Genomic DNA, 72089 nt, shown 5'->3' with positions numbered 1-72089 from the left:
GCTTTAAGGATAACAAATAAACCTTCTCCACGTTCTGTGCTAAACGGAAGCAGTTACGAATGCTATATAACTGCCCCAATTTCCACTGCATGAATTGACTTGGGCACGCCTGACTTCCATGAGCTGGTAGCTCCTGTCGGGAAGGTATACTTGATATCCTGTGCGAAAGTAAGAATCACCCCTTTTCCAGGGGGTGAGAGAGGAGTTTCACTGATGCCTGCAGAGGGCATTGGAATTGCTCCATGTAAGGGTTTGTCTTGACTCCAGTGATAGGTATTTACTCTCAGCGTATCTGTCACTGTGGGTTGTATGAAATTTCCTTGCATGGCATGACCGTTACATCCCCATAGGGCATTTTATCAACTCCTCTAGTGGGCATTACTGCTATTCCATTTCACAGCATTAATGGGGATCCATAGCGTAGTGTCACTGCTGCTCCCACAGCGGATGCAGTGTGCATACCTTACCCGGTATTAAGGGAACTCCATTTGAACCATACCGAAGGAGGTCGTCAGGACAACATATGCAGGTGCTGGCAGCTACTTCAGTGGGTGTCACGGTTACACCCCACAAATGGAGTAGCATGTTACTCCCCTTAGGGCTGTAACTCTTACTCCAAAAGGGAGTGTTCCTTGGGACAAGTCATTTACTCCCTTTAGGAAGTCGTGACATCACCCCCTTTTTTTCACAGTGTAGTAGAGGTACGATCGTAAACAAAACAAAAAACTTCACAACATGGGCATGGCGTGAGTGTGTACTAATAGGTTATTCCTAACTTCAATGTAGAAAAATTATATGTTGTCCGAATCGTGCACATATACGAAATCATCTACCACCCGAGTACGTTTCCGTATCCCGCTCCCCTGCGCATGTGTCACAGTGGGCTTGTTTATCCGTGGATCTCTGTATCCGGGCCGTGTGTCCGTGCATTGTATTACGGAGTTCGTACACTTTTCGGGTTAAACAGGAAGCGACGTTCACATCTCGGAGCTGTAGACCAGGATTAACACCTGTGAACACATGAATACAATGCATCCCCCCCCCCCCCTGTTGCTGGCCTCGCGAAAAAAAAAATCGTCATGGCACGACCGGCCATCATAGCGTGAGTGCTAGCAGAAATGAGCTCTGTACCAACAATGTCATGTCTTTTTTTCTTCTTTTTTGCAATGGACCCATAATGGCCACTCATTGAAGAAATGCAAACCTCTAATCACTACGTGTACATATATATAGCTCTAGGTGAGAAGTGGACCTTAGGTGAACCTTCCTTCCGTATGGTCATCAAGATGGCCTTCTGTTTGGAGTTGCCAAAATCTGCGATAAGTGTATGTATTTCGAATTGATATGTTTCATTAAACCTAATATGATTTATTTCACTCCGTTCTCGTCTGGTGTTCTTGTCCTGGGTGATTAGTGTGGTTCTGTCAGGGGAAGGGAATACAACGCAAACGAAGCGCGCGAATGGAAACGTGCCATGGCTAATTATGCACTGCTTATTATTCATACTGCTGACGTCATCTCAACGCAACGGATGGATGGCGCTGACCGTCTCTATCATGGCGTCATTCTGAAGACACAGGGGCCTGTGGGAGTTACGCTAGCTATTTAGGTATGCATTGTATTTGGTTCCCTTTGTTTCGTGGTAACGAGTAAGGTATTTAGCTCATTTTTTCGGTAACGTGTACAAGTCTGTGTACCAACCAAGGTCAGTTCGGCCAGCCAAGCCGCCCTCGGCGGCTCAGTCGGTAGCGTGTCCGCCTGCTGATCCCGAGATCGCGGGTTCAAACCCGGTCGAGGACGCCACCAACTTCGTGGAAGGGTACAAGTTGCTCAGACACGCCGTCTTCCGGGAGGGAAGTTAAATGTGGTATGCTGTGTGACGAGATTGCGGCGGACGTTAAAGAAACCTCAGGTGGGCACAATGAATGAACAAACCCAGAAACGGTGGCCTCACTCATAATCGCAGTTTTCTCGCGACGTAAAGGCCGGCCCGCATGGTGAGTGTTTCTGTGAATATCGCGCTGCGTAAAACTGCATGACCACGCACCGTGAAAAAATACGCCTGTCAAACCGCATGGGGCGCAAATTTCGCTGCTGCGTCCACAGCGGGTATAGCGTATGTGCTTTACGAAGTGTTCGCAACATTCTCCTCTCCTTCCTGTTCCGTCCTGAAATGGTGGTTGTTGTGTGCGTTCCGTTGTAATTGATTTGCATCCGGTAAAATGGACCCACACGAGCGAAAGTTGTTGTACTTGGAGATGTCCTTCTGCAGCTTTTTCGTAAGAGCGGCCACTGCTGAAATGGAAATAGGATGCTGGAGCGGAACCAGAAGTGACTTGCTGCGCCGTGATTGGTTTCTATGGACGCCCGTGAACTGACTGCTGCGTGAAATAGCAAACCTGCTCTGATGCAGTGAATCACGCGCTATGAGCAGCTGTGACATACAAAATTTCGCGCTGGGCGTGAAAACTCAGCTTTTGCGGAAGAAAAACGCAGGCGGCCGGCTTTACAGCCCCGAACTATTAATCGGACCGCAAGTCTTTTGCCAGGCTTGCTTCAACTTTTGCTTGTTGCTTAGGATGTTCAAGCTCGCTTATTTATTTATTTATTTTAATTCGTTCCAGTTCGGAGGAGATGATGTGGTTTGTGTCTGTTTCTTAGTTGTTTCTGCCTTTGGCACGCTTTTCTTCCTGACACCCTGATACAAATAAGTTGCTACATTGCCCCAGCTACTGCCACTTGAGCCGTTCGGGAGGTTAAAGTTCTACGCCCTTGAAGTGCGGCTCCCGAAAACGACAGGTATGATGACTTTTCATTTGAATTAATTGCCTGTAGACAATGGAATGTGAAATCAGTACGCATTGTGTCCGGAAGCACCCTCCGGAAGGGTGCTTCCAGTTGAAGCCATGTACCCAGCAAGCGTGTGAGGGTGAGGGAACTTTATTGGAACACACAGTTGTATTAGGCGCTCTCTGTGTTGGCGGCGCATATTCCTCTCTGGGTCTCCCCTTCACTCACCAGGTGGGCGCACGTGCCGGTGCAGCAGAAAGGACCGCCCGTCTTGCTCTCGACGCACTATGGAAAGAAGCAAAAGACTTTGAGGACGCTCTTCGAGGACACAACTTACTGGAAGGCCTAGTGATGATGAAGCGAGCTCCCATGTGCTACTTGTCAGGAGGATGCCTTAGAATAGGGTGACAGATAGCATTTTTGGAAGCGATAGGGGATGGCTCAACGCTTGTCGTCGCTTGTCCTTTCGCATATTCAACTTTGTATTACGGTTCCGTGTTCCCAAGAAATGGGCACCGACGAGAAAGCTGTGGTCTGAAAATATGCGACCGACTTTTTCGCAATTCAAATTCTTTATTTCTTTCTCGAGTACTTCTGGATGAGTCGCGTGACCAAAGGCTGCTTGCCTGACGAGGTCCCAGTGCCCATTCGGTTCGCACTATCATACAAGACGGATAGCTTTGCAAGAATGACACAAGAGGCAAAATATGCAGTGTGTTTTATAACCTTAACCGAATTTTTATATTAAATGGTCTCACTTACTACTGTCTACTAGTAAAGGGTCTACCCAACATTATCCCCACCACCACCTTCGAAGGGTCCGTTTTTGTGCCAAGGCTAGTTCACTGAAACATGTTTTGGGTGATGGCTTGAAAGATGATGAGGAAAGCAGGTGAGAATGAGCAGAGACCCCTCGAGCTTCACAGCGGCACCAGGAATCTTATTCATAGAGGCTTAGGAGACACAGACGTAGTGCCTATTCATGTGAAGCAGGGGCGGATTTAGTGGGGAATCTGGATATCCTGACCCCTCTCTCAATTTCTGGTGTCATCGGGTGCTAAAATCGATCTAATGCAATATGTTTGTGTTTCATGTTCGTGTTTGTGTGTTTTTATGTTGATACAGAACGTGTTAATAAGCTGGTTTTCGTCACGTGATGGTCGTCACGCCACGTTCGGGCATCACGTTCGATCGTCGCACGGAGACTTTACCCCTCGACCATACTATCGACAAAGCTTGATCATGCTGTATGATAGATAACTTACATACAGCATAATCAAGCTTCAACTAACCTTATCAATGATAAGCTAGATATTGTGTCACCCGGCCTTTGTCAGCATGATCAAGCTCGCTTAAATTGAAGTATATATGCACACTTCGGCGAGAATATAATACACCTGTTACACCTCTCCTGCTACCTGTTTTTTTTTAAATAAACATACCCCCCCCCCACGTTCCACGTACACTCTCACAAAGAAACCGGATAGTAAGTGTAAAAAATCATCAAATGTTTGACCCATATTCTAAGGGTCAACACCTTACGCATACTAGGATGACGGATAGTAAGGGTAAAAAAACGTCACATTTTTTACCCTTATTGTAAGCGGTGTTTGATACCAGTTATTCTATGGGCTGTTTGGCTACCCTTATAATACCGCTTACTGTACCCAAAAATACCACATAGTATGCGTCAAACCTGAGTACCTTAGACGTCACGTGACCTCACGGTCCTTGTACAGGCAATGGCTGCAATTCTGAAATGGCCCGCATGCGGTTTTACGGCGGCGGTTCTGGAAACGGGTATGTGGTTCCCGATTGCCAAAAGCATCACAAAGCAGCTCCAGAGCAGTAGCCGGAAAATCGGATTGCCTGTCCATTTTGCATTGCAGCTGTTGCGTGCTCAAGGGACGCTGACATCACGCGGTGCCTAAGGTTTCCAGATATGATGCGTACTGTGCGGCATTCTGGGGGTGCAATTGTGTGTGCAAAGACGGCATACGATGCGAAACCGTTTCATAGGAAAAAAAGAACTGCTGCTACAGCATGATCTGGATGATACGAATCTCACACGGCATGAAAAAAAGAGTTCGTATCATCCGAGACTCGTCAGCAGTACCACATAGGTGCACAAAGCATGTATACGCAGGGAAGCCCGTTCACTTTTATATGTTATCACTTAAACGATATCCATGGTATAGGCATAGATTGTTGCTCGTCCAAAAGACGTTGCAGTTGACAGTCAAGTACACCACAATAGCTAGGCGTACTGCACTGCAAAATCGTATGACGCAGACAAACGCATCCATCACGTGAATGACAGATATAAAAGGCACGTTCTTGCGCAAATCAGGTAATATACCGGGTGTCAACCGTAACTATAGAAGTAATTTTAAAAAATAGAAAAATCACTTTTTCCCAGTTTTAACCAATGGCAATGTACTCTACGCCTAAACGCCCACCTTAAGATGGCTCAGGCAAGCTTCTGTGACGATGCATTAATTAACCTTCGTTAATTAACTTTTTAATTATCAACGATAGAAGATTGACCCAATGAGAACATCCCTTGGGGTCACTGGTAACGTTACCGTTTTCAGAACAAAAATTGAGGCAGTTATAGCGCGAGGAAAGGGCATGGAAATAAGTTGCTCTGGTGGTCATTCTTCGACGCTCAAGTAGAAGCGCTCCCGTTTTCATTTCCTGTGTATGGGGGGTGGGAAATAGCTGTCGCACCAATCTGTCCCCATGCGATCTGTCCCCCTTGAGACAGTGTTTTCCCTCTCCCGCATCTTCTATTGTTGATAATTAAAAAAGTTAATTAACGAAAGTTAATTAACGCATCGACACAGAAGCTTGTCTGTGCCCTCTAAACGTGGGCCTTTAGGCGTAGAGTACATCGCCATTGGTTAAAACTGGGAAATAGTGATTTTTCTATGTTTAAAAATTGCTTCTATAGTAAAGGTGGACACCCTGTACAAGAGTTCTTGCGACGGTCAAAAGAAAAATAGGAAGCACGTGTGCATCACTTGAACCGGGTTCATCCTCTCACCATAGCCCGCGTACGCCGCTATCTCATTTAAACCAGAACATCTGAATTCATGGAAGTATTTCCCACAGCGTAAGTAGCACGCATCTAAACCATAATACAACAAAACTTCACCAAATAATTCCACTTTATTGGAGGAAAGAGCCCAACAGATTACAATACCTGCAATATTTTAGACTAATATGAAATGACATTTGTGCATCTTCACAACATTTCAACACAACAAAATATAAATTGTAGACTAGCTATATGAGCTAGTAATTGGATTAAATGACGTTTATAATGTAAAAACATTTCATGAGCACAGGATATGGAACATAGAACATAGGAACACAGGACGATATCATAGGATGAGGCATCGAGGTACACACAAAAAGAAATCTATTGCAGACATGTAATAAACTAATTATCTATAACGACTGAAGTATAGTTCAGTGTATTGAGGCGTTGCATTTATCGAGCAACGCATCATTATTCATGAAGTATTCGCAACTTACAAGTCATCTTTACAGGTGGGTTGTACTGGTGTACATGCGTGACGGAGTAGAGTCTTGTGTACTTCTCTCCACAATGTGTCGCACAGAACAAATTTTAGGAGCACGACCTAATGCAGCTGAGGGTGTATGCCGGGTCTTATGCAGTGCAGCATGACTACGAAGAGCGTGTCCTGTTCCTGGAGGTGCTGGACATAGAAGTTTATTGTCAGAAGCGCAAAATAATGTGCTGGCTGGTATTGACAAATGGCTACGCATGCCTGTTCAACAGTTGATTCCAAAGGTATGATACTGTATTTGAATGAGAAAGCTAATCTCGAAAATATGCTAGCGCCATAATAAATGATGCAGATAAGGTGCCCTTCGCCAGACCTGAGTCATCTCCACAGAGACCTCCTACATGAAATGGTCACAGACGTAACATGGACTGCCAAACATACCATACTGAAATCTTTCTCGTCCCTTAAATAACATCCAACTGAATTTTGTTACAAGCGTAAATCATTTTATCATGTCATTCATGTGCTCCGTGGTATTGTCAAATGGGTGCACGTGTCTGTGCAGCAGTATATACCGCGGAACTGATACTGTTTCTAGTGTTTAAATGGGAAAGCTAATCTCGTAAATATGGTAACGCCGAAATAAATCATGCCGATAAGGTGCTCTTTGCCAGACGTGAGTCTATCTCCGCCAAGGCCGCTTAAATGAAATAATCATAAACGTAACATGAACTTCAATAACCACTTACTATACTGGAAACACTCTAGTCGTTTAAAATAACATTTAACTGAGTATTGTCAAACGCATAAATCATTTTAGCTCTCTAAGAAGTGGCGTTCCACACGTGTTTTGCAGCAGCACGACCACCACCTGCACCACGTTATCGAAAATCGTGACCGCTTTTTACAAGTCAGAAAATCCATTTGCTTCCTGTCAACACAATAATCATTCGAACTCCTATTACAAGAACGGATTGAGGAATCGTTAACACAGATGCTTCAACGGCGAGAAACGCACATCCGAGAAAAACGAGAGCGAAAAGAGTCTCACCTATAACAAAATGATCTGCTCCTAGATGATCATCACGTATAAGGCAGCAGCACTGTTCAAGCAGCGTCCCACTACATCGTGCGACGCTGTCTCGTTCGATGCCATTTCTTCCTGCCATACGTTTGACACAAACCAAATATGAAATTAAAAAAAAAAAACTAAAGACACCCAGCCCAAAATGTCACAACTTACATTGCTAGACCGTGCATGATGTGAGACCATGACACGCCAGAAGCGCCAGAGTAACCGTTAACCAAACGAAAGAAAAGACGCTTTGCACACGGAACCATGCACGTGTTCTCAGAAGGCAGGGCCCGTATAACAATTGAAAAACAATACGCGTCAATATAGGCGTAAAGGGGTAATACTCCAACGCAGAGCCTCAGTTTATCTGTCAGGACGAAATCTTATGCGTCCGGATATACGAGTAAATCATGTTCCCCGTGCCATTTACGCATAAAACTCCTCCCTTTACGCTTACAGCGGGCGCGTTTACGGGTACTAGGAATAAAACAGAGGTTGACGGATACGGCGTCAGCCATTTTGTCGAAATTTACGCTTAGTAAGGGTAAGGTTAGACGTAAGCGTAAATGTATCCCTTTCTTTCGTGATAGTGTACTAATTTAGTGATACTTGCGCTAAGTGTCATTCGTGTCACACGGTATATTTCAGTGACACTCGACAGAGGGTACATTAACGACTGAGTGAGTTCCCCAAACTTACTTCGCCGTATTCGCACCATTTTTCAGTAGCGGAGTAGCGATCTAGCTACAGGGGGAAAACGCAGCGAGACAACGGCGAAGCAGAATAGTTTTCCTGTTATCATTTTAGTTGCTTGTTAATCAGGCAGAGTGATGCGACGATCTTCCTCAATTTCACCAACTTACATACGATACCAAATATGCCCTAAGTTGATTCCGTAATATGTATATGTGAAATTGAGATCACGGAGTTTAAACCTCGGACCTCTTTCCCCTGTTGCACCCTGAGAGGTCGCGTTTGACAAAATGGCTTGCAAGACGGCACTCGTCAGGGTCAAATAGCGAATTTTATCAGCTTCGGTGCGTAATATCATTTGATACAATAATAATATCAAATATGTCCTAAGTTGACTGATAAGTTGATTAATAGGTATATATGAAATTAAGATCACGGAATTTGAGCCACGTGCCGGTTTATCCTGTTACATCCTAAGAGGTCACGTTTGACAAAATCGCCTCCAAAACGGCACTCTCGAAGGCAAAGTGACGAGTTCGATCAAATTTGGGGCTTAATATCATCTGATATATAGGAATGATGTCAAAGATGTCCTAAGCTGATTTTGTAAAGTGTATATGTGAAATTAAGATCACGGAGTTTCAGCCTCGTACTTATTTCCCTTGTTGCACCACAGAGGGCGCGTTGGACAAAATTGTTTCCAGAACTGCACTTGTCACGGCAAAATGGCAAATTCATCATCTTCGGTGCTTAATATCATGACAAATAAGAATACAATCAAAAATGTCCTAAGCGGCTGAAACGACTTGTATCATGGTGCCGATGAGATATCATCAACGGTTTATGCCATGCCGTCCTACTGCGGCTGTAATAGAGGCAACCAGAAAGTTCGGAAAGGCAGTAGTAGAGCCCTTTGAAGCGTGCGAAACCGCTTTATTAAATAATCATGATGCCAAGGCGTTCCTGTTTCTCCTGTTGCACCCCGATAGGTCGCATTCGACAAAATCGTCTCCGAGACGTGCACTCTGGTCAGTGGCCCCCTTCCCCCCGAAATGCTCCCCGAAACGCTAGGTTACACAGTTTTTCCCCACCCCTATTAGGCGCTTCGACAATGAAACTATGCCTCCCCTGCCCCAAGCGTGGGTTAGATCCACCCCTGACAGTGATGGGGCACACGGGCAATTTTATCGAATTGTATAATCTCAAAACGATATAAAGTGTAGAATTATCACGTTTATATAAAGAACGTCATGGGTATTACAATAATACTCGGACTTTGTCCGTGGAGCGCCTATAGGAAATGAATCGCGTCGCGGTGACATCTTTGCATCGGGGTAAACAGTTACAAGTCGTGCTGCGGTTGGCATATGGCCTGGAGAACATACTGACTCAAAATAGGAGATGACATTTCAATAATTTGACTGTCTTGAAAAATCATAGTGTAAACATAGGAGAGAAAGGTTAGGCTGCGCTACGGCGACTTGCTATTCCCAGGAAAGAAAGGGAAAAAAAGAAAAAGAAAGACGGACAAAAATATAAATAAACAAACAAAAAGGAAAACAAACGCGAAATTGATCACAGTTCATCCAGAAGGCCACAGATCAGCAGGAACTGAGCAAGTGCCTTTGTCACCTGACTATGCTGCGTAGCTAGGGAAAAGTCCGAATTCCTGAGTCGAGCGATGCGCGACCGTAGGAGAAGACGATGTTGGCGGTAACGGGTGCAGTTGAGCAGCAAGTGCGCGATGTCTCCTTCAACATGACAGGTGGGGCAGTTGGGTGACGAAAGGTGGCCCATCTTAAAGAGGAGCAGTGAAGTCCGCGCCACATTCAGTCGGTCGAAGCCTGTGGAGCAAGGGCTCTTCCTCCATGGGGTGGCGGCGAGTGTGTGGGTCATCATCGTAGGGCCAATCGAGCGCAGAAAAGGGTTCGTCCTGGTAGCGTCTTGGAAAAAGGCCTGAGAGCTATTTGTGCAGTATCGGTGAATGGCTAGCCAGCAGACAGACGGGGTAAGACGGACAGAAGTGACAGACCCAGCTGCACGAGTACACCTGGCCGCAGGATCGGCGAGGGCATTCCCCAAGATACCAACGTGGCCAGGAATCCACTGGAACCACACTGTGACCTAGAGACGACAGTATGGCGTGCAGGCAAAGGATTTCCGTGTAGATGTCGTTGATAACTTTGGGCGAATACGATACCAGGACCTCCAAGGCTGACTTACTATCCGAAAGAATAGTGCACGCTCTTGGTGTCGCCTTTAAACCTGTGCAAAAATCCACGAAACCTCATAGGCGCAATGCATTAATGTTCATTTGGCTAGGGTGCACTAGACTTATATCCTGTTAGCACCTTTTATGTTTCCAGGGTTTCTTTACATGGTGTACGGATGTTGTTTAGATCCGTGTTAGACGATGACATCTTGAAATTTGTATTCCCTTTCGCTGTTAATTGGCATAAGCGCAATTTTCCACTGCAAGGCCGCCTTCCTGCATAGCATAAAAGCGCGCCGATGGGACGGGTGTCCGCGAATGTTGCTAGCATTTTCGTTTTCTCAAACGCTTTGTAGGAGAAGCCGTCATGTGGCTGGAAAAATGGAAGAAGGGAGTAGACAACAACAGCAACTCCTAATCCCTGTGAGACCCAAGCTTTGGTGGAGTATGCCAACAGCACTCAGAAGGTTGTCTATTCTTCTTGGAGGCGCCGGCCCTGGCGAAAACATGACCAAACATCAGTATGCCATTCGTTTGATCTTTTTACCACCTGATAGTTACTTGTTGATGACTCGATGAGTGGTCGCTTATGATGGCATTTGCGCCACTTGACCATAGGGAAAGCTCATCAATCGATCGACGGTAAGCAGACGAAAAGGTTCGAGGTTGGGATTCACGGATATCTCGAACAAGATACTGTTATTGCAGAAAAACAGTCATGTGTTCGAAACATTCTAATGGGAAATACTTATGCCGCATTCTGGCTATGTGAGGGAACATATACAGAGTGTTTTTTTTGTGTGTGTGTGTGTTAACCGTTACAGATTTTTTTTTAGAAAAGCTATGAGAGCAGTATATGTCGTTTTTGCTGTTGCGTTCTACGGCCAGGCTGACATCCTCTCGAAGAAAGTATGCAACTACAAGATGCTAATTACCTAAAGTCACTAATGAACTTTTTAATTAGGGCATTTCGATTAAAAGCGGGAGGTCAGAATGAGAGAGTTGAAAGTCAATCCACGTTTAAAAAATCCAGAAACATGAACGTGCGTGAAGATATTCGCCCCCGAATTTTGATAGACAAATGAGCCGAAACCGCGGCGACCTGGAACGCAGGGAGCCCTCATTTCACGTCAGAGGGCGACGTGATTTGGAGCGATGGAGATGATTGGAGTAGGTACCGACCTGCGGGCCAGATAAAGCGCCTCCCCGCCCAGATAAGCCTCCGTTGGCGAAGATGATGCGCTCCTCAGGCGCGCTTTTTCAGTTTCGGATCATTTGTATATCAAAATTCGGGGATGGATATCTTAACGCAGGCGCGTGTTTCAGGATTTTTTAAACGCGATCGTGTCGAGTCGGTGATCAGCCGCACCGTTATTATCCGTTAAAGATAAGGAGGAGGGCATGTTTATTGACAACGTTACGGAATTGCTTCGGATTGTTAATAACTGCGATAGAGTTGAAGAGAAGAAGGTAAGCTTTGCGTCCTTGATGGCAGTTTTGTAGCGGCTATCTTGTATCGCAACCAGCTGGGTTGAGTTCGCGAACGCCGTGAGGTTTTGAAAAGCCTCCTTTTTCGATTTCTTAATCGCCTGATGGTGCGATTGAACCATGGAGATTCAGGCATGGTTACAATTGTTGTGAGAGGGATGAATTGATCAACAAGGTCATTAACCTTATTTGTAAATAAGGTCCAGTTCTCTTGAAGCAGGCGATCGCAGAACCCATCGATGAAATTGTCGAAAAACCTGCCTAATTCGAGATTGATGATGTCGAAATTAGCCCTCTTGTAATTGCGGGTGATTTTGTTATGCCTCACTCGGGAAACACATGGCAGGTTGATGAAAAAATGCATATCATCGTCGCTTAAGGCAGGCAGGCACAAAATATGAGACAGCAAAGCGAGGTGGGATGTGAGGACAAGGTCAAGAATATTTGCACCCCCTCCAACTATCCGAGTTGGTGCAGTAACTAACTGGGTCAAGTTAAAGTCGTGACATAGATTAATGAAATCAGCAGCGTCACCAGAGCTAACACATACGTGAGGCGAAGGCGAGCTCCAAAGTATAGCTGGAAAGTTGAAGTCGCCCAGCAAGAACAAGGGTGTACTAGGAAAACGTACGTTTATAATGTTTAATGCGTCATACAGCTCGTTAACGAAAAACGTATTCTCTGAAGCAGGACGATAACAAATGCCAACAATTACGGGCTTGCGTAAGCAAGCAGCAGTTAGCCGCAGGGTTTCAAGATTGCAATCTATATGTGCGGGAGAGGAGGCAAGACTATTTGACACTGCAATCAATTCCCCACCACCAGATCTGCTAGGTCTATCAGCACGATATATAGTGCAGTGTTTACAACAGGAACAGAGTTCAGAGTTACATATTTTAGCTGATAGCCAGGTTTCAGTAAGGAGGATAATGTCCGCATCGCATGAGTCGATGACGGAGCAAAGATAATCCCGTTTATTGATTAAACTACGGATGTTGGTATACAGAACAGATATTCTGGGGGTCGTTGAGCGACTTCTAGTGGACCTGTGTGATGGCTATTCGGAACGATTCCCCTCACGTATAGTACGCAGGCACATGGGAGATCCAACATTTTGGGGATCACGGGAAAGCTCGGCAACAGCATTGTTGTGGGATGAAGACGAGGAATCGCTGACATTTGGGATAGAGCTTGCACGTTCAACTAGGTATCTCGTGACGAGGAAGCCATTGCAACGATCGGAATATCCCCAGTTCTTTTGGAAACGCATTGTACAGAACAGCTGGGAGGATCGTATATGTAGCAACTGTCACCAATCCAGAGCTTGTTGAAACTATAGTATACTTGAAAAAGTATACTTTGTTCTGTACTTTCCCTGTCAAGTACCCAACGAACGATGAAATGTCTAGGCATTTTTTCTTTCCAAAGTATATTTCCTTTCGTCCAAAAGGGGCGGCTTCCTGGCAGAAATAAAGAAGAAAGAGAAAGAGAAGAAAACAGAACAGGAGGCGAAAGCAAGAATACATCATTTTTCGCCGGCCGTACAGCTTTTCTCACAATATGCTTACCCTGTGGGTCAATTTGGGCGGGAAAACTTCTACTCCTACTTGTGGACAGAAACTACACACAGAGTGCTAACATCCAGTGTGAAATTTTACTCGATTGAGATTTCCCGTTTTTGTAAAGATGTTTTCCTCGTAGATTGAAGAGAAGCTCACAGCTTCATGAAGATAACAGTTGTGCTACCTTTTTATTCCTCTATTCTTTTCGTCAACAAGGGAATACAAGAGAAGATAACTGATAAGATAACATGTTTGCTAACCTAAACAGAAGAAGACAAACCCGTTTATATTTCTCTTGTTTACTTTGTTTGAGGTATTAGAGCTCTGTGAAGTATTGCAAAGCATAAGAGAGGCTGAAACTGCCGTCTTCTCCCGAAGCGTCTTGAACAATAGAAATGAAAACCTTGTGTGTTTAGGTATATTTTGAGTATGTGACAAAATGTTGTTGCTTCAGCGATGTAATTATTTGAATTAGATGTTTTGACAAGACCGTTGTGTAAATTGTGTAAACTAAAGTACTTTATTTTGGGTAGTTTCTATTTGCAGGATTGTTGGGTCTATTTGGTTGGAGTATCACAGACACAGAATCAGACAACTGATGCAAAAACGAAAAAAATAAACGGATATGGGTGCAGTTATTCGCAGAGACTCTTCAAGAAGTTTGGTTATTAAATGGTTTTACTGTGTGGAAAAGTATCAACATATTTAACGTCCAAAAAATTACAAGTGCAAAGAAAAGAATTCCAGAGAATTATTATTACATAATAAATTATTTTGGCATTTTGTAGCACAATCTTAAATATGAACTTCACCTCAGAGCACGCTCCTAGCTAACCATCATCTCGAATGATATTGTTGTCTGCCCTGTTGAAAACGGGAATCGTGCGCATTTTTTGGGACACTTATGCTGTTCACAATTGCCACAAAAATGGCGTACGCATCCCGTTTTCAACATATCAGGGCAGACAACGATATAATTCGAGATAATTGTTGGCTATGCGGTGAAGTTTATTTCTAGGTGTGCAGGACCAATCTAGCCGAAACCAACCAGTGTTGTAGCTCAACCCCTTTCGATTTCGTCGAAAAAAAAAAAAAGATTGTGTGCATTCCCTGAGGCGTGTATGTAACTTTTTTTTAAAGATTTGGTTTTCTTGAACACTGAGAGCCCCACGAACTCGGCCCAAGCAAGAAAAAGTGTTGTTTATTCCGGGCGCCATCCTGCCAGGTACAGACGACATTTGTGCGCTTTCTATGGCTAGTGTTAGAGATGAAGGGTCTATCTAGCTTACCGAATGACATATGGTACGACAACAAATCTGGTGACGTGGGGAGAGCTCGAGAATGGAGCGCATTTTGGGCCAAATTTACGATTTTATTTTGGCAAGTTCGCATTCTCGCAAGTGCGAGATTTATCCTCATTACCTACTGTATGATCACTTTCAAGGAAAAATATCAAGCTGATATGTGTCCATTGTTTAAATAGGTGATCGAGAAGATCGACAATTCGTAAGAAATGTCACTTCTGAGACAGCCGTTTCGTATACCTGAGGTCGTCTAGGAAGTGAAAAAAGGCGTGCCATTTGTCGAACATACCCTCTCCACACATGAAAAAATGACAGGTGTTCTTTTTTCCTTGATCAAGAAAATATATCATATTTTCGTCATCACACTCAGCTCCTCATTCGACAGCTGGGTGTGGCTTTCGAGGCGTAGTTTCTTTCTTTTTTTTTTTTTTTTCCTTTTCTGCTGGGTGAATGATTCCACCGAAAATCATCCAAGCATGGAACCTCGACATCGCCGATCTCACCGTAAAAAAAAAAAAGAAAAAAATGTGTTACCACATCGCAAATGATGAGAAAAGACCATAAAAGAAACTTCCATATTATAACCGTTCTCGAGGGAGAGGAGGAGAAAGAAATGCGGTGTACTGGCGCCTGGTCGTCTCGGCCTACTTTGAGCGCTTCCTAAGCGGCAGCGGTGGGCCGCACGGCAGTTATTTTTTTTTATGCTCATCCTTTGGTAGGCGGACAATGGATTGATGGCTTCTTACTCTTTTGGCGCAAAGAGCCACTATTTGAAAAAATGCCAAACTTGGGTGAGAGCGTTAAAATGGCTTCATTTTAAAGCCTTCTGCCGAGCAGCCCGCTTGTTGCACACACATGTAACACACACCGTTGTGTTCGCCGCTAAAAGCTCTTTCTGTTGGTATCAAAATCATCATCATTTAGTCAGCGCATCACATCCATATTGCCCTGAACACAGAAGCGGTTTCATAAAATTGGCAGATTTAGCACGCTTCTGACCCAACAACCCCACCAAAAACATGCCTCGATTTTTTTATATGTTACGCAGGAATACTTTCCCCGCACACCCACAAAAAATCGTGATTCGTTCTTGATCGTGCTTCACGCAGCGCTTTTTGAAATGAACGCAGTATACTCACGCTACGGGGTCGCCTGCAGGGAACCCCCCAGCGCCGAATTCGTGCGCGCGCCGAAAGCGGAGGATACTTCAAAGTAACTTCATACACACGTACACGTGCACACATTTTACTTGATTAACTTCGTAGGACAACACAGATAGAATTCTGAATATACAACAATAACAGCAAGATAAACGATATCGACATACATATTTACACTGGTGACATGACTTTCTGTATTTACTTTAGATTGACATCTGTTGCGGATGCGGTTTCCTTCTCCCACACGTAATAGCAGGGTAGTTTCATTTTAAATCGAACACAGTGTGAAAGTCGTATTTTTTAATTCGGCCTTGGCCTTGAATTAACCTTGGGAGAGTACATGAGTTGCCTGTGCGCCCTTGACGAGAAGCCCCAGTTCGACGAACATACCGACAAAGCTGTGAGAAGAAACGAAGCGCTTCGTAGAGATCTTTATCCACTGGTAACATCTTAGCTTTTGTTTCAGGTTGCCGCCAGTCCCTCAGGCAGTGTGAAAGGCACATCCTTTTCATTGGTAAAAGAACGAAAACCGAAAGTTTCGAAAAACGTAAAATGTGCCAGTTGCGAGACCCCTGCAGGTGATGGCTGGTCAAACCGGAGCCGAAAAAATCCATCTCTTGGCGGTGGCATTACAACTTATCTCAAAGTACTGGAACCTGTTTTTAAAATGAGCGGTTGCCCCATCGGAGACCTATACTGCGCTCCCATACAGAGGGCCGTGGTCTTCCATGTGCCGTTCGATGGTCGACAAACAAAGGAGGGCTGCCGCGCTATCATGTCGGGTGTCGTCGGATATGACGGCGTAGCAGCGAGCTCCAGAGGATGCAGTCACTACGCACGTGAAGAGTGAAATTTGTTTTTTATGCCAATGGTAACTTTGAATCCATTTCGGCAGAATGATCGTCCTGTCTCCGGAAAAGTCAAAATGAAGCACGACATGGACAGACCTCACAGCACACTTCTCCCGATGTATGGCTTCCCGCGGAATCTTCCTCACATAATCGTTATTCACAAAAGTACCGACCCAGCGCTGCGAAACAGCGAGGAATTCCCTCACCGATACTGTTCGTCTTAGCAGTCCTCCATTCTCCCATGTAGCAAACAGGATCTCCTCATCGTCGGGGATACCTAAACTTTCTAGTGTCAGGGCTTCCGGACCGGGACATTGGTCACAGTCTCCCGAGAGGCATGCTTCAGAGTTGATGTCGCAGACGCACATATTGATGATCTTCTGTAACGTCAGCTCTTTCTCGCTGTTGTTTATGGCCCCTAGTAGCACAATTTGTTGCCAGAACGTTGTGGTAATGTTTTACTCAAACGTTGCAGAAACGTGGCTAATGTCCTTTTGAAAATCGGTTGCAGCAACGTTGCGAGAAAACATTTCTGCAGCATTCTGACAGCACTAGAACCATGTTTCCCCAACGCAAATAGAATACTGAGGCAACGTTTCCGGCATGTTTCCACAATATTGTGACACTGTTAGCAGCAATGTTCTTCAATGCACGCACAATGCTGTTGCAACATTTGGGTAACGTTTTTGTTGCATTATGACAGTGTTACAGCCACATTTCTTTAACACAATGCAACATTTACGCAACAGTTATGCAACGTTCGTGCAACATTTTAAAGCGTTGCATCCATATTTGTTGAACACAGAACAATGGTATGGCAACATTTCATCAACATCATACTGCAACATTGCCCAAACGTCACCAATGTCCACGACTTTAACTTCATTTGCAACATTCATTTCTAACACCCGAGCAACGTGTACACAACACTGCAACAACATTTCTACAAGGTATGTACACATTTTTCAATGCGTGACTACATAAGTGCCGTGCCCCTGCCGCCTGACTGGGGTTGGGGGAAACCCGTATTGCCATCAAGCAGGAGAGCTACCTATGGAGGTAGTCTCTGCAGGGGAAACCGCTTGGGCGTCCGACTGGATGGAGCATATACTGCAACACAAACTGTTGGGGTACCTTCATTAGGTGTAGTGGGACGTAAACCATTTGTAACGGTGACGATCATGCATACTTGCAATTACCCCATGTGTCTATAACGAGTCAACTATACCAAACAACATTACTGACACCCCTTCCTGTCGAATACCATGTTTTTAAGTCAGAGTTGTACTACATGGGATACTAACTGAGAGGAATGGACGAGGCCCCCTCACAAAACCTGGACACATTACGAATATGATGCCTGAAACGTCGTATTTCGTTTCCAAGAAACATCGCTGTAATGCTGTCTAAATGTTGGAAAAATGCAATGCAAATGTTGCTTCCACATTGTATGTGTGTTGGAGAAATATAGGTGTAACGCTGTTTCTACATTGCAGAAACATAAGACAAATGTTGCCTTCGTATTGCATTTGCACTGAACTAATGTAGCCATAATGCTGTCTCAGTGTTGCAGAAATAGAACGCAAATATTGCCTCCACATTGTATTTGTGTTGGAAAACTATGACTGTAAGGCTGTATCAATATTGCAGCAACATAACACAAATGTTGCCTCAATATTGTATTTGTGTTGGAAAAATATTGCTGTAACGCTGTCTTAATGTTGCGGCAGCATAACACAAATGTTGCCTCAATATTGTATTTGTGTTGCAAAAATATTACTGGGACGCTGTCTCAATGTTGTGGCATTGTCCTCCAGCATCATTGCTGGGAACAAACTATAAAGGGGACATTACCCACGTTCGCGCTATGTTTGAAGTAACATGTTCACAGCTGTCTTGCAAAATATTGCGCGACTATATGTTACGGTCAGGTGCTTGGATGAGTAACGTAGCTCGAAGGTGACTGAGGAACTTTCAGACACTGTTCCCTAGCAACATTGGCGGAGCATTGCACTGCCACGTTGCAGGAACATCGTAAAATGGATAGTAACATTGGCCCACTTTTGGTAATATTATAATAACGTTAACGAATGTTGCAAAACGTTGCTCCACATTGGACCACATTTGTAATGTTGCTTCAACGTCACGGCAACAATGTGTGCTACTAGGGGTCGCTGTCGTCGTTAATGCAAAGTTTGCGCAATATGTACACACGCATTCTTCCCTGTAGGGACTTACACTGACCCATATCGGTCGAATTGAGTAGAACTTGCTTAGGCTGAGCTTCACATCAGGAATTTTGTTTTAAATTTCCTATACGCTTCGCGGATAGAACAGATCGTATAATGTTTTGCTTTAGTCGTCTTCTGTCCCCCTTCCTTTACTTGTACGACGTCTCTTGCTCTTGGGCTCTGGACGGAGCAGTCTAACTCATCCACGGTGTAGAAGCTCATCGCTGCTAGCCAATCCTCTTCCTTCAGGTGACCTCTTTCGTAGGGGTCAGTTGCCCACATATGCTTCTCTGCAACCAGTCACTTGGACTTGCGAATCATATACTGCGTTGCTTCTGGAATGACTTGCTGTATGTCCCGCTCTGACATGAAGGGAGGAAGCAGGGTAGAATCTGGCAGCGTACTTGCTGTGACTTGCTTTCTTCGTAGGCTGTTCTGATGTTCCGAAACAGCTCCTCACTCAGCCTATTGCTGGAACTTGACGTCCCAGGAAACGAAACGTCAAAAGCCCTCTCGATCTGTCAGCGCGTCTTCACGTTAAGTGCTTCACTGATTTCCATCTGCTTTTTCTTCAGATACGGCGTTGAAGGCTTTTTACGTTTCCTCACTGGTGTCACGTCGATCCCTTGTCTTTGTAGGAGCTCGTTAATTTCTCCAATAGTTTCGTCGGGCGTTGTGAAAGGCACATAACCGCCGTTGCTTCCAGACGACACTGATGTTGTCACTTCCTCTGATTGCATCAAAGTCTTTAGGTGAACAAAACAGTTCCTGCAGATCATGTCCGATTCGCGTGCATTCGCTGTCCTCTCGGCATCAAGAGAAGATTTCAGGGCTTTCATACCGATGCTAGACACATATAGGAAGTCCTTTGTACGTAGAACTTTCTTGTGTCGACGGCAATAGTCTGCACAGTAAACACGTTCACTACTGTGCACCGAACTCATTCTTTTCAGAAGAAGGTATCACAGGCGATGAAAACAACTCTCACATACAGATTGAACCTAAAGACGCGAAGCGTAGGCGACGAGGTTGTGCTGTTGTCCGAGCGGTGCAGGTAAGGGGGAATGAATTGGAAGTGCACATACACTTTTTGAGTCAAAATTGTCATTTCGGTCATGTGAACACGTGACATAGGGCTCCAAGGGCGTGGGTTGAAGGACGGGTGCACGTTCCCACAGCCTTGACGTCGACTGCTGTCGAAGTGCAAGGTCACCCAGGAAGTGTCCAAACGCTTTTTCGGAGACACAAGTGAGATTAGCAGTGGTCATGGCGACGCATAGGAACATGGTAGACTATGCTTGAATGCGGCTTCCTGAGTAGTTGCGGCCTTTGAGAAGCTACGTTCCGCGCAATTCATACGTAGGCGGTTTTAGCACGGCACCGCGTATTTACTCTGCGCATGGACTGATTGTCTCAAATTACGTTCGTTAAAGACCGGCGATAAAGTGAAGATAAAAATGAGAGGATCAGTTGATCAGAAACAACGCAGTTTACTTAAGCCAACCTGCTCCCACGAGATCCCAACGTAGAATGCCCAATCAAAACGTTACAACGCAAAAAAACGTCCTCGTCTTCCTCATCGCTTCTTCCTTCTCCTCGTTCCTTGATATCCAACGCGAAATCCAACATGGACCTTGTTCATATAGGCCACAATACGAAGCGCAACGTGAAATTGTTCACGTTGCCTCCTAAGATTATTTTACAGATATCAACCGCTCTCGGTCAGCGCGCGCACGAACTTAGCGCTGGGGGGTTCCCGGCACGCGACCCCATAGGGCGCGTACCCTGCGTTCATTTCAAAAAGCGCTGCGTGGAGCACGATAAAGAACGAATCACGATTTTTTGTGGGTGTACGGGGAAAGGATTTCTGCGTAACATATAAAAAAATCGAGGCATGTTTTTGGTGGGGTTTTTGGGTCAGAAGCGTGCTAAATCTGCAAATTTTATGAAACCGCTTCTGTGTTCAGGGCAATACGGATGCGATGCGCTGATGAAATGGTGATGATTTCGATACCAACAGAACGAGCTTTTAACGGCGAACACAACGGTGTGTGTTACGTGTCTATGCGACAAGTGGGCGTGGGCTACGCGCCAGAAGGCTTTAAAATGAAGCCATTTTAACGCTCTCACCCAAGTTTGGCATTTTTTCAAATAGTGGCTCTTTGCGCCAAAACAGTAAGAAGCCGTCAACCCATTGTCCGCCTGCCAGAGGATAAGCATAAAAAAATAACTGCCGTGCGGCCCACCGCTACCGCTTGGGAAGCGCTCAAAGTAGGCCGGAACGACCAGGTGCCAATACACCGCATTTCTTTCTCCTCCTCCTCTCACTCGAGAACCGTTATAATATGGAAGTTTCTTTTATGGTCTTTTTTCATCATTTGCGATGTGGTAACACATATTTTTTTTACGGTGAGATCGGCGATGTCGAGGTTCCATGCTTGGCTGATTTTCGGTGGAATCACCCTGCTGTCAGATAGCCCGCTGGTTTTTCCAAGCAAGCAGCCCGACCTAGAGATTCCAATAGCAGGAATCCCACGTGTTAGCTGGACACAGATAGCCTCTAATATGACGGACTAATCGTTGTAAGTTCTACATTATTTGATCTGCGATATAAGTGGGGATTGCACGATTGCAAACGTTCATTCGCTGTACCTTTCAGAGCTCTGCTGCCCTTTCCTGAACCCTGTTCTTGTGGCCCTTAGGGATGCCACAATACCTTCACATCCAATGCGTGCTTAGCATTGGTGACCTTTCAGACAATGAACAACAGCTTTTGTCCGCTCGCATTAAGCAGAGCTTGGAGCCATTGCGCACGGCCTGTGCACACCACCGCGAGCTGTATACGTTACAAGGTATATGGCACATTTGGCATCAAAAAGCTGCGTTGACTCCTTCACAGTGCACAAGAAGAAATGCTGCGGGACGTACGTAATCTCACGTGACTTTGTTGTTATGTGCCCGCTGCTTATCCCTGGTAACCGTATGTGCCCGACATGTAATATTTACTACAAGCGAAACATCACAGGTACCGCCTGCCTCACTTCACGGTTGAGGATATACCCAAAAGAAGATACAAAATATCAGAAATGCGTTTCAGTGACACTTGAGGAAGACACTGGACATCGACTCGGTGTATGAGGGGAACAGCTTGGCGAAGGATTACAAACTGTTGCTGTCGCAATCGAAAGAAAAAGGCCAGAAAGAGATCTCGAGAAGATGCTAGCACCTAGGTCATGGAGCCGTGTACAGGTAATGAAATACTTTAAAGCTCGTGAATGAATGGCGCAGAAAGCAATGAGACTAAGAGAGAACGATTGTGTTTTGCGGCAGCAACAACGTCGTTCAATCAGTGAGAGTGTCAAAAGCTCCATAAGAGACTTCTACATGGATGACAACATCTCCTGATCACTTCCCGGAAAAAAAAAGAGCTCCAGCAAGGAGAATAAAAGAGGATAGTGCTGATGAACCTCAGGGTGGCTTATGTATTATCGAAACAGGAGCCTGCTGGACAACACGTAGGATTTTCAACATTTCCTTCCCTGCGACCTCCCATATGTGTACTAGCTGGTGCCCCTGGTACACATGCTATCGGTGTCTGTATGCACCACAAGAATGTTAAGCGTCTCTTGCATGCATCCGGTATATCAGACGACTACAAAAGCCTCATTGCAAAAACAGTCTGTGATACAGAAAGCCAAGGATGCATGAAGCCCGGTTCACACTATTGCGTCCGAATGCATGCGCGTGCGGGTTACCATGGTAGGCATGCTGTGCGTTGCCCCGTGTATGTCAATCATAGACCGCGCTCCAGGCAGAAGCAGAAGAAGAATACCAAGGCATACGCACGCAGCCGCACGCATGCATTGGAACCCATTAGTGTGAACCGAGCTTGAGAAGGAAGTGCCGCCAGTGTCCCGGAAAAGATGCGCTGCGGAAAACATTCAGCGGTTTCACATCCCGTTTTGGCTCCTTGAAAGACGTTCTGGAATTCAAGCAATGGATGCCCGGGAGGCGGCTCGTACTATCCACAATCATCCTACCACCAGACGAGTTCTGCACGCGCTTAGTGGAAGACTTAGAAAGCCTGAAGTGGCATCACTTTGTGGCTAAGGCGCAAGCGAAATTCCTTCAAGACCTCAAGTCGTCACTGCAGGAGACCGCTGCAATTGTAATGATGGATTTCGCTGAAAACTATAACTTCGCGGCGCGGAGTACTCCACAGTCATTCTAGTGGAATGAGACACAAGCAACAATTCATGCCATAGTTGTGTACCACAAGAGCTCCACTGAGAACTCACAATCGTTAATTCATAACAGCTTCGTCATCGTTTCAGATTGCCTGACTCATGACACTGTTACGGTTCACCCTATCCAGCGCTTATTTATTGACTAACTTAAGGCGCAGTTCCTTCACGTCAGAAAAAAAAAATTGTTATTTTTCTGATGGTGCTGCGTCGTAATACAAAAAAACAGGAGAAAAAAAACAAATATTTGCCTCACTAGCATGACATCGGCATAGACGCTAGGTGGCACTCTCTTGCCTCATCTCACGGTAAGGGACCATGCGACGGCGTGGGCGGTACCGCTAAAAGGTTGGCTGCTATGGCTAGCTTATAGCGACCATTCAGTGGACATATCCTGACCCCTTCACAACTGTTCCTCTGGATGAAAGGCAATTTGAAGAGTGTGTATGTGTTGTGGCACTCCACCGAAGACGTGCGTTTGGAAGGACAAGTACTGATGAGGAGGCACAGTGTGGCACGTCCCATACATGATACCAGGAGGTACCATTATTTTGAGCAGGGTGTCGAACACGAATCGAAAACTGTACCCGAACTGTTATTCTTACCGGAAACGAACCGAAATTTTTATGACACTGTTGAACCCTAACCGGAGCAGCACCAGAAAAATAATAGCGGTAACCGATTCGCAAAGAAAGGGTTCGGTCATTAAAGTCAGCATAAGAGATCAAGTGTCTCTCAACCCCCCAACGAGTAGACACCGGTCTCCATATCATGGATTTTACAAATTTTCACCTAGCACTAACGAGGACGTATAGTAAATATGCTTTCAGCATCTTTTTTTAACTTACTGAAGCGCAGTTGTCCTCGTGAGCGCCGCGGCAAGCGCCACGCGGTCGAATGAAGCGGGAATGGGGTAGGCTGGTTGTGTAGCTCTATAGGACGAATACGTGATTAAGCAAGCGCCCTATATTTCCCTGTGCACGTAAGCAGTAAAAATAAAAAAAAAGCAGAAATATGAGAAGTGGAGAAGGAGAACGGGTGCCTCTTTGATTGGTCGTCGTTTGAAAAGTAAATGTAGTTCTGCTTACTGGTAGTGCAATTGTGTCGTGACACATTGCATTCGTGTCGTGGATTAACTTGTGCACTGCTGTGAGCCCGAACAGAGCTAGTTGGCAGACTTATTTTCGACATGCTTCAGTACGGTTTCAGATCGGTATACGCTGCGAAAGCAGTGTGCAGGCAATTACACTAAATGCTGCCCCTGCTATTAGGCTGCTCTTAAGTGTATCTTGCCGGCACTACGCGTGTGAAAAAAAAAAAGATATTTCGGGAACAGAAAGTAGCGGGACTACATCGCATCATCAGCGTAGATGCTACTTGCAAGTGTTCATACATTTCTCCTTTCTCTTACTAAACGGAGTACTTGGTCACTAAAAACGTCAATGCAGACAGCAGCAGTAAGCTACTAGACACGCATTTGCTGATAAAAGCAGTTTTATGGGAGATGTAAAATGGAAGCATTGAACCGGTTCGATTTTTTGCGTGGCCCAACCCTTACTGAGCCGGAACAAAATCCAAGCACCGTGAACCCGAACCCAAACCCAAACCAACCCGTATTTTTGCGGTTCGACACCCTGAGTTTGAGCCTATTTGATCTACTCAAATGCACGTCGCTGAAACAGTCACCTCTGTAGAAAGGAAGGCAGTGTTCATAATGCCATAATTTTTTTCGGCCTTCAGGACAAGGGGGGCACGACAGTACAATACATTATTTTGAGAATAGTGTCATGTCCTGTAGCGACAATATTGTAGGAATTTGATTCTGTGCAAATATTGATGGTTAACTAACGCAGGAAAATCGAAATAAAATAGTGGAAAGAAAATATCAATGCAGAAATGATTCAAAGACGGTAGCGGTGCCTGGCAGGGCGGGATGTGAGTGTACTGACGATTTTTTTTCTCGTTCCAAAAAATAATACTTGTAGTTTTTTATATGTTATAGGAGAGGGTCTGTTCTACAAATGGCACGCCTTTTTTCACACCCTAGACAACCTCAGGCATGCGAAAAGTCAGTCTCAAAAGTGACATTGTTTTACGAATTGTCGATGTTCTCGATTACAGATTTAAACAATGAACACAGATCAGCTAGACATTTTCGGTTGAAAGTGATCTCCATGCAGTAGTTAATGGATATAAATTATCTCGGGCTCCTGCGAGAATGCTAACTTGCCAAAAAGTAATCTTAAATTTGGCCCAAAACGCACTCCGTTCGCGAGCTCTTACCACGTGACCAGATTTGTTCTCGTTCCATATGTCCTTCGCGTACCAGATAGACCCTTCTTCTCTAACACCAGGCAAGGAAGGCGCAGAAATATCATCTGTACGTGAGAGAAGGGCGCTCAGACCGAACAACACTTTTCCGTGTTTCCTGTCCAACAGCCCGGAGTTCGCGGGGCTCTCAGCGTTCAAGAAAGCAAAATCTTAATAAAAAAAAACAGTTAGTATTCTACGTACACACGCCTAAGGGAATGCACAGAATTTTTTCAGCAAAATCGAAAGGGGTCGAGCTACAACTCTGACTGGTTTCAGCTAGAATGGCCCAGCACTGTTTATTTTGCCTCTACTTCCACCTGATATTATCAAATATCTAAAAACTTAACTTAGTTCACCTAACTGCACTGATTATAATGTATCTAATCTTCTAGCCGCCATGCTATACAAGGAATGAGCACAAACAAATATTCAGATACACTTACAAAGCTACTTAACGGTCCAGTCACGAATTAATTATAATAATTTATAATGTCGTGCAGCCGTTTGAAAATAAAACAGAAAATCAATGAGAAAATAAACTTGCAACAATCAAGAAATGCAAATGTGCTGGCATCAGTGTCTACTTATAGTTCTACTAGTCTGGAACTGCAAAACCATTATAGATATATGATGGGAAAACTTCCCTAACAGCATGCACAACTGAAGCAGGGAGAATCTTTCAATGGTGTCTTCCCCCAGAGCACCTCATATCTATCTCGTGCACTGCCAATAAGAGACACAACGGAATTTCCTACAGATATCAAGCTTTTTCCACCATTGCGCTCAATGAGCATGTAATCGAACAACGTCAAAATAAAAGCAAAGACGAATTTCTAAAACTCAGTTGTTCAAGTCGCTGCCACGTAGGGTGAAGTGGGGCAAGATGATACACAGGGCAAGACGCGACATTTTGGGATCCACGCCGCCTGTCGCACATAGCCGTCGCTCCATGCGCTTGAAACTTTGCTCATAAGTGGCTCTGCATGTCCGCTTTATTGCACATGAGTATTGTCACGAAGCGAAATGGGCCGGCGAGTCGTCGAATAAACAGCAAACGGTTTATTAAACTACTCGGTAGCAAAAGCACAAGAGTGGTAGCTCTCTGAACGCAACTGAGTCCAAAGAAAGAATGCTCCAGCTTGGAGCGCACTAGCATTTAAGCGTCGCGCCGAAAAGTCTAGAAACAGCACGTGCGTTTGCCAGAGAGCAGGCGATGTGTCTGGAAGCTTCTTGCTTCTTCTTCTGCATGCGCCGGGATGAGATGTACCGTTTCGTGCCTGCCCTGGAAGTTTCGCGATGATGATTCGTGGCATTGCCCCCTCCGTAGACGGGGCATCGTCTCGATGGCGTTTGTTCTCTTTTTTTTTTTTTCATGTTGTTTCCTTCCAGGCAGTCTTCACCTGCTCTATCTATCCATATCTGCTTATATCTGTCTCTACCTGCTGTAGTACGGCTTGAGTCGAACGACGTGAACTATTTCAGTCCTCGGGGGTCGTCGAGAGGGAACGCTGCCCTCAGGTACCACTTCGTAATCCAGGTCTCCAATGCGTCGAAGTACTTTGTAGGGACCGAAGTACCGCTTCAGTAGCTTCTCGCTCAGGCCTCGTCGTCGAATCGGCGTCCAAACCCATACCAAGTCGCCTGGACTGAAGCGTACGTCTCGTCGGCGCAAATTGTATCTTCTTTCATCGATGCGTTGTTGTTGACCAATCCGTAGTCTGGCCAGCTGGCGGGCTTCTTCTGCTCGCTGTGTGAAGTCCAGAGCGTCGTTTTCCACATCTTTGGGTTCGTGGGGCAGCATCGCGTCCAGCATAGTCGATGCGTCATGGCCGTGTGCAAGGCGGAACGGTGTGAATCCCGTTGTTTCCTGGACCGTTGTTTCCAGCCGTGTTATAGGCGAACGTGACGTAAGGCAGTATTTCGTCCCATGTCTTGTGCTCGACGTCGACGTACATCGAAATCATGTCGGCAAGGGTTTTGTTTAGGCGTTCGGTGAGCCCGTTCGTCTGCGGATGGTACGCCGTTGTCCTCCGGTGAGCGGTGTGGCTGAGTCGAAGGATTTCTTGTGTTAGCCTGCTTGTAAATGCCGTTCCCCTATCGGTCATTAAGGCGGTCGGAGCTTCGTGCCGTAGTACGATGTTCTCGATGAAGAACTTCGCCACTTCTGTTGCTGTGCCCTGTGGAGGTGCCTTAGTCTCAGCATAGCGTGTCAGGTAGTCGGTGGCGCCGATTATCCAACGATTTCCGGAAGACGAACGTGGGAAGGGCCCGAGTAGATCCATCCCAATCTGCTCGAACGGCGCCGACGGCGGTGCGATTGGCTGAAGGTACCCAGAAGGTCGTACCGGCGGCGTTTTTCGTCGTTGGCATTCCCGGCACGTCCTTACGTAGTGGTGTACGGTCTTGGCCAGTTTTGGCCAGTAGTACTTTTCCCTTATACGGGCCACTGTCCGGCTGTATCCCAAATGACCTGATGACGGTTCGTCGTGGCAGGATTCAAGAATCTCGATGCGCATGTCCCCAGGCACAACGAGAAGCCACATAGCGCATTGTGGTGCGTGGTTTTCTTTGTAGAGAACACCATTACGTAGGAAAAAACTTGGGAGTGATCTTCTGAAGATGGGAGGAACATTGTCGGCGCGGCCCTGCAGATAGTCGACGAGTGTCTTGAATTCGGGGTCGTTATACTGCTTGGTAGACATGGTAGGCGCGCTCACTAGACCGAGGAAGGCGTCGTCGTCCTCGAGGCTGTTGTCCTGTCGCTGGAGTGGTGCTCGGGACAGGCAGTCGGCGTCGTTGTGTTTTCTTCCTGACTTGTAAGTGACGGTTACGTCATACTCCTGTAATCGGAGGCTACATCTCGCTAGGCGTCCTGATGGGTCCCTTAAACCAGCCAGCCAGCACAGAGAATGGTGGTCTGTTACCACCTTGAACGGCCGTCCGTACAGGTAGGGGCGTAACTTTGTGATGGCCCATATGAGTGCAAGGCACTCTTTTTCGGTCGTCGAATAGTTCTTCTCTGCCTTGGTTAGCGTTCTGCTTGCGTAAGCGATGACACGTTCGACGCCGTCGTGAAGTTGAACGAGCACGGCTGCTAGACCATCGTTGCTTGCGTCGGTGTGTATTTCTGTTTCGGCGTTTGGATCGAAGTGGGCAAGCACGGGTGCGGTCTGTAGACGCGTCTTCAATTCATCAAACGCCTGTCGCTGGGCTTCACTCCAGATAACCGTGGATCCGTTCTTCGTGAGGGCATTCAGGGGTGACGCAATTCTTGAAAAGTTCGGAATGAACCGTCGGTAGTAGTCGCAAAGGCCAAGAAAGCTTCGAACGTCTTTCACGTTAGAAGGAACACGGTAATTTGCGATGGCCGCCGTCTTCTCGGGGTCGGAGCGTACGCCGTCGCTGCTCACGAGATGGCCGAGAAATCTGAGTTCCTCGTAGCCGAATCGACATTTCTGAGGCTTCAACGTCAGCCCTGCAGTTCTGATAGCCTCGAGGACTTGCTTTAGCCGTTCAACATGTTCTTCGAATGTTCTTGCGAAGACGACAACATCGTCGAGGTACACCAGGCAGGTTTGCCACTTCAACCCGGCGAGAACTGTATCCATAACACGCTGGAACGTCGCTGGTGCTGTGCAAAGGCCGAAAGGCATAACCTTGAATTCCTAAACTCCATCCGGAGTGACGAAGGCAGTCTTCTCACGGTCCCGTTCGTCGACTTCAATTTGCCAGTACCCCGTCTTGAGGTCCATGAATGAGAAAAATTTTGCGTTTTGAAGGCGATCGAGCGTGTCGTCGATGCGCGGTAGCGGGTAGACGTCCTTCTTCGTTATCTCATTGAGTTTCCGGTAGTCGACGCAGAACCTGAGTGTTCCCTCCTTCTTCTTAACTAGTACCACCGGCGATGCCCACGGACTGGTCGACGGCTGGATAATGTCATCTCTTAACATCTCTTCTACTTGCGTTCGGATCGTTTCTCGCTCTTTGCAGGACACCCGGTACGGCATGCGGTGAATTGGACGGGCCTTTTCATCGACGATGATGCGGTGCTTCGCAATGGGCGTTTGTCTTATTTTCGACGATGCAGCGAAGTAGTCACTGAAATCGTTGAGCATCTGGAGAAGGGTTTGCTTTTGAGTTGTATTCAGTTGAGGGTTTACGTCGAAATGTTCGGCCTCGTGTTCCGTGGTGAGCGCGATGCGAGCAGTGTCCATCAGGCAAACATCCGTGGTGGAGTATTGGTCTACGATGACGGCTATCTTCGTGCCGTTCGCCAGGTGTTGTGGCTCCGGGCGAAAATTTGTGACCAGGAGTTCGAATATTCCGTTTCTTACGGGCACAATTCCTCTTGCTATCCCAATTCCTCGTTCGAGGAGAAGTTGCGTGTTGCCTTCAGCCAACAAACAGCCAGTCGGTGCTCTCTCGCACGTAGCGGTCACAAGGACTGACGACAAGGGAGGCAGGTTGACATGCTGAGTCGTCACGGCGGTTGCGTCCGTGTTTACGCGTTTCTCCGGGGTTATTCGTGCCCACCACTTGTCTTCTGCTGTTTCCGGCGTTTTAAAATAGATAACTCCATTTGTGAAGGCGATGATTGCTTCGTTTTCGACTAGAAAGTCCATTCCGAGTATTACATCCCGTGGGCAGTTCGGATTGATGATCAGGATTGATGTTTGTGGTGAAGAGAAAAAAAATCAACTACTTCTGCCTAGAAAGTCCCGCAAAAAATGTGCGATTTTCTGTAGTCCTTTATTCTTGTCATCTGTGCAATAGCCTCTCGCACGATTATTCTGTCAATGTAAGTCAACATCCTCATTCTTTATTCGTTGATCTTGATATATGCAAAATACGGGCATTCCTGGTTACCCGGTGTTTAACAGATAAAATAATCAATCAGGTGATATGTACGTGGCAAGACGCGACAATTTAATGTAATATAAGTTTAATACAATTTAAATTACATGTAAATTAGAAACTGAGAAGTCAACTAAGGTAGCTTTATGCTTGTTCCTCAGATATTTCTTTTTTGCATATAGCCTAGTACTTCCCAGCAAATTTTCCCGTTTCCTGGGATATTTCCAGCAAAGCAGAGGCGCACTCAAAAGCAAGCGACCAGCGACACATCAGACTGGCGGTGCCTTGTTTGCAAAGGACGGTAGAGGGAAATAGCACCGGGTGCTGCGTGGTTTTATTGCACGTCATGTGGGCGGTGTGCTCTAGGGCGCTGTGAAGCTGCTTGGATTCCAAAAACCAATTTGTATAGTCCATTACCACTTCGTGTCTCATCTTGCCCCAAGTGATGTCTTGTCTTGCCCCAAGGGTTGGGGCAAGAGCAGACAATCTGTATTTTTTTTTATCTTTTTGTTGTGTGTTTATTTTAGAACCGGCTACATCCGTTCTGATTTTCAGAATAGAAGCTCCAGACCTCTTGGAATCTGCCTATGGCTAGTTTTATTTTTTAAACACGTAAAATAAAAATGCCATATTCAATTGCAAATTTCTGTCTCATCTTGCACCACCTTACCTTATGTTCTCATACTCATTGCTTGGATGTATGTGCGCTAAACTTGCATGATGTCGGTGTCAGGGCACAATATTTAAAAATATTCCTTGTTGGTGATGAAGTTGTTCACCTGCTTTTTACAGAAGTTTTCTCTTCCTCACGGCAACACAAAGTCTGGTTCACAGTATGCATTGGATTGCACTTGCCGCATGAACACCTGCACTACGAAAAGACATCGCGTTTGTTTCGCCTCCCACAAGTACTTCTCTTGATACATGTTAATTTCACTCACCAGCCCGTGTTCCCGACACAATCAGCTCATAATGAGGACGGCGTCGACTCCGGTGATTCAGTGGAAAATTCAGATGGTTCTGCCGCGACGCACATACTTTCCGGCGTGCTATCGCACGAACAGAAGCTCTGTTTGCACGTAGTTTGAAAATGCGGAGTTATAGTGCGCTCAGGTTCGAAAGGTGCTACATTGTCTACGAAGAATCAGGTCCCAGGTACCCACATCTGCTTTTGTTTTTGCCGGATTTGCGAGCGGGAGCTCGCGTTGCATGCGTCTTCGACAGATGGCACAGTGACGAAATGGTTGCAAGACTCACGGTTTCTCACCAGCACCCTCGACATGCAATCTTTGAAATTCCTTAAAACATATGGCTCTTGCAAGGGAGTTTTTTTTTTTTTTTGCACGTTTTAACATTACATGAGTTTGAGTTTGATTATAGAAAAAAAAAAACCCGGAAGATATTGAATTTGTCACCTGACGAATTCTGCTACTCCCACAAAGGAAATGAAATGAATGAAAGGAGAAAGAAAACTGTAACGATGAAAAGTTAAAAATAGAAAGACATCACCCCTCAAAGTCACCGAACTGTACGTGACAGGCTACATCCCCTAGAAGTGAACTGACTTGCAAGAAACTAACAGGAACGGGGAACTCGACGACACATGCCTAGAATACGGTCCTAAAATACAGATTCTATTTTACAAGCTCTCAGATGAACATAACATTTCGATGGGTTCATATTCACTTTTCGCTCCTTTTAAGTTTTTCCCCTGCCGCGAATGCTAAAAATAAAGAGAGATCACCATTTCGCCTTCCATGCTGCAGGGCTTGAGACCGAAGTTGTAGTCGTAGAATTCAGGATAAAGTGATGGGTCGTACTCGGCGTCCATATTATCTTTCATCGCTACCATCGCCAAAAGCATCAGGGCTACAACTGCGAAAGGGAATTCAATAGTTATGTCCCTAAACAATGTCCATGAATAGAATGTGCCTCATTTCTCTTGTTCAAGAGACCATTGGGAGAGCGGCAAGCTTATCTATATACAGGGTTTCCAAGCAAAGTGTGAACATATTTTTTAAATATATATACAGGGTGTCCCAGAAAAAGTGTCATTGTAATGAAAAAAACTACACCACCTAGTATTACGCGGTCAACGGCATTTATTCTTACTAGGTTTTTGCCACCTCCTGATGTGAATGTCGTGTAATGTAAGTTTAATTAGGAAAATTTTTGCGAACTGAAGTCCGAAATTTGCCAAGTAAAGGTCACTTTTTACCCCATCAGTGTGAAGAGCGTGTCTAATTTACTCAAATCAATGGTAATTGACATTGATATTCAGGGACTATCCCATCAGAAAAAAAATAGCCGAACATCATGCTCTACGGAGCTAGCGCGCGACAAATTTTTCAGCGCCATCGTTGTCAGTCCGACGAAAGGGGGTTAGAAACCTCGCCCACACGGGCACTGCAGAAAGAGATAACACTGGCATGGCTCATCGCGTCCGACTTGAACTGTCACTTTTTCTACTGTCACTTTGTGGCTGGATTTGGAACCTCCTTTCCTCGGACTGACAGCGATTGCGCTCAAACAGTCGTAGCGCGTTATGGCCCGGCGCTCCGAAAAACATGATGTTCGGCTATTTTTTCGGATGGGATAGCTTGTGAATATCACTGTCAATTATCATGAATTTTTGAGTGAATTCGGCACGCTCTGGATATTGGTGGGGTAAAAAAGTGACCTTTACTTGGCAAATTTCCGAGTTCAGGTCGCAAATATTGACATAATTAAACTTACGATACATGACATTCACATCAGGAGGTGGCAAAAACCTAGTAAGAACAAATGCCGTTTACCACATGATTCTAGGTGGCCTAGTTTTTTAATTATAATTCAGTGACACGTTTTCTGGTACACCCTGTATACTACTTTTTCCGAGATGAAATCAATTGCAATATAGCATATGCTGAAGGGCACTCCTTAGGAGGGCATTAACAAACTCCTAAGACAATGTCTTAATTAACTTCCAATAAACTTTTTAATTATAAAAGCTACGAAGTTGTCCCCATGAGAACATCTGTTCCTTTCGGTCACCTGATATCGTAGCCGTTTTCAGAACAAAAATCCGTTCGGTAGATCGTCCGCAAAAAAATTCGTGAAGGAACGCCGTTTTTTCTTTATTTTATTCATTGCGCATCTTCGGAGACGCGTATTTCCTTCATCCCCAATGTGAGAGGGTGAAGGTGCACCGTGCCGCCTCATGCCGTGGTGGTGATGGTGATGGTGCAGGTTTTTCTGGCGCACGAGCGACGTAGGCCATAATGCACCAAGACAATGATAAGGCAAGTACTAGTTAAGAGTATAGGGATTCAGGTTAAAATAAAACTATACAGCCAAAGCATCAATAGAGATAAAATTAAACCATAAAACTACAATGTGTTTAAAAGAACAATATTTTGAAGGAAGCTAAAAACCCGTTCAAACGGTAGAAGAGCCTCATCCCCCAGCAAAAGGGAGGGATGTAGAGGTGAATGGTAGGTGTAAAACTCGTGAAAGTTACGTGCTGAGCACGTAACGTAGACACGTGCTGAGCATGTGGAGGACAGATTTCAACTCTCCGAACCGAGTGCAATGCGGAGGTTCTTCATTGCGGAGGAGGTGACCGTGCGTCAAATGAGTGTGGCCAATCCTTAACCTGGCAGAAAGAACTTGGTGGAGACGACTGTTAAATATCAGTTAAATACCAAACGTCGCCCACCTGCGTACTGCTGACAATGGCCCAATAAGGCAGAAACAGCTGTCCAGTGCTGGTGTGGCGACGTTTGGGACTTATAAGCATATGTTAAGTATCAGTGTTAGGTTCATTATGGATGCTTTAACTAGACCAAGTTTGTTGCTTTGCAGTGCATCCCAGTGCTGCTGCCACTTGCTATTTATGCTCCTCATAAGTGCTAGTCGGGGGTCATGAAAGGGTATATCAAAATAACTGACCTCAGATGAAAGGGCAGCTGTAGCAGCTGAATCAGCGAGTTCATTCCCGGGTGTACCCACATGACTGGGTACGCAGCAGAATGTTAAAGACAGGTCCTTTTTATTACCTTACCAGCAAGGCACTGTGCCATCTGTACAAAAAGATTTTTGGACATCCTTATGTTGCCTACTGCTTGAAAAGAACTCGGAGAAAATGTGTAAATGACCGAGACTTTGTGTAACTTTGTAGGATGCAGTTCAGTGTGATGATTAGAGACCGGATTTATATGCACTAAAAAGTAATGAAATATCCATGCAACTATGCACTAAACCTGGTCACTACATACAGTAAAAATGTGTCATATATGCGGTAAAAACTCGAGCCGTATATGAAGCGATCTCGCACACCGCCGCCGAGACGAGTGGTTTCTAAATGTAAATGTCCTTTTTTATTAACCGGATATGTTGGGGTTACAATGAAAGATAACGAAAAGCGGGATATTCAGAAAGAATAATACAAGGCCGTGTTTCAGTGATTGGAAATGTTGAAGAAAATGTTTGCCACGAGATACCGTTCAATATTGTCTGGAGTGAAGTTCTGGCGCCTGTCAGTAAAAACGTTCTTATAGTTCGAAAATGACCTCTCTACGTCGCACGTTCTGAGTGGAGCATACTTGAAGGCTGAAAGTAGGTGTGCGGGCACAACCTCCGGTAGGGTGGCGTTAGGAACCAAAGCAAACAGATCGTCGACTACTCGGAGAACGGCAAATCCAGGATTCTTTTGTGGCACGACATCAAATTTTCTAACAACCTTTGCGCCGACTGGACAGGTAATCTTTGCGAGCTCCTCGCGTACACCTTTCACCACATCCAAGGATTCCACGAGGAGGAGGCCTCCCGTTTCGAGCTTCCGGATGGCTTGCCCAAGGAAGACGAAGTGCGTTTTCACTAACTGTACCTCCACAGCTAGCACTGGGTTTTCAAAGAGCGCTTGTGCTTTCTGACAGCGCTGCTGTCCTCGGAACTGAACGTGTTCACCACGTCCTTCAAGTCGTCGAAGTGAGTTGCACAGAAGTCGACTGCCTCCAATCAGGTGCCCCATCTTGAGACAACAGGTTCAGGGGGCAGGGGAACGTCTTGCATCATTGCTCGGTATGTTTCTCTTCGACTTGGCGCCTTCACAAAAATTTTCTTCACGACTGACACCATCCTGTTGACAAGTGGGTAGAGCCCCCTAACTTCCCCTGCCACGCGGTTGAGGCCGTGCGGCAAACACGTTACGTGCACGAGGTTTGGATAGAAAACCTTCAGGGTGTCAGCAGCCTTTATCATGTACGCAGCTGCATCTGTGTAAAATATTATAAAGTTCTCTCCACCCCCATCTGGCCAGAGTAGCTTGAGAGCATCGTTTACGAATCTAGCTACAGTGCCGTGGTTTGTTTTCTTAAGTGTTCGACTCGCAAGCAGATAAGGCCTGGACCTATGATTTTCATCAAGTTTTCCAACAACAAGATGCGCTACGTAGGGACCGCAAGCGTCCGTCGTCTCATCTGCAGCAGCCCACATTGGGCCGTTTCCAACAGAATACCTTATTTCGTTCACGGCTTTCTCGTACAAAAAAGGCAGGTAATTCTTGCGGAGAGTTGACTCTACTGGTATCTTCCTGTGGTATCTTCCTGCGGGGGGGCCTGTGCCCCCCCCCCGGAACTTTCCCAGGTGGGGGGCCCTCCGGGAAGTCAACCCAGATGACACTCAACATAAAAGCTTCGAGGGATATCCCAAGAATGGCGTGCTTCATGCGAGTGATCTTGAAAATACTGTAAAAATTTGCCTCACAATGTCGCAACACGGATTTCTCGACACCCTACCCGACCTCTCTGCATGAAAGGAGAGGGGAGGACGTTGTGCCCCGGCCCCCTCCGGCATATTGAAGACTCTCCGCCTATGTCTCAAGGCATTTTCTTAGCGTCGGGTTTTCGAGTTTGCACAACGGAATATTAGCAGCGACAACGGCTTCGGAGAGGTCCGCACAAAATTCGTCAAACTCAGGGCGAGAGCTCGCGGCGTGGACAAGTAGGGGTTGTGAAGTCCTGCTCCTCTTTGCCTTTTCAGAAATGTGGCACTGCGACCTCACATGCTGGTCCACTTGGAACTTCCTCTCTGCGTTGACCTATAAGAGACAGAAAAAAGAAAAAATTGAGTCAGGAAACATAAACAGCCGTGACAATGAATTTCTGTGAAGTAAATACTAAAGAACGACCTTGATTTTGCGTCGTTAATAGGCGTCTTTGCGCGTACATTGCGTCGCAAAGCGAGCCCCATTTACTCATATTTGCTTGAGAGATTCTCGTTCGTAATTCTCCCCAATGCATGAAAGTCCATGCATTGTAAACGTCAAGGGATGAGGGGGGGATATATGTTTATTTCGGAAAGGTCAGCCTGACCGAAGGTCGGCTTGCTATTCCTAAAGCAAAAATATAGCAAGGAATGAAGCTTAAGTGTTGCTCGTCAATACGCTCTGCAAGTAACCTAGCGTTCTGCGCATATCTCCTCTCTCGGTTACTCCGCTCGGGAAGCCCCATTGGCCACGGCGGCGCCCTCCCTCTTCCCTCTCACTGCCTCCTCTCATGCGCAGAGACGCACTTGCACAGCGTATAGTTGAACGTTCCATGCACGCTCCTTTCTTACCTTCTTCTCGCAAATCCTGCAGAATAATATCTTTCCGTCGGTGCACAAATCTGGATTCTCTGTCGTCCATCTCTTGTAGAGGCACGAAATTGATGACTTAGGTCTCGGCACCGTAAGGAAACGACGTAAAAGCGGCTGACGCACGGTAGGCGCCAGAGAAGAGAACGAGTCATACTCTCTGTGGCAGCCAGAGAGGACACAAGCTGCGTTAGGCGCAGCCAGAGTGGCGTCGACGCTCGCAGGGAAGGAATCACAGCAGACGGCACGATGCCGAGTCTCTAATCAGCGGCTTGCAAAGAGAAATATGGTTCAGATCGATACGTCATATCTGACGAGCAGGGAAATATGCAGCAACGTATGAAATATGCATTTCCATGCACTTAAAACATGCTGCAAATCGTTTGCGACAAGGCTCAAATGTGCTTTCATGTCACCCCCAATGTAAGCCATGTTCAGGAAAAAATATGCATTTGCATGAAAATCCGGTCTCTAGTGATGATTATTCCATACACCTCGGTATACTGAAAGCTGAGAGTATGTGAGGTAGACGATATAACCGTGAATCCATCGATTACCATTGCACGTGATACTGAGGTGTGTGGTTTCAGAACCATCCGTGTAAAAAGGTCTGTGTTGCCCAAGACTTCTTGAAGGGTGTGTCAGGTGGTGTGTCCTGTTTCTTGAACACAGTCAGGGAACGATTAAAACATGGAAGAGATTGCCACGGTGGGACTCGTGGGCTAGCTTGTACTGCAGTGAAATCATTATGTGTAAAATTATAAGCATCGCATTCCTGAAGAACCCGCATGTTAAATGGGGGAACAACGCTGGGCTTATTCAGAAAGAGCTGCTTGACGCGTGTGCGTTCGACACGGAAAATGGCTGGGCTATTGGGATGCCCTCTTACCCTCAAAGCGTACGAAACAGATAAGTAAAATCTCTTTCGTTCCAGTGAGCATACAGGGTGTCCCAGAAAACGTGTCATTGGATTATAATAAAAAAACTATGCCACCTAGAATCATGCGGTCAACAGCATTTGTCCTTATTAGGTTTTGTCCACCTCCCAATGGGAATGTTATGTACTCCAAGTTTAATTATGTAAATATTTGCGAACTGAACTCGGAAATTTGCCAAGTAAAGGTCACTTTTTTACCCCACAAATATGAAGAGCGTGCCGAATTCACTCAAATTCATGATAATTCACAGTGATATTCACGAGCTATCCCATCGGAAAAAATAGCCGAATATCATGCTTTTCGGAGAACCGGACCATAGCGCGCGATGACTTTTTGAGCGCAATCGCTCTCAGTGCGACGAAAGGAGGTTCCGAAGCCAGCCCACAGAGTGATAGTAGAAAAAGTAACAGTTCCTAAATTGGGAGAGGGAAAGCATGATCCCAGCGAAAGTCGGACGTGATAAGCCGTGCCTGTTTTATCTCCCTCTGCGACGTCGGGGAGGGCTGGGTTTCCAACCTCCTTTTGTCGGACTGACAAAGATCGCGCTGAAAAATTCATCGTGCGCTATTCTGTGCGACCTCCGTAGAGCATGATGTTCGGCTATTTTTTCCGATGGGATAGCTTCTGAATATCCCGGTCAATTGTCAATAATTTGACTAAATTAGACACGCTCTTCACATTAGTGGGGTAAAAAAGTGACCTTTACTAGGCAAATTTCCGACTTAAGCTTGCAAAACTTTACATAATTAAACTTACGTTACACGACATTCACACGAGGAGGTGGCAAAAACCCAGTAAGAACAAATGCCATTGACCGCATGACTTTAGGTGGTGTAGTTTTTTTATTATAATTCAATGACACGTTTTCTGGGACACCTTGTATGTTGATCCCGACATAGAGGCTTGCCATCGGCGACGTGGGGAAAGCACCACTTATCAAACGCAGTGCCTTGTGATGTACTTGGTCTAAAATCTTGAAGGCAGATTTCCGAGCAGACCCAAAAACAACACATCCACAGTCTAGTCTGGACTGTGGACACAAATCCTATGCAGAGTGCCACGATCCGGTCCCCAAGGTTTGTGGGACAGCACCTTCAACAGGTTGAGTGATTTAATGCATTTGGTTATAAGGCTCTTTATGTGTGCTAAGAAAGTGAGCTGGCTATCAAGGATGACCCCAAGAAGTTTGTGTTCGCTCTTAATAGCGAGTTCCTGTCCGTTCAGCCTAAGAGTAGGTGGAGAAAATAGTCCTCTTCCCCTCAAGAAGTGAACACAGACGACTTTCTCGTGTGAGAACTTGAACCCCTTCTCATGTGACTATTTGATAAGCTGATTTGGTAACTGTACCTGTCGCTCACATGTTGCTAGATTCGTGAACGAGAAAGAAATCCGAACATCATCCACGTACAACGAATAAGACATGGAAGGGGGGATCATACTAGCTACTGAATTGATTCTCGAGAGAAACAGAGTGACGTTAAAGACGGACCCCTGTGGCGTCCCGTTCTCTTGGATGAAAGGACAACATAGCGTCGTTACTCGGAATGTCCTGTTTTGAAGGAACTTTGTTACGTACCTAAAAAGGTGTCCTCTGATCCCGAAAGAGTGCATGTCTTATAGGATACCATACCGCCAAGCGGTGTCATACGCCCTTTCAAGGTGAAAGAACACCGACAGGCAGTGTTGCCTTCGGACGAAAGCTTCACGGATCGTTGTTTCTACCCGAACGAGGTTGTCTGTTGTAGAACGTCCGGCGCGAAAACCACACTGCAGTTCGGAAAGAGATTTGTTTTCCCCTAGGAAACGTACCAGCCAAGCTCCCCAAGCATTGACCTTATACGCTCAAACGTTTTGCCGATGCAACTCGTGAGAGCGATAGGTCGATAACTGGCCGGGCTTCAAGGTTCCTTTCCGGGTTTTAACAGAGGAATTACAGTATGTGGAACTCTTGTTATCAAAGGACTGATAACTGTCGCGAACGAAGGTGGCTGGCGTGAAACGTGCCGAAGTTCTAGGCAAGGGCATACAGGGGGCCGGGCCAAAACGGTTAAAAACGAGGCTCGCGGCCGAGCTTGGGGAGAGGCTAATTTTTCCCCGGACCAGGCAGACGCTTTTTGTTGTTGGCGGTGTTTGAGGAACTTGCTGGGAACTGTTGGTATCGCTTGTGTTTTTCCCTGCGTTCGCTAGTATGTAATAAATCGTTGCCTTTGTACTACGTGTTGTTCGTGTAGTACCTCCTTTCGCCGGTAAACGGACCGCGGGTCCTGGTTGTGGGTTTCGCCTGCCTAGAAGAGGCGGTAGGATTCCCACGGCTGGCGCCCAACGTGGGGCCCGGGTCCGTTGGCGAGAGGAGGGTACGGTCTGTAACGTTTTATGCTCGGAATGCGTCGCTGTAGTCGCACTGTAGCCGCGTGTCTTTTGCGTGTTCTGTGCTGTTTACTTTTTCCCGTTCCCAGTTCCGTGCCGTTCCTGCCTGGATCTTGCCGTACGCCGCCTTAATGGCATGGCATCTGGATTAATTAAGATGGCCATGCAGACCACCTATTTACAGGAGAGCCCAGTTTTGCTCCGCGGTTCTTGCAGAGCCGTCTTAGTGCTACTGCAGCGTGCCACGTGGCGTTGACCCTGTGCCAGGGCTTCATATCACTTCGGATTGGAGCCTTTACCTTTGATATCCTCGAAGACGGGCAGTGATGAATTCGTTCTATTCTAGGCGAGTTTATTGCGTCTCTAATTGTCGAGTCGTATCTTCATTTAAGCGGGCGTTTGAACCGCGTTGCTCGTGCTTGACACCGTTAGTCTTTACTCGAGACTTTTCGGTATGGAAGCGTATCATTAGAAGCAAGGGCCTTTGCAGACTCCCCTTCTTTCCTTGACCCAGCTGTAACCGCTGTCAAGGCACGCTTTTCGCGCCCTTCGGTGAAATGCCCAGGATTGAAGAACCTTGTAGGTGATCCGGTCGCAATTCACGCTGGCCTAGGTACCAGGCCGACTTTCCGGTTTTCCTGTGGCTGTGTATTTTCGTATTTACGCACTTGCCATTATCTTGGTCACTATTACTTAGCGCTCCGGTTAGATCTGGCTGTACCCGTGAATGTCGTCTTACGATAAGTTCACTCTAGGAACTTTTCAGATCCATCCGGCCGAAGTTGTCTTCTGGCAGTTTTTCATGTTTACGGTCCTTTTTTTCCCGCAGTTTCGCAATGCCTTCCAGAGGTCGTGGTGGCAAGGGCCGCCGTAAAGCTCGTGGATCGTCCGCCCAATCAGCTTGGGATTGTTATGCGCGAAGTATGTTTATTAAGAAAAAAAAAGAAAGACTTGCATTGGCTTGTTCCTGTAAGCTTTCACGTGCCTGAGCATTAACTACTAGAAGAGGGGCAGCACGGCTCACGTCTACACCTCTGGTCTTATGAAGTCGATCCTAAATAAGTTTAGAAGGAGAATTGGAAGACAGGGAAGATACAAAACTGCGCCAGGAGGACCGCTTGGCTTGCTTGTGCGTCCACCTGGCCTTGGCTCTCACCTTTTCTAGGAGAAGCAGGTTTGACAGTGGTGTGGTATCTTGGAAATCTACCTCAGGCACGATTTTCGGCTTTTCGTGATTCAGCACACTCCTTGTTCCATGACGGTTTTCGTCGCTTAGGCAAACGACCGGAAGTTTCGGGAATACATTGTGTTGCTGCGTCAAGGATAACGTTAGTAATGACACGTAGGTGCCCCTGTATTCAAAAGACAGATGGATGACAGCCGACAGTCGGTCCTTGTACTACCCCAGAGTGGACTGTGGGCGTTAAAATGGCTTAAAAGAACGAAATGAGTTTTAAGTTGGCTCCATAAATCATCTATGTCGTTTTGTGTGATGAATGCTGCTGGCGGCAGATAAACGGAGCAGACAGTGGTAATCCAGAAGATGTGGGTTCGAGTCCTACAGATGGCTAACCTTTTCGGTGACTTCCATCTTTCATAATAAATATACAAGGTGCTTGATATTCCATGGTGTTCAGCAAAACGTATGTGTGTCACAGTTGTTAATACACCCGAACACATGAGGTCTGGTGATAAAGTTTGTGGTCCTTTTCTGCTCTCTCTCTCTCTCTCTGCATACTGGCTTGCGCCATAATCTAGTGCACGTTTATCTCCGCATTGGTGTTCTTAGCTTAAGAGCTATGACCAGTGAGGCATTTTACCTACCTCCCACCAAAATGTATGCCTTGTACCGAAAATACAGTTGCAAAAGTAATTGAAACTACTTCGTAGTAGTTGGAGCTGTAGTTGAATTACTGTTCTGTTTTTTTTTAATTCTGTGTTAGCGCAGCGAAGCAACTGTGGCTATGAGCGGCGTACAGACGTGGACAGATGGAGAGAGGACAGCAGGAAGGAGTGGGGACAGGGAGGTTAGTATGCGTCCTGGGCCGACATCAGGGGGAACTGTGCCAACATTCATCTGTAAAGTCTTCGGAAAACCCAGGGAAAACCTCAGACAACATAGCCGGTGGTAGGATTCGAATCCGTGCCACCTCCCAGTCTCGCCGTGGAAAGCGATCATCCTAACCACTATGCCAAGGGAGATGGTAATTACTCTTCTAAAAATTTAGTTTGAAGTTACAATTAATGTTCATAGAAGTAGTTGTTGTTAAACTACTTTCAAAGTAGTTACTGCCCATCACAGGTCGTGGGCAAGCTTCCACTAAGACTGACGCGGCGTGCACCTAGCCATTGCGCAGCGATACGACGCCAAGAAAGTTGTGTTTTGTCGGCACCGAAGGGGCTCCTGGATCGGACTGCATCTCATTGATTGCCGTATAGAAAGCGCAACTGAATGTCAGCGTCACACTCTAAAAACTGAACTTCACCGCATAGCACGCTCCGCGCCAACCATTGCCAGGAATGATAGGGTTATCGCTTCTGATTCGAAGAAAGAGGGGGGCGTACGCCTTTTTGTGTCAATTTGGACACATGATCATTGACACAATAAGGCGTACGCCTCCCTCTCTCCTCGAATCAGGCGCGATAACACTATCATTCCTTGCAATGGTTGGCGCAGAGCGTGCTATGCGGTGAAATTCAGTTTTTAGAGTGCAGGAAGCCGGAGTCCTAAAAGACTTTGGACATACGCCGAAACCGGGAGCTCTCGATAAACCACCTGGCGGCTCATCTCAAGAAACTACTGTACTAATGCGCACGCAGGTCGTTCAGGAGTATGCAGTGCTTAGAAAAATGGGAAAACGCGCCTCTAAAGTGCAAGGCGCTTGTCGAACACCACCGGCAGGGTTGAGCTGCCCTGCGTATTGGGTGCAAGCTGGATTTGGCGAGCCACTCCACCGATCCGCCGAAGAAAACGGAAGGCGCGTCTTGTGATGGCAGCACGGATTAATGGTGACGGCGTGGCAACGACTATTAGAACTGCAAGCGGCTGTAGTACAAGGCCACTAACAGGTGAGCCGGAAAAGTGATGGGCAAATCAAGGGTCCTAAGCTGGTCCTAAGGACAGCGCTGGAATGGCTAAACACGGGGCAATTTCGATATCCCAGTACGACTGATATTTACACTAATAATTTTGATATCCGAACTCACTGGAACGCGGAAGGAGCCTCGCAGGAAGATATGGACGTTCAAAAACAGTCCTTCACTTTTTGATCTCTTCAGTCTAGCCCCTGAAACAGCTTCGTTGTCTTCAAATGCCTTCAAGGCAGGCCCTATGGAACACTCCAGCGACAGGATCACACAGACGCCATCCGCGAATTAACGCAAAACAGGTGGAGGGCATCTATTAGGTACAGGCCGGTTTCACGTCAGTTCAGTCAGGGAGGTCCCATCGACCTCTTGGATTTTCATTATTTTTTTATATTTAGAAGCTCATCGTACATGATGACCAACAGCGGTAAAATGAAGAATTTCTACGGAATAGTTTTCGCGCAAAAAACTCCAGAAAATCCGGCCCTGAATTCGAGTGTTTCAGTTTTGCCCTGTTTGCACGCGTATATCTCCCGAGTCTTAAAAGATGCTGCAGTGAAATTTTTTAATACTTTAGTAGGCCTACAGGCCGGCAGTCCAAGCGCAAATTTTGGCGCGCAGGAGCTATGGTGGGCTAGAAGGACTGGTGAGCCATTCGGCGGTTTTCATATGTACCCGCCGATGTTCCTGCCGAGAGATGGCGCCAAGCGTATCTCGGCGCTATGCGATCTAATCGCCTCTCGCGGCTCATTTCAGTGCTACTCGTCACGTGATTACACACCTGCCGTTAACCCATGAGCGTGTCTTTTCTTTGCTCTACATGCAAAATGCCCCTTGAGTGTCACCTGCAGGAGCAAACGAATGGCACACCCAGATATCAGTGCTGACATTCGTCGGCGCGTCCCTATCAGCCCTCGGGTCTGGGACACGTGTACTTTGATAACGATAAAGACGTGTTCGAGCAGCCGGTTCTGCCTTTGGGTAGTGATATTCGTGATATGTGCTCATCGTTCCCTTCATCTGAGCGACCTTTACCTTCCAGGTTGCGAGGTCCGGTGACGGGGGATTGTGAAAGAAAAAGCGTGAGATATACGTTAACTGCAGCTAACCAACGGAAGCGATAGAATTGCTGATTACAGTCTGCATATGAGCAGTCAGCAGAGGGAAGGAATCCGGAAGACAAAGGGGACGACACGAAAATATAACGATTTATACATTTATTTCAGAATACTGGTCCCAGAAGGAACCTGGGAAGGAGTAGGGAACGTACGTTAATTATATAATATATACACATAATACACTCGTATAGTGGCGACAATTCGAAAGAAACCCGCAAAAGAGACGCAGCAAAGGGGTCCCAAGTTACCTTCGCGAACGTGACGATCGGTAGCACGAGTGTTCTATATACCGGTAGTCTGACCTAAGCAGTAGCATAATGAAGTGTTCTTCTGAGATAGAAGAGGCTTTCTCTTGACTGTGATGCCTATTAAGCGCACGTGAAAATTCCATCTAAAATCGGACGGGACAGCGACCCCAAGATATTTGTACTAAACTCCCTTGCAAGTATACTATGATGTTGGCAAAGCCTTTGTTCTACATATAACAGCATAGACACAGTTTTGTCGGTGTTCAAATTGATTTGCAATTTGTAACACCACTCGTTGATGTGTTCTAAACTGCTTTGCAAAGATGCGTAATATAAGGCGAGCAAGGTGAGCCATAAGCAAAGCACACAGAAAAAAAAGAAAGAAAAAGAGAGAGAGAACGATCGGCATATTGAGGACGCACGTTCAGACATCCCTATGTTTTTCGGAATATATCGCGCGATATGTTACGCAGTCATCAGCGAATAAACATGCTTTACAATTAATGTTACTTAACATATCGTGCATATAGACAAGAAACAGCAAAAGTCTCAAGACTGACTCCTGTCGTATACCCCAGGTGTATGGGATTCAATCAGACAGGGAATCAGTCCCGAAGCCAATCCATGATCTTGGTATTATGCGTCAGCTTTCTATAGGGTATGTACACGGTCAAATGCCTTGGAGAGATGCAAAACCAATATTTCAATTTGTATGTTATTATATAAAGCAAATGCAAAGTCGTGGATGAAATCAAACAGGGCCATGACAGCGGAGTAGCCCTCACGAAAGATATGCTGCAAGGAATGCTGTTACTTGATCATGATGTTAATTGTTTGGAAAAGATGTGCTTTAGCAATTCACAAAAGCTGGAAAGAAGAGAAAATTCGAAACCAAAGTCGGGACTCCTGCCTTACGTATCGGTTTTATACGAGCGCATTTCCATTCGTTCGGGACAGTCCCTTCGTCCAGCGATATCTGGAAAATAATTTTGAGGAATTGCACAGCTTACTCGGCGTACCTTCTAAGAAAACCATTCGGAATATTGTCTTGCCCAGAAGACCACAATATCGCGTCCTGAAGTAATCAGTCCCGAGACTTTTTGGACTAGCATATCCACTTTTTTCCTTTGCCAATCTACCCGCAGAAGACTTCTTCATATTTACCTCCCACAGTGGCATAATAAGAAATAGAGATACAAGTGCTGCTTTAAAGTAATGTCATACTAATAATAATTCGGGAGTTTAAGTTGTGCGACAATGGTGATAGATCTATTAGGAGTTTCCCACATCTTCTATATAATCTGTTCTCTGCTGTGCGTCATTTTGTTCCTCTTTTGCTCGATACTTTGAGTAGTCATATGCCAAATTTGCTGGGAGTACGCAACAAAGACGTAGCTATAATATTACTTTTTAGTCTCACTTAATTTTCTCATTTCCTCCTTCAGTGCCTTCGTCAAACCTGAAACCAGGGTTAGTTTCCATCGCCGTCTAATTTTGTTTATGCGACGTTTAAGATGCTAAGCTTCGCGTGTCAGCCATGGTCTTTGAGTGTAAACCTTGTCTTTTTCGTTTCCCCCTTTTTTTTTTTGAATAGCAAGTCGGCTCTTTGCCTGACTAGCCTTTACTTCTTTTTTTTTCTTAATAAACATATTACCCCCCTCCCCCTGGGACACGAACTTTCTTGTGGATATGTGTACAGTGGCCTTGAAAAAATTTCAGGCCATATTAACATTTCTCGAGATGCTACAGATCCAGTTAAAATTTGTACAAGGATCTGCCCAAGGAATATCGTGGAATATCTGGATTTTAGGTCTGTTATGCTTAAATTTTATATGGTGCATCTCAAGAACCATCTTGTGATCTGAATGTCAACCAAGTACTTGGCAGTCCCATTTCCAGTGAAGGGTGTTAGGCACCAGGAACAGATCACGTATTGAAGCAGAAGACTCCTGACTTCTAGTGTACCTCATAGCAAAAGACAATATCAAGTAGTGGATTTTCATTTATGAAGTCTCAAACTCCGGTTGGGGTTTCCTAATTTACACTTCAACATGGGACCATATACTGAACAATCATGACATTATATCCTTAACCGTGTTCAATGTCAATAGGTTTCATTTGTAACTATGTTACACCCTTTTTAATATAACCTGATGATGGCGGTGATGAGGTAACAGAAAAAGATGGGGATATGAGTCGCGACAGAGTCGGGGCCACCCCAGGACGCCTACAAGCGACGAAAATGCAAACAGATGCACATACGGTGAACGGATCAATTGCAAAATGTAGGACAAAGGTCTGAGAACGAGTGAGGGTAGTACGACACAAGTAATATGGCGGGGGGGGGGGGGGGCACACCAAGCGGGCACTTCGCAAGTCATAGGGCACATGTATATTACGCTTTTCAACTTGAATCTTTATAATCTATAATGACTGTCGGTTGTGGACCACAAACCCAGGTGGCGAATTTCAACATTTGTCATCATCAGTGTATTCGTTGTTATTGCATAATGTCACGCTAGCAGCGCTCTTAGGCCGCTCAATCAGTGGATAAAATGAGTTTAACATGATGTTCTAGGAACCCTTTGTATAACATCAATTCCATTCAAGCATTTTCGGTTAATAATACAAGTGTGCATTCTTTTCTTCTCTCTCTCTCTCTCTCTCTCTCTATATATATATATATATACAAAATAAGGAGCAAGGAAGAAGGAGCAAGGAAATAAGGAATATATCTTTCGCGCTATATATATATGACTCGGTCGTTCTACTGGTCAACAGTAATACCGTGCGTGCAGAGAGAATACTACTGCAGTGCTACAATTTCGTTTTTTATGGCCGATACCATGTTCCTTTATAGTTACATAGGGAGCAAAAGAATTACATAACAACTAAGATGTGCGGCGAGGTACACTGTATAGAAAGCGCCATAGTTTAGCTAAATGACAATTTAGTTGAACAATCTACCATCGGCCTATGTTCCGTGACAAAGTGTTCCCAGCTTCCTGTACACAGCAACTCGATAATCTAGGCTGAAAAGAAAGAGTGAAGAGAAAGAAACCATCAAGGAGGCGAGCTCTCGGACGCAGTAGCCGCCCTTTATTTTGTTTTTCGACCCGGCTGTCATCATCCAACGAAGATAAGACATGCGGTCACGTGCTTCGCAACATTCCGATATCTTTCGCTTGCAGGGATCGTCGGCTAGGCAGGCGTGACTGTAGCAAATGTCACATGGTTTAGTTACAAAGAACTGCGGATGCTAGTAAACAGTCAGTGCGGCACACCAACGTAGTGCTGGTCCAAATATATTCGCTATAAAAATAGTCAAGCACACATACACCGTCACACACAGCACATGTTGGACTAGTTCAACGAGAATCCGCTTGGTTCGCAGCGAGCGCATAGCGCCGGAGCTCAGGAGCTTGGCTTCAAAACAGGGGCATCGCGCATTCCATGTATTGAATATGGCGGTAAGCACACCAGTCTTTCTAGCCCACCATACAGGAGCAACGCTCCATGATATAAAAAATGGCGAACATGCTCTCTCGTGCGGTTTTGTTGCAATTTCGACGCGTGATTTCTCTGACTGTAGATACTCTTCACTACCCTATTTAGTATCACTTCACTCAACTTTTAATGCTCTTTCATCTGGTATATATATCGTGCGTGTACCCCCTACAGGTATCTGCTGAGACAGGCAAATGTCAAGGTATATTTCGAAAAAACAAGGATTTTGAGCGTCCGTTTCTCGAAAAGGCCCCTTTTTATTTCATTTATATTTTGCCAGGACACGGCCCGATCTTAGACCTTTCATCTTACGTAAAAACATCCTGCTTCAAAAGACATACAGTGGCGATTAGCCCGTTAAAACGCGGCCCTAGTCTGCGTGCGTACTTGTCGGAGCTCGGCTGCCAGTACCGTGGGATGGCGGGCCTCCTGTCGATGTCGTACAAGAAAGGGGCAACTTTGTGTAATCAAAAGTGGTAGTTTATGTCGATATAATTACAAGTCTGCGAAAAGGCAGTATTTTGCAGTGACAGCGACAAATGATTTTCACTAATTTTCTATGAAAACGTCAGTCTTCTGCACTCACTGCCCACAGTACTAGCTATAAATGTTTCTCGGCCTAGACTTTCCGGTGTCTTGCTTTGCCACGCATGCGAACCCTGTATGCCACTTTCATGCGGTATAGGTTTACCCATTGTTTTTTCTTATGCATTGTAAAAGAAGCCACGTCCTCAGCCCGTACATGGAGTAAATGGACGCGCGTTAGGTGTTTTGGCAAGCACGTTATCACATCTTGTGACTCTAAGATGACGTCTCGCTCGATTGAACGCAAGTTAGGTGTCATGGCATGGTGCTTGATTCCTGTCACACCGATCCTGTGCACCGATCCTGTCACACGCACTTTTGTCGTGGCCTGTTCCTGAACAGCCATGTCGCGCTCGCAAAAGTAGATTTGGAGAGCTGATAGAGCCTATGCCGATTTTGAAAATGGCTCGCCGCTCCATCTGACACGTAAATCATTAGCTGCAAGAGGAACATTCTCGTCAAGGCATTCTTCAATAGCTATGGAAGGTAACAGTGACTGTGCTGAATCGTAACAGAAGTTTTCGCTCACCACACCAAAACTGTGCGTTTCCGTGCCAGCTGTTACCACACATGTAAATATGGAAATCTGTTTTCCACAGTGGCACGCCGTGGGTTCCCAGGTTTCAATAACATGCGCCGCCAGGATAAGGTAACGGTTAACTCAGGTAAACAATGGGAACTCACGTGTCGATAGTGTTTGATAGGCACCTGGTTGCACATTTAATGACACTTAATAACACGCAATCACGTTTAATAACACGCAATGACATGTAATAACACGCAAATGACATTTAATAACACGCAATAACATCCGATGACATTTAATAGCATTTTCCGATCGGGTTGACGTCACGATCAGTCCGTCACCTACGCTGGTTGCCGCGTCAGAGCGCCAGGTAGGTTTCCGACCATGTGTAGTTTCGGTTTGAAATTCCCACCAAGCGCCCTCTAGTTTTCAAGCTTTGGCCGTCTGTAGTTTCGGTTTCGTTTGAAAAAACAAATGGATGTCGGGGCCCGCCACCTAGGTTGGTTGCCGCGCTAGAGCGCCAGCTAGGTTGGTTTCTGACCATGTGTAGTTTTGGTTTCGGTTTGAAATTCCCACCAAGCGCCCCATAATTTTCAAGCTTTGGCCGTCTGCTTTAGACCGTCTGTAGTTTCGGTTTCGGTTTGAAAAATGCATGGCGCGTGACAGCATGATTTTTTTTCCCCATGCCACTGTGATAAGTACACCCAAATAATGATGTGTGTCGGAGACCAGACAACAGTGTATATATTCCTTTTTTATTTTACCACATTATTTTTCTACTCTTTTATTTAACTACCGAAGGACATGTTACAAATTACCAGATTCTTGTTTGGCATCATCCTTGTACAAAAGCAATCTGCAAAACAAAGGAAAACGAAACATCCTGTGAATGCTTTTCTCAATCAGAACAAAGTGTGGGACGGCTAAGATCTTGATCGGGTGCCACGCAACAACAACAAGCAGCATTATCAAAGAGTCGGCTAACGTTTCCATTTTCCGATATGTCTCTCATACTGTGTCGTGCATTTGCGTTGGAGTACGGCCTTTGGACATGCCACACGCTAAAGCAAATAACCCGCTGACAATACTCTCAACAATCACTATAAAGTAGAGGTGTTCTATAGACATGCATTTCCAAACTTGTGTTGCTCATTGTGACAACAGCAAGCAACGAATCGAGAAACAGCGCATGACCGCGTATTGTGGTTACCAGCTGTGATGGTTTCGAAATAAAAATAACCAAAATGGCATAAGGGCGAGGGGTACACTCACATCTTGCATGACGAACTAGCCCTGGGAACGGGACGGAGAGAAGAGGGTCGTCCATGGAGGTTCGTTCACAATCACCGGACTCAGTCTTCGACAGCTAGCTTATAAGACCCTTGATTTTTGTTTTATTTCAAGGGAAGGAGGGATCACGTGAATGCATCGTGGACAGCTTCTCCTTTCGCAGGAGCAGCATGTGAAATGCGATACCTCTTGCCGACACGCTCTTCTTTCTTCTTTTTGTATGATAACACAAGCCGCGAAACACTGTGGCGGAGACACCCGTCTGGCTTTTTCCAAGTGCTCTTTGGGAACGCCAACCACACAAAAACATTATCGTCCTCGCAAGATGTGTTTTCGACTGCTGCACAAAGTAAATAGAGTTATATATGTGACAGTTGAATGAAATCGGTGCTTGATAGTGTACGTCAATAAGACGCTGTCGCTTTGTAGCACGTTGCATGATCTCGAAGCGAGTGGAATACTAAAACGGTTTCACTCATTCTTACGTGACCGTTAGATTAGTAAAACGAAGGATGTGCCTTGAAACGACAGAAAAAAAAAAAAAAGGAATCGACTGTATGAAGCGCGGAATACATTTCCTTTGGAGATTCCCAGATGACTTGATTTCGACGATTATTCGCTAATCGCTAGAACTTCAAACAGCACAATATTCGTCTCAACTTGAAATGGTTCCATAAAATGTGTCCTCTTGACTGCTGTTAAACTAATTTTAATAGGTCCTTTCGAGCAAGGTATGCTTTCTGATTAGGCGGAGGTATCCAGTTTGGCTCTCACGTTTAACCATAACTTCTTCATTTTAATATCGAACACTTTTTCCTTGAAGTGCATGTAGCTTCTCGTAAGGAGAGCAAAATGGTATCAGCCGAAAATTGTCTAATGGTTCACGGCGCTTGATATGGTCATCGAGTTCAATGAATGTGGATACATGAGATGCTGAAACTCTCACAAATGAATTTCTGCTCTTCAATCATCGTTGACCCAAACGATGCAAATCCTACCAGATATGAACACAAGGTGTCAAACAGAACTCTGTTAGCGTCCCGATATGTATGCGGCTGACATATGGGTGATAGTGAGTATAATAGGGAAAAAATGGTTAAACATATAACCAGACCGCGATCTGTAAATATATGATAGTCTACATTTCAGCAGGTTAGGTTTAGTAGGTTCTCCCCTCATCTCTATGTTGTCGATCTATAAGAAAGCATTCAATTAGGTCCAAATTACGATCTTTATCAATTGATAGATTCGAAATGATAGCTTTCCAACTCAATGTCGAATAATTATCTTGGATGATATAACATAAGATATTGGTTGGCGTGCCTTATCCATCCTGGGGGTGTGCTAGCTGTTCACTTCATCGATTTCTAATAGCATATAATAATTGATTCCTTACACATACCTACTTGCGAATCGTTCACATGTTGCTACATGTTGGTACATATAGCTACATTTGATTATCACGAATATGGAATACTTAATTCTCTTGTGAGTGTCTGTATAGCTTGAAATGGGATAGTATCTATTCTTTACATGTGTTGTCTAGAATGTCTTATAGAAATGGTTTGCCCGCGTGTGGACATTGAGTCTATCCACCATGTCCCCCTGTTAATGTATGATTTCTATCGTTTCTTGCGTTAACTATTTACAATTATTGCTAAGATTGTGTGACGGTCCGAGTTTCCTGATAAAATCGGTTTCACAGACTTTTTCCAATTTTTTAACATCAAAGGGACAGCGCGCCCTGTTGCTTTCAAACGGTCGCAAAAGCTCGCGTTCCCCCACAGTTGAAAGCCATAAAACTTTAGTTGACATGTACGCAGTGTCTCTTCGTGGGAAGGGTAACATCTGCTCCCCCTTACACAGAGTTGTTTTCCCTTAGAGGCGGCTTTGTGTAAACGGCAGCATAACTGTACGTTAACGGAAGCAGTGGCAATTACAGCGTTCTTCGAATGCAGTCTCGGGCGCACGTGTGTTGTTGGTTTGGCGTACGTGACTGACCCGGGCTGTGTCATGGCGCGGGAAGGTTATATAAACCATGGGTGACTTCGAGAGAGGGAGAGAGTGGGACAGTCGCCGAAACAGACAACCGTAGTTTTACGTGGAGGGTCCGAACCAGCGAACAGTCGACGAGATGTGATCCAGAGCGGGAGCCCGGACGGATGCCCGGAGGGAGATGGACGACGGCGGCGCCTTGATGCCTGGAACCCACCTTCGACCTGAGGGTTCGTCCCCGAAGTCTCCTTCCACCAGCGCTGACGTCCGGGCAACCGAAGTTACGAACAGGAGGCCCAGCTGGCGGTGACTGACCGGAAAGAGGTGCACCCGACGACGATGTGGCGAGCGAAGAGACGGATCGACGAGGGCGGCAGCCGAGCTCCTGGGACCGAGCCTCCAAGTGGGACGGTAGGCCTGCCGCCAAGTCGCCGTCTTCGCTATTGTTTGACCCGGCCGTGGACCAAGAGTGGAGACCAGGGCGGATGAAGATCGACGGAAGCAGCAACCGAAAGCCACAGCATGGAAAGGCGGCCGTGTAGGTCACTGCTGAAGTCATCTTCAGAGCTCGTCTGCCACGCCATCGTCCATGGCCTGGAGAAGATGTGGTGTCGTCGGGATGCGCAAAGTCAGGGTCAGTCACTCTTGCCGCCTTGTTGTGTCTCCTACGTTTGCACACGATTCACGTGTTCATTAACCGCGCGTTTTGTTTAACTGTTCTTTTAAAGTATACCATGTTCGCTTGATATCATGTGTGTTGTTGCCGCGATTTGTATTATCCATCATACGAACTGAATAATGGCGTAGTGCTTACTTTTATGCATTAAATCATGTCTTGTTGTAGTTGACGAAGTGTGTGGTTGTTATTCCTTCTCGCCTCTGCGGGTGCCCACGCGTTGAGTGTATCCCCTTTTCTTCGGTAATTTTGTGCTCCGTCCCTCCTTCGGCATCGGAAACGAGGGACGTCACAATTGGTTGCAGGTGGATCTATCCCTGTCTCTCGAGAAAAAGATGGAGGTTACATATTTGAGTATCAGATGTCCTATAATAAAAAAAATGAATTTGATTTGATTGTCATCGTATGGATTGAAAACATCTTATTGAAGCTAAAAGCCGTGTCCCTGATGTAAAATAATTATCGCTGGCTTTGATTTCATTCTTCAGATAGAAACATAGTGGTCGTGGTTTGTCGTTTTCATAGACTGCTTGAGTCTCACTCCTCTGCCTCTGTCGATTTCTTGGTGACTGCCTAATATGCTGTGAGAGACTTGTTCTGGGTGGTCGGTTTCTATCATAAAGAATAGTTATTTCTAGCATTGATTTTTTATTTTTTTAGATATTAAGTTGTGGTATAGAAAATTCACTGATTGGTCTGCTGGACCTCTGGGGATTGATTCCTCTGTCGTAGAATAATTACAGTTAGCTCTGATTTTATTCCCTAGATGTGACAAAAAAAGTGTGGTGTAGATAACAAAATATTTTTACTCGTGCTTTACTTGTGCTTACCGTCATGTCATACGATGCCAAATAAAGTTTAACTTGATACATTCGAATTGGTAACTGAGTCTTAATAGTTAGCCTGGATGACCTGATGCAACTTCGAATCGATATTGTAAGGAATGGGAGTATGCAACGTACATAACTCTACAATTTCTATAATATCTAGGGAATATAATCAGAACTAACAACAATTGTTCTATATCAACCCTCCCAGCAATAGGCCATCCATCCAAACGCTCACTTTTCTATGTCCCAACTATTTTTAATATCTGAGAAGGAAAATCAATGCTAGCACCAAGTATTCTTTATCATAGTAGCCGACCAGCTACAATCAATCTCTTGTACCATATTATTTCAGTCATCAAGGAATCGACACAGCTGAGACTCAAGCGGTCTATCAAACGAAGAACAACCACCACTATGTTACTATCTGAGGAATAAAATCACAGCAAGGGATAATTGAGTCTCTGTATGCAATACGGGGATAAGTCGAAAATCCCAAACCGAGAAAACTGTGAGTGAATATTTGCTAAAGTAGTTGCAGATAAGTTCCCTCGAATAACGCAAATGTAAAATGTGTAACATATATGCGTGTGTCTACTCTACATGCATGTCCCGTTAGCGTCCTTTCTGAGCGTGTGATTTAGCAGAGATTGAACAAAATCCAGGAGCATGACATATCCCCTTTTTCTATATAACAAAGCACGCACAGGGCTTTCGTGCAGGAAAAAACACTTTTCATGAGTCGGACTTTCATGGTGACGGCAGGATGGCCGAAGTTACCTTTGTGCAGTGGAGCAGCCTAGATCGTGATTATCGTGCTGCTAAACGAGCATAATCTTGAAAATAATGTTCTGTATGACCAGCAAAACATGACTTATTAGTATAATGCGCACGTTTTCCGATTAAAACGCTCAGTAGCACTACTGACACGGTTACGTGAAGTAGGAAGAACATGTTTTTCGATCGGAAGTCCAAGTTGATTTCTGCACCCAAGCAAAATTTAAGCTACACCATTTCTACGCATGTGTAGAAAAGGGGTATGATCTGAATGTCCATCCCATTGACACACATGCATTTGCCGTTTCTTACCCACCTGTTGCGAGTCAATAAATTGCAATACTGTCCTAAATTTTCTTTGGCAGGTAGATAATGGTATGTAGATATCATTGCAACAAAAACACTAAAAGGGGATAATTTGACTTATCCCCTTATTGCACATAGAGGTTCAATCATTTTATGTGAAAAGCACAACCTTTAATTCCGAGAAGCGATTCTCAATCAACATGCTGGCAATTAACTATTATAGTATGTTGCTAATATTATCCGAAACGATCGACTGCACAACACAACACAGGATGGATAAAGCAGCATAAACAACATGCTGCATAATGTAAAACCCCGAGACTAGGGAACACGAAAGGACAGACACAACACGAAGTCGTTTCGTGTTCCCTAGTCTCGGGGTTTTACATTATGCAACATCTTCACCAGCTCGCTTTGCTTCCTAGCCTTTTTTTTTCACTGTCATAAACAACATGTTATATATTTTCATCGCGGTTAATTACGACTCTATGAAGCGCGGAATACATTTCCTTTGGAGTTTCCCAGATGACTTGATTTCGACCATTATTCGCTAAAACTTCAAAGAGCGCAATATTCGTCTCAACTTAAAATGGTTCCACTCCTGACTGGTGTTAAGCTAATTTTGATAGGTCCTTTCCAGCTTATCACATCTAGGGAATAAAATCAGAGCTAACTGCAATTATTCTACGACAAAGGAATCAATTCCCAGAGATGTGTCCAGCGAACCAATCACTCAATTTTCTGTACCACAACTATTTTTTAAATCTCAAAAATACAAAAATCAATGCTAGCAATAATTATTATTTATGATAAAAAACCGGCCACCCACAACAAGTCAATCACAGCATATTAGGCAGTCATCAAGAAATCGACAGAGACAGAGGAGTGAGACTCAAGCAGTCTATGAAAACGACAAACCACCACCACTATGTTTCTATCTGAAGAATGAAATCAAAGCTAGCGATAATTATTTTACATCAGGGACACGGCTTTTAGCTTCAATAAGTGTTTCAAGCCATACGATGACAATCAAATCAAATTCTTTTTTTTTATTATAGGACATCTGATACTCAAATATGTAACCTCCATCCTTTTCTCTAGAGACAGGGATAGACCCACCTGCAACCAACCTTATCAATAATTGTACATAGTTAACACTAGAAACGATAGAAATCATACATTAACAGGCGAACATGGTGGATAGACTCAATGTCCACACGCGGGCAAACCATTTCTATATGACATTCTAGACAACACATGTAAAGAATAGATACTATCCCATTTCAAGCCATACAGACACTCACAAGAGAATTAAGTATTCCATATTCGTGATAATCAAATGTAGCTATATGTACCAACATGTAGCAACATGTGAACGATTCGCAAGCAGGTATGTGTAAGGAATTAATTATTCTATGCTATTAGAAATCGATGAAGCGAACAGCACATCCAGGATGGATAAAGCATACCAACCAACACCATATATTATATGATTCAAGAAAATTATTACATATTGATACTATTGGAAAGCTATCATTTCGAATCTATCAATTGAAAGACCGTAATTTGGATCTTTGGGCCAGTACCGCTTGCGGTGCTGTTCCGGGAAGACCTTTTCTTGATCTTTGGATAAGATTTGGATTTGAGATCGACAACATAAAGATGATGGGAGAACCTACCTAACCTTACCTACTAACCTACTGAAATGTACACTATCATATATTTACAGTACGCGGTCTCGTTATATGTTTAAACAGTTTTCCCAATTATACTCGCTGTCACCATATGTTATCCGCATACATATCGGGATGCTAACAGAGTAACATTTGACACCTTGTGTTCGTATCTGGTAGGATTTGAAAACAACTTCAATGACAACAGCCTCAAAATAGACAAATGTTGTAATTGTCGTCTGAGCATCATATGTTATAAGCATTACTATGCTACACATCACGATGAGAAAAAAGAGATAACATTTATTTAGAAGGCATGGCACGAGTGGGTGACGCAAGTTTTAATTAAAGAAGACAATCTGAAGGATCAGGAAGTGTCAGTGTCAATCGAGTGAAAGCAAGAACATCTGAAAAGAACACTAAATAATGTTTACATAACCACGGTCAAATTTGAGCATAAGTAAGCAGTGTGCATCTGTTAAGTGCGAAATGATCATCAAAACTTCAAAGAACTTATCCCATCAAGCAAAACATAATCTTTATTTGCTTTTCTTTCATTAGCATTTCTTTCATGACTAATATTTTTTTTCTTACTTCATATCGTTGACTAGGTGACAGAGGCACAAACGTTTTACATGTATCACTTTGATTAAAGTACTTTGTTCATCATTTTTGTTTGCTTTGTTCAGTTACTTTGTTCAATCGTTAATTATGTGTACAAATTTTTAATTGCAAACCGTCTTCAGGATAGCGCTTCTATAATTTGGATAGTGAACATTGATTTCGAAAGCATGACATGGGGCTGGGAACACTGAAATACTCAGCCTCGGATGTGATAGGAATCCTCGCTGATGGATTGCCTTTCATAAAGAAATCGGTCAGATCGAATAACCATATCCAAGCAGTGTATATCGAATGAATCATTACAGATTTTCTTGCCATTCCATCTGTATATTGATAGGGAAAGTATTTTTAAGTCATATCACATGATGTGCCCGCTCTATCAAATCCATGCAATTATTTGCGGCTCGCAGTTGACATCACCGTTTGGATCAACGATGATTCAAGAGCAGAAATTCATTTGTGAGAGTTTCAGCATCTCATGTATCCACATTAATTGAAACTCGATGACCATATCAAGTGCGGTGAACCATTAGACAGTTTTCGATTGATACCATTTTGCTCTCCTTACGAGAAGCTACATGAGATTGTGCAAGTTTGTGGCAGTCAAATGCTTATTCCTAAAACGCTATGGTACACGGCTAAGACATCTGACTGTACTGATGAATTCTGTATTCAATCGACTTATCATAAAGAAACACTATTTGGTACACTCTCAATTCATCACTACTCAGGACAAGGACGGCAAACGAAGGATTCGTAAGTTGGAAGATCACTTCAAGGAAAAAGTGTTCGATATCAAAATAAAGAAGTTATGGTTAAAAGTGAGAGTCAAACTGGACACCTCCATCTAATCAGAAAGCACACCTTGCTGGAAAGGACCTATCAAAATTAGCTTAACACCAGTCAGGAGTGGAACCATTTTAAGTTGAGACGAATATTGCGCTCTTTGAAGTTTTAGCGAATAATGGTCGAAATCAAGTCATCTGGGCAACTCCAAAGGAAATTTATTCCGCGCTTCATAGAGTCGTAATTAACCGCGATGAAAATATATAACATGTTGTTTATGACAGTGAAAAAAAAAGGCTAGGAAGCAAAGCGAGCTGGTGAAGATGTTGCATAATGTAAAACCCCGAGACTAGGGAACACGAAACGACTTCGTGTTGTGTCTGTCCTTTCGTGTTCCCTAGTCTCGGGGTTTTACATTATGCAGCATGTTGTTTATGCTGCTTTATCCATCCTGTGTTGTGTTGTGCAGTCGATCGTTTCGGATAATATTAGCAACATACTATAATAGTTAATTGCCAGCATGTTGATTGAGAATCGCTTCTCGGAATTAAAGGTTGTGCTTTTCACATAAAATGATTGAACCTCTATGTGCAATAAGGGGATAAGTCAAATTATCCCCTTTTAGTGTTTTTGTTGCAATGATATCTACATACCATTATCTACCTGCCAAAGAAAATTTAGGACAGTATTGCAATTTATTGACTCGCAACAGGTGGGTAAGAAACGGCAAATGCATGTGTGTCAATGGGATGGACATTCAGATCATACCCCTTTTCTACACATGCGTAGAAATGGTGTAGCTTAAATTTTGCTTGGGTGCAGAAATCAACTTGGACTTCCGATCGAAAAACATGTTCTTCCTACCTCACGTAACAGTGTCAGTAGTGCTACTGAGCGTTTTAATCGGAAAACGTGCGCACTATACTAATAAGTCATGTTTTGCTGGTCATACAGAACATTATTTTCAAGATTATGCTCGTTTAGCAGCACGATAATCACGATCTAGGCTGCTCCACTGCACAAAGGTAACTTCGGCCATCCTGCCGTCACCATGAAAGTCCGACTCATGAAAAGTGTTTTTCCCTGCACGAAAGCCCTGTGCGTGCTTTGTTATATAGAAAAAGGGGATATGTCATGCTCCTGGATTTTGTTCAATCTCTGCTAAATCACACGCTCAGAAAGGACGCTAACGGGACATGCATGTAGAGTAGACACACGCATATATGTTACACATTTTACATTTGCGTTATTCGAGGGAACTTATCTGCAACTACTTTAGCAAATATTCACTCACAGTTTTCTCGGTTTGGGATTTTCGACTTATCCCCGTATTGCATACAGAGACTCAATTATCCCTTGCTGTGATCTTATTCCTCAGATAGTAACATAGTGGTGGTTGTTCTTCGTTTGATAGACCGCTTGAGTCTCACCTGTGTCGATTCCTTGATGACTGAAATAATATGGTACAAGAGATTGATTGTAGCTGGTCGGCTACTATGATAAAGAATACTTGGTGCTAGCATTGATTTTCCTTCTCAGATATTAAAAATAGTTGTGACATAGAAAAGTGAGCGTTTGGATGGATGGCCTATTGCTGGGAGGGTTGATATAGAACAATTGTTGTTAGTTCTGATTATATTCCCTAGATATTATAGAAATTGTAGAGTTATGTACGTTGCATACTCCCATTCCTTACAATATCGATTCGATGTTGCATCAGGTCATCCGGGCTAACTATTAAGACTCAGTTACCAATTCGAATGTATCAAGTTAAACTTTATTTGGCATCGTATGACATGACGATAAGCACAAGTAAAGCACGAGTAAAAATATTTTGTTATCTACACCACACTTTTTTTGTCACATCTAGGGAATAAAATCAGAGCTAACTGTAATTATTCTACGACAGAGGAATCAATCCCCAGAGGTCCAGCAGACCAATCAGTGAATTTTCTATACCACAACTTAATATCTAAAAAAATAAAAAATCAATGCTAGAAATAACTATTCTTTATGATAGAAACCGACCACCCAGAACAAGTCTCTCACAGCATATTAGGCAGTCACCAAGAAATCGACAGAGGCAGAGGAGTGAGACTCAAGCAGTCTATGAAAACGACAAACCACGACCACTATGTTTCTATCTGAAGAATGAAATCAAAGCCAGCGATAATTATTTTACATCAGGGACACGGCTTTTAGCTTCAATAAGATGTTTTCAATCCATACGATGACAATCAAATCAAATTCATTTTTTTTATTATAGGACATCTGATACTCAAATATGTAACCTCCATCTTTTTCTCGAGAGACAGGGATAGATCCACCTGCAACCAATCTTAGCAATAATTGTAAATAGTTAACGCAAGAAACGATAGAAATCATACATTAACAGGGGGACATGGTGGATAGACTCAATGTCCACACGCGGGCAAACCATTTCTATAAGACATTCTCGACAACACCATGTCAAGAATAGATACTATCCCATTTCAAGCTATACAGACACTCACAAGAGAATTAAGTATTCCATATTCGTGATAATCAAATGTAGCTATATGTACCAACATGTAGCAACATGTGAACGGTTCGCAAGTAGGTATGTGTAAGGAATCAATTATTATATGCTATTAGAAATCGATGAAGTGAACAGCTAGCACACCCCCAGGATGGATAAGGCACGCCAACCAATATCTTATGTTATATCATCCAAGATAATTATTCGACATTGAGTTGGAAAGCTATCATTTCGAATCTATCAATTGATAAAGATCGTAATTTGGACCTAATTGAATGCTTTCTTATAGATCGACAACATAGAGATGAGGGGAGAACCTACTAAACCTAACCTGCTGAAATGTAGACTATCATATATTTACAGATCGCGGTCTGGTTATATGTTTAACCATTTTTTCCCTATTATACTCACTATCACCCATATGTCAGCCGCATACATATCGGGACGCTAACAGAGTTCTATTTGACACCTTGTGTTCATATCTGGTAGGATTTGCATCGTTTGGATCAACGATGATTGAAGAGCAGAAATTCATTTGTGAGAGTTTCAGCATCTCATGTATCCACATTCATTGAACTCGATGACCATATCAAGAACCATTGATCAGTGAACCATTAGACAATTTTCGGCTGATACCATTTTGCTCTCCTTACGAGAAGCTACATGCACTTCAAGGAAAAAGTGTTCGATATTAAAATGAAGAAGTTATGGTTAAACGTGAGAGCCAAACTGGATACCTCCGCCTAATCAGAAAGCATACCTTGCTCGAAAGGACCTATTAAAATTAGTTTAACAGCAGTCAAGAGGACACATTTTATGGAACCATTTCAAGTTGAGACGAATATTGTGCTGTTTGAAGTTCTAGCGATTAGCGAATAATCGTCGAAATCAAGTCATCTGGGAATCTCCAAAGGAAATGTATTCCGCGCTTCATACAGTCGATTCCTTTTTTTTTTTTCTGTCGTTTCAAGGCACATCCTTCGTTTTACTAATCTAACGGTCACGTAAGAATGAGTGAAACCGTTTTAGTATTCCACTCGCTTCGAGATCATGCAACGTGCTACAAAGCGACAGCGTCTTATTGACGTACACTATCAAGCACCGATTTCATTCAACTGTCACATATATAACTCTATTTACTTTGTGCAGCAGTCGAAAACACATCTTGCGAGGACGATAATGTTTTTGTGTGGTTGGCGTTCCCAAAGAGCACTTGGAAAAAGCCAGACGGGTGTCTCCGCCACAGTGTTTCGCGGCTTGTGTTATCATACAAAAAGAAGAAAGAAGAGCGTGTCGGCAAGAGGTATCGCATTTCACATGCTGCTCCTGCGAAAGGAGAAGCTGTCCACGATGCATTCACGTGATCCCTCCTTCCCTTGAAATAAAACAAAAATCAAGGGTCTTATAAGCTAGCTGTCGAAGACTGAGTCCGGTGATTGTGAACGAACCTCCATGGACGACCCTCTTCTCTCCGTCCCGTTCCCAGGGCTAGTTCGTCATGCAAGATGTGAGTGTACCCCTCGCCCTTATGCCATTTTGGTTATTTTTATTTCGAAACCATCACAGCTGGTAACCACAATACGCGGTCATGCGCTGTTTCTCGATTCGTTGCTTGCTGTTGTCACAATGTGCTGTTGTCACATGAGCAACACAAGTTTGGAAATGCATGTCTATAGAACACCTCTACTTTATAGTGATTGTTGAGAGTATTGTCAGCGGGTTATTTGCTTTAGCGTGTGGCATGTCCAAAGGCCGTACTCCAACGCAAATGCACGACACAGTATGAGAGACATATCGGAAAATGGAAACGTTAGCCGACTCTTTGATAATGCTGCTTGTTGTTGTTGCGTGGCACCCGATCAAGATCTTAGCCGTCCCACACTTTGTTCTGATTGAGAAAAGCATTCACAGGATGTTTCGTTTTCCTTTGTTTTGCAGATTGCTTTTGTACAAGGATGATGCCAAACAAGAATCTGGTAATTTGTAACATGTCCTTCGGTAGTTAAATAAAAGAGTAGAAAAATAATGTGGTAAAATAAAAAAGGAATATATACACTGTTGTCTGGTCTCCGACACACATCATTATTTGGGTGTACTTATCACAGTGGCATGGGGAAAAAAAATCATGCTGTCACGCGCCATGCATTTTTCAAACCGAAACCGAAACTACAGACGGTCTAAAGCTTGAAACAAGGGGGGGGGGGGGGCTTCTGCAACCATTCAAAACCTAGGAATTCCAAACCGAAACTAAAACTACACATGGTCATAAACTATACGGGAACCAACCTTGGCGTCGGGTCCCGACATCCATTTTGTTAAAACCGAAACCGAAACTACAGACGGCCAAAGCTTGAAAATTATGGGGCGCTTGGTGGGAATTTCAAACCGAAACCAAAACTACACATGGTCAGAAACCAACCTAGCTGGCGCTCTAGCGCGGCAACCAACCTAGGTGGCGGGCCCCGACATCCATTTGTTTTTTCAAACGAAACCGAAACTACAGACGGCCAAAGCTTGAAAACTAGAGGGCGCTTGGTGGGAATTTCAAACCGAAACTACACATGGTCGGAAACCTACCTGGCGCTCTGACGCGGCAACCAGCGTAGGTGACGGACTGATCGTGACGTCAACCCGATCGGAAAATGCTATTAAATGTCATCGGATGTTATTGCGTGTTATTAAATGTCATTTGCGTGTTATTACATGTCATTGCGTGTTATTAAACGTGATTGCGTGTTATTAAGTGTCATTAAATGTGCAACCAGGTGCCTATCAAACACTATCGACACGTGAGTTCCCATTGTTTACCTGAGTTAACCGTTACCTTATCCTGGCGGCGCATGTTATTGAAACCTGGGAACCCACGGCGTGCCACTGTGGAAAACAGATTTCCATATTTACATGTGTGGTAACAGCTGGCACGGAAACGCACAGTTTTGGTGTGGTGAGCGAAAACTTCTGTTACGATTCAGGACAGTCACTGTTACCTTCCATAGCTATTGAAGAATGCCTTGACGAGAATGTTCCTCTTGCAGCTAATGATTTACGTGTCAGATGGAGCGGCGAGCCATTTTCAAAATCGGCATAGGCTCTATCAGCTCTCCAAATCTACTTTTGCGAGCGCGACATGGCTGTTCAGGAACAGGCCACGACAAAAGTGCGTGTGACAGGATCGGTGCACAGGATCGGTGTGACAGGAATCAAGCACCATGCCATGACACCTAACTTGCGTTCAATCGAGCGAGACGTCATCTTAGAGTCACAAGATGTGATAACGTGCTTGCCAAAACACCTAACGCGCGTCCATTTACTCCATGTACGGGCTGAGGACGTGGCTTCTTTTACAATGCATAAGAAAAAACAATGGGTAAACCTATACCGCATGAAAGTGGCATACAGGGTTCGCATGCGTGGCAAAGCAAGACACCGGAAAGTCTAGGCCGAGAAACATTTATAGCTAGTACTGTGGGCAGTGAGTGCAGAAGACTGACGTTTTCATAGAAAATTAGTGAAAATCATTTGTCGCTGTCACTGCAAAATACTGCCTTTTCGCAGACTTGTAATTATATCGACATAAACTACCACTTTTGATTACACAAAGTTGCCCCTTTCTTGTACGACATCGACAGGAGGCCCGCCATCCCACGGTACTGGCAGCCGAGCTCCGACAAGTACGCACGCAGACTAGGGCCGCGTTTTAACGGGCTAATCGCCACTGTATGTCTTTTGAAGCAGGATGTTTTTACGTAAGATGAAAGGTCTAAGATCGGGCCGTGTCCTGGCAAAATATAAATGAAATAAAAAGGGGCCTTTTCGAGAAACGGACGCTCAAAATCCTTGTTTTTTCGAAATATACCTTGACATTTGCCTGTCTCAGCAGATACCTGTAGGGGGTACACGCACGATATATATACCAGATGAAAGAGCATTAAAAGTTGAGTGAAGTGATACTAAATAGGGTAGTGAAGAGTATCTACAGTCAGAGAAATCACGCGTCGAAATTGCAACAAAACCGCACGAGAGAGCATGTTCGCCATTTTTTATATCATGGAGCGTTGCTCCTGCGCGCCAAAATTTGCGCTTGGACTGCCGGCCTGTAGGCCTACTAAAGTATTAAAAAATTTCACTGCAGCATCTTTTAAGACTCGGGAGATATACGCGTGCAAACAGGGCAAAACTGAAACACTCGAATTCAGGGCCGGATTTTCTGGAGTTTTTTGCGCGAAAACTATTCCGTAGAAATTCTTCATTTTACCGCTGTTGGTCATCATGTACGATGAGCTTCTAAATATAAAAAAATAATGAAAATCCAAGAGGTCGATGGGACCTCCCTGACTGAACTGACGTGAAACCGGCCTGTACCTAATAGATGCCCTCCACCTGTTTTGCGTTAATTCGCGGATGGCGTCTGTGTGATCCTGTCGCTGGAGTGTTCCATAGGGCCTGCCTTGAAGGCATTTGAAGACAACGAAGCTGTTTCAGGGGCTAGACTGAAGAGATCAAAAAGTGAAGGACTGTTTTTGAACGTCCATATCTTCCTGCGAGGCTCCTTCCGCGTTCCAGTGAGTTCGGATATCAAAATTATTAGTGTAAATATCAGTCGTACTGGGATATCGAAATTGCCCCGTGTTTAGCCATTCCAGCGCTGTCCTTAGGACCAGCTTAGGACCCTTGATTTGCCCATCACTTTTCCGGCTCACCTGTTAGTGGCCTTGTACTACAGCCGCTTGCAGTTCTAATAGTCGTTGCCACGCCGTCACCATTAATCCGTGCTGCCATCACAAGACGCGCCTTCCGTTTTCTTCGGCGGATCGGTGGAGTGGCTCGCCAAATCCAGCTTGCACCCAATACGCAGGGCAGCTCAACCCTGCCGGTGGTGTTCGACAAGCGCCTTGCACTTCAGAGGCGCGTTTTCCCATTTTTCTAAGCACTGCATACTCCTGAACGACCTGCGTGCGCATTAGTACAGTAGTTTCTTGAGATGAGCCGCCAGGTGGTTTATCGAGAGCTCCCGGTTTCGGCGTATGTCCAAAGTCTTTTAGGACTCCGGCTTCCTGCACTCTAAAAACTGAATTTCACCGCATAGCACGCTCTGCGCCAACCATTGCAAGGAATGATAGTGTTATCGCGCCTGATTCGAGGAGAGAGGGAGGCGTACGCCTTATTGTGTCAATGATCATGTGTCCAAATTGACACAAAAAGGCGTACGCCCCCCTCTTTCTTCGAATCAGAAGCGATAACCCTATCATTCCTGGCAATGGTTGGCGCGGAGCGTGCTATGCGGTGAAGTTCAGTTTTTAGAGTGTGACGCTGACATTCAGTTGCGCTTTCTATACGGCAATCAATGAGATGCAGTCCGATCCAGGAGCCCCTTCGGTGCCGACAAAACACAACTTTCTTGGCGTCGTATCGCTGCGCAATGGCTAGGTTATGGTTAAACGTGAGAGCCAAACTGGATACCTCCGCCTAATCAGAAAGCATACCTTGCTCGAAAGGACCTATTAAAATTAGTTTAACAGCAGTCAAGAGGACACATTTTATGGAACCATTTCAAGTTGAGACGAATATTGTGCTGTCTGAAGTTCTAGCGATTAGCGAATAATCGTCGAAATCAAGTCATCTGGGAATCTCCAAAGGAAATGTATTCCGCGCTTCATACAGTCGATTCCTTTTTTTTTTTTTTTTCATTCGTTTCAAGGTACATCCTTCGTTTTACTAATCTAACGGTCACGTAAGAATGAGTGAAACCGTTTTAGTATTCCACTCGCTTCGAGATCATGCAACGTGCTACAAAGCGACAGCGTCTTATTGACGTACACTATCAAGCACCGATTTCATTCAACTGTCACATATATAACTCTATTTACTTTGTGCAGCAGTCGAAAACACATCTTGCGAGGACGATAATGTTTTTGTGTGGTTGGCGTTCCCAAAGAGCACTTGGAAAAAGCCAGACGGGTGTCTCCGCCACAGTGTTTCGCGGCTTGTGTTATCATACAAAAAGAAGAAAGAAGAGCGTGTCGGCAAGAGGTATCGCATTTCACATGCTGCTCCTGCGAAAGGAGAAGCTGTCCACGATGCATTCACGTGATCCCTCCTTCCCTTGAAATAAAACAAAAATCAAGGGTCTTATAAGCTAGCTGTCGAAGACTGAGTCCGGTGATTGTGAACGAACCTCCATGGACGACCCTCTTCTCTCTGTCCCGTTCCCAGGGCTAGTTCGTCATGCAAGATGTGAGTGTACCCCTCGCCCTTATGCCATTTTGGTTATTTTTATTTCGAAACCATCACAGCTGGTAACCACAATACGCGGTCATGCGCTGTTTCTCGATTCGTTGCTTGCTGTTGTCACAATGAGCAACACAAGTTTGGAAATGCATGTCTATAGAACACCTCTACTTTATAGTGATTGTTGAGAGTATTGTCAGCGGGTTATTTGCTTTAGCGTGTGGCATGTCCAAAGGCCGTACTCCAACGCAAATGCACGACACAGTATGAGAGACATATCGGAAAATGGAAACGTTAGCCGACTCTTTGATAATGCTGCTTGTTGTTGTTGCGTGGCACCCGATCAAGATCTTAGCCGTCCCACACTTTGTTCTGATTGAGAAAAGCATTCACAGGATGTTTCGTTTTCCTTTGTTTTGCAGATTGCTTTTGTACAAGGATGATGCCAAACAAGAATCTGGTAATTTGTAACATGTCCTTCGGTAGTTAAATAAAAGAGTAGAAAAATAATGTGGTAAAATAAAAAAGGAATATATACACTGTTGTCTGGTCTCCGACACACATCATTATTTGGGTGTACTTATCACAGTGGCATGGGGAAAAAAAATCATGCTGTCACGCGCCATGCATTTTTCAAACCGAAACCGAAACTACAGACGGTCTAAAGCTTGAAACAAGGGGGGGGGGGGCTTCTGCAACCATTCAAAACCTAGGAATTCCAAACCGAAACTAAAACTACACATGGTCATAAACTATACGGGAACCAACCTTGGCGTCGGGTCCCGACATCCATTTTGTTAAAACCGAAACCGAAACTACAGACGGCCAAAGCTTGAAAATTATGGGGCGCTTGGTGGGAATTTCAAACCGAAACCAAAACTACACATGGTCAGAAACCAACCTAGCTGGCGCTCTAGCGCGGCAACCAACCTAGGTGGCGGGCCCCGACATCCATTTGTTTTTTCAAACGAAACCGAAACTACAGACGGCCAAAGCTTGAAAACTAGAGGGCGCTTGGTGGGAATTTCAAACCGAAACCAAAACTACACATGGTCGGAAACCTACCTGGCGCTCTGACGCGGCAACCAGCGTAGGTGACGGACTGATCGTGACGTCAACCCGATCGGAAAATGCTATTAAATGTCATCGGATGTTATTGCGTGTTATTAAATGTCATTTGCGTGTTATTACATGTCATTGCGTGTTATTAAACGTCATTGCGTGTTATTAAGTGTCATTAAATGTGCAACCAGGTGCCTATCAAACACTATCGACGCGTGAGTTCCCATTGTTTACCTGAGTTAACCGTTACCTTATCCTGGCGGCGCATGTTATTGAAACCTGGGAACCCATTGTTCACACTATCGATACATGATTTCCATTGTTTTCTGATATATCTTATCGTGCGTGTGCGTGTCGCATGTAACCTGAGCGGCCCATTGTTAACAAGTGCTATATCTATCACTACTTAAGAGCTCACAAATCATTTGCATAGTGATTGTGTACCGGTACTGGGTGCACAGTTCTGCAATGAGACACTAAGGTCTCTGTTACGTATCGCCCCATAAGCTGTATCGCTGTAGAAAGATGAACAATTCTCTTCTATTCCAGATTTTTAACAGTATGATAGCCGGAGGCCATGAGGGCAGTGTTGTTTCACTTTGTTTTGAAGAACCCGACCCAGCTGCCAATAGGGGTGACGCACATGATAACGACCTGTCGCAGAATGTAAGCTTTGAAGTATGCACTGGACGCAGCTAGCAGCAACATTACAAGGGCGTGCATATCTTTTCTGATAAGCGATGTGGTGATGTGGACAGTGTTGCTGTGGTCAGTTAGGATTACGTCACGATGAGGGTTCCTTTTGTTATACACCTCGCATGTACTTAAGCAATAGTGCAGCACTTTTATTTTAAAAAGAATGTGCTTTTAATTTCATTGCTAGTGTCTTTCTTGTACCTAAACGTCAGCGGTTCAATCCCGAGAATGTTAAAGCAGGCGCAACAGGCATTGCATAACGCTGAGGTATATCAATAGTTGTTGGCAGTAAGACGAAATGATCGTGATTTCAATACACGGAGTATTAGTTACTGTTGCTTTAATCAACTCCTTACCTTATAGCAGTCACACGCTGAGGAAGAAAGGTCCCCCTCAGTCTTACCAGAAGGAGCGCAACGGCGCTGTGTGCAGGATAGCGTACGTAGGAAGAGGGAGGCCACAACAAAAACAGTTTTTTTTATAGAAACGCTACTAAATGAGAATGAGAGGCTTCGTGAAAGCCTTCTCGAGGTTCTTAACAAGGAACTGGAGCTACGCACAAGACAAGTGCAGCCTATGGAGCAAAGCAATAGAATGCAGGAGAGATTAGTTAGATACTTGGAGCGCATGTCAGAAAATTGAAACTGTGCAGAGATTTTCAAACGCCTTAGGTATTTATGAATAAAAAGTAGGAAAACCAATGCTTAATTCAGGGCATATGAAACAGGTAATTATTAGAAATGAAACGGAGCTTAAAATCGATTACCAATTTTGAAAATAAGAGACAAGTGCCTCGCGCACTCTGGTACCGCTGCTTGTGCATGCGGAGGTGAGGTGCTCTGGCTAACCCCGTGCCTGATCGATGGATGTCGCTTCTGCGATCCACGTTGGCTCTGCAAGATCGCTGAAATGTTTGCACATGTTATGCCATATGCAGCAAGCGCGTATGATGACATTGACGTTTCCTGTGTCGCATTCCGTCCTTTTCATCACGTATCGGAAGCGGGCTTTCAATCTGCCAAAAGCGTTCTCAACGACTATCCTCGACCGTGAAAGATCGTAGTTGAAGGTGGCTCTGTGCCGGTGTGAGTGGTGCGTTGTGAGGGAAAGGTTTCACCAAGGACTTGCTCAGCTTGGTCGGAGAGTATAAGGGGTGGAACTGCTGTACCACTGATCAGTTTTGTAGGATGAGCAAATAGCGGGCCCTGTATTAGCGAACTCTTGATGAACTCTTCAACTTGATCGGGTGAATACATACGCATCATGACAGCACCCAGGTGACCCAATAGTGATGTAACGGAACTGGTGCCTGTGGTCCACCAGGGCCAAAAGCACCACACTGTACCTGAAACCGTACGCAAGATAGCTTAGGCTTCCACCAATAAATATTACATGAATGTACGCCATGGTAGTACATTGACATACTGGTGGCCGTACAAGAAGATGTGAATTCTGAGAAGAACAGCGAAAATGGGGACTCACCAGCCCTTGTAGTTATAATAATCACCAGCATGCTCTTTGGGAGGTGACACTGCAAAGTGGTATCCATCAAGGGCGCCGACACCCTGGGGAAAACCACATACTGCTTCGAAGTCCAGTATGTACTGCTTCATTTCAGAAGCCTTAATCATTTTTAAGAACTGTTCTTCGATACGGGCGACCACGACGGTGCAAAACTCACGGTAGACCTCATTGAAGGTGGACCGTCCCACAGCAAACAAGTTGGCTACCGTCCTGTCCTCGGCGTTGGAACAAAGACGGTAGAGGTGCCATAGCGACCCTTATGTCCACGGGGATAGGTCGTTTCATGTTTGTCTCTTCCCTTTCCATGTCGTGTCGGCAAACGTCGACAATGAAACGGAATGTGCGAGATAAGACACGAAAGTTCTCGCGGAACCTTGTTTCGCCAAGACGTGGGAGGGTTTCCTCAAACCACCTCTCGTTTCTCACATACATCCATGTCTCTCGCTGGACTGTCATAGATGCGTTGGACGCTACGATAGAAGCAACGAGCAGATTGTTGGCGTGCAGCTGAGCCTCTAGTATTTCCGCTTCGTCTGTCACATCGCGTATTTCTACTTCAAGAGCAGCAGCTGCTGCGTTAGTCCCAGATACATGACCGGCGATTACCGTGACAAGTGCATTGACGTCAATTTCTTCCATTGTCAGTAAAATGTGTACGCATATCTGACGGAGGATACGCAGCAAAGGAAACGCGCGCAAATCGCAAAATGCCTGCCCGATCGAAAGCAGACGACGCCGAGAGACGCGGTGGCCAGAATGTGTCAAGACGCCGCTTAATAAAACATCAAAAGCGCTTCAAAGCAAATCTCGTTTGTTGCTGTATTTTTCAAATTAGCAAAGTTCCAACCAAACATTGTTTCTGCATACCTATGACAAGAACAAATGTGATATCACTAAACCTCGTTCAACGCTCGTGCGGATCTGTTCATCAGCATTCATAGTTGTAGACATCATCGGTAAAACCCCTTCAGGGATACCGTCTGGCAGCCTCCCAGGGTTTAAGGCCGTATTTCAGCCACGGCCTTTTCTTAATGCCATACGTGTGCCCGTCTGACAGAGGTATTACTCTGACCGAGAGTGGGAATCCCTTTTGGGCGTTGGCACGGGGCTTGGCCCCCAAGTAGGCCAGGTTGGCATTCGCTTTCCCACAGTCAACTATCGGGTTTGCATGGGGTGGACCGCGCGCTCCGTCGCGTCGCGGTCCACCATTGTTACGAAACTATGCCACTAATAGGTAATAATGATAAGTAATAACAGTAATAACCACAGCTTCTTCTATGGTCCATATGGCACGAACAGGAACCGGCAGAGCGTTCGAGTATGTGTTTCTGTCAAAGGAATGCATCCTGCTGCTAGCATACAAGTTTGATGGTGTGTACACTGGTAATATGTAGACTACACATCCAGCGCTGTCCTCACAGGACTCAGACGACTGGACCGACGGGAGTCATCTTCTCATCTTCTTCGAACTACATGATATCTGGAGCTATGTGGGCTCCCTGGTGGGCACCTGCAGTTCTATTTCTTTTAAGCTTCTGCGTAATTGCGTAAAAGTGCCTTCAAACGTGCGACGCTCTGACGTGAACGTTACTGTTTCCTTCAGTCTGTGATTTTTACATCAGCGAGAGAATGTACCGCCGTCTTTTAAGAATGCGCATATGGCTTTCCTTATTTCCACTTGCTGCTGTTTGCAGCGCCAGTAAGGAAATAGTTTGCAGAAGCTGAAAGGTCGTGAATCAAGCTTGTCAAGCACAGCCTGAAGTCGTTCTCTGTGAGCTTTGTGAATGGACACAGCATGATTAT

The 72089-nt window shown here is 44.9% G+C and overlaps 3 long non-coding RNA genes across 3 annotated transcripts; 2 read left to right on the top strand and 1 right to left on the bottom strand.

The window, feature by feature from the left end:
* Nucleotides 1-50038: 50038 nt before the first annotated feature.
* Nucleotides 50039-50833, bottom strand: LOC135401784 (uncharacterized). The gene is made up of 2 exons (XR_010424917.1): nucleotides 50577-50833; nucleotides 50039-50160 (listed from the first exon to the last, which is right to left on the bottom strand). It is a non-coding gene; the product is annotated as an uncharacterized LOC135401784 (long non-coding RNA).
* An 11193-nt stretch (nucleotides 50834-62026) lies between these two features.
* On the top strand, nucleotides 62027-62836 carry LOC135401775 (uncharacterized). Its single transcript, XR_010424909.1, has 2 exons — nucleotides 62027-62283; nucleotides 62715-62836. It is a non-coding gene; the product is annotated as an uncharacterized LOC135401775 (long non-coding RNA).
* A 3889-nt stretch (nucleotides 62837-66725) lies between these two features.
* On the top strand, nucleotides 66726-67548 carry LOC135401770 (uncharacterized). Its single transcript, XR_010424907.1, has 2 exons — nucleotides 66726-67010; nucleotides 67427-67548. It is a non-coding gene; the product is annotated as an uncharacterized LOC135401770 (long non-coding RNA).
* The last annotated feature ends 4541 nt before the right edge of the window (nucleotides 67549-72089 follow it).

Source organism: Ornithodoros turicata, chromosome 1, assembly GCF_037126465.1.
Source record: "Ornithodoros turicata isolate Travis chromosome 1, ASM3712646v1, whole genome shotgun sequence".
NCBI lineage: Eukaryota > Metazoa > Arthropoda > Arachnida > Ixodida > Argasidae > Ornithodoros > Ornithodoros turicata.
This window is presented reverse-complemented; position numbering and strand designations above follow the sequence as displayed.